Below are 71,410 nucleotides of genomic sequence, written 5' to 3'. Positions count from 1 at the left end.
CTGGACTCGATGACCTCTCAAGGTCCCTTCCAGTCCTAGAGTCTATGAGTCTATGAATGCTGAATGCCCAGTTAGAGGTAGGGTGGGAAGTGGTTTTCCCAGCCTGTGAAAATGTTCCCAAACTGGGCTAAAAAATTGAAAGATCAGAAATTTTCACTAAACAAAAATCTGAAAAATGCCTTGCTTCAGGTGGATCAGAACATTTTGTTTTAATCATTTTGAAACTTTTCATTTTAATTTTGATAATTTTTAAAAATTCTAATTAGTTTAAATTGCAAAAGGAAAAGTCATCTCATACCAGAAAAACAAAACTTTTCATTTAGAAAATGTCAACGTGTCCATTTCAAAGTCCCGTCTCCATTCCATCCCGTCCCCGCAAATTTGGAGTCAAGAAATTTGTCGGACTTTACCCTCTGCCATGGCAAGTTTTAGTGTCAATGAATCAGCATTTTGCAATGAAAAAACATCCTGTCAAAAAGTTTCCTGACCACCTCTGCCCCAAACCCTTTGGAGTTGCAAAGAGCTCCGTCTTTCCTGACTGGCAACAGGAGGGTTCATTAACACATAGGAAAGTCTGGTCATCTTCCAAAATAGGTGACCTAAACTGCATATGTCAGGTTAGCATATGCATGACCAGTAGGTACAGCGGGTCATTCTGCATCTCAAAGTGGCCATTGCTGCCAACATACAGGTGGCCCCCTCTCGTGAGCCATGTTAAACGAAGAGCAACTATCATTTACTATTAATGTTCAGTATGATGGAATACCTGTGCGGCTCTTTAATAACGAGGAGGATTTATTTCTGTTATGACAGCACCGCTAGGTATGCCAATCAAGGAGTATCAGGACCCTATTTAGCTAAACACTGTACAGACAACTCCTGTCCCAGAGTTTATAGTCTGGGGTGTCAAAAAGGATGAAATTGGTGGAGGATAAAGAACAAGGACTTTGCAAACATTAACTGACTTACTGTCACAACACTCCTGTGACTGACAGCTGGGCAGTGTTACCGTTATAATGCAGGTGGGGGATCTGAGGCACAGAGGTGTATGTATCTGAAGTACTTATCTGGCCACCGTAATATCTGAGCCCATCATCATATTTGTAATATTTATCACAGCACTGCTGTAAGTTAAGGCAGGGCCCTGATCTCCCTTGTACAGATGGGAACTAAGGCAGAGAGACTGTACCAAGGCTACACAGAGAGTCAATGACAGGGTACTGAACTCATGTTTCCTAAATCCCAGGTTAGTGCCCCCGCTGGACCATCCTTCCTTTCCCAAGATGTTAAGTCACTTCCTTAGGGCCAGAGCAGGAAACAAATCTAAGAGCTGGAATTGGGGCTCAGGAGTTCCTGGTTTCCAGTCCTATGCTCAGGACATTAGTCCCTGTCTCTCAGTCCCTCCTCCTCTGCAAGAAAATTTCCGATTATGTGGACAGAACTGGGATGTTCCTGTGAACTGAAGGCAGCATCACTGGATTGCAAGATGGACAGATCCGGTCAGCCATCCTCATCTCCTTCCTCCTCTTCTTTGGGACAGACATGGCACTATAAATAGATGTGGGATTGTTGCTGTAGAGTCAGCCTCCAGCAGGTCCTTTTGTGCGAGCTGACAGAGAATCAAAGCCCCCAGAAGTAGAGCTCGTGGGAGCTGAAATTCACCAAGATGGCAGCGAAGCAGGGCAGAAGGCAAGCAGGCCTGGCAGGCAGCTGTCAGTGCTTCCTTGGTGTGTGCACACCCTCCTGATTGAGAGATGCTCACCAGAACAGCTCAGGTCAAATAGTGATGCCAAAAATCTTTCAAGAACTGGCTAGTGCATCTGGGATTTCTTCCTTGGAAAGGAGCATTTGTGTCTGAGTCGTAATGGTAACAACCATTGAGATGTCCTAGAAACCCTCCATCACCAGCCTCTTCCGGCCCCTCTATCTTCCAGAACCTGCATGACTAGTAGTCGTTATGTGTTTGTTAAGCACGATGCTGTGCCACATGCTGTGTAGAGCACACAGAGCAAAGCTCACTCCCAGCCTTAGAAGAACACAACACGGGGGCAGCAAACCGCTTTCACGGCTGCAGTTAGCAGGGGCCACCTGGCTATGGAGTGGTAGTGCTAGAGTCTTGTCTGCACAAGCCGTAGCAATGTAACTTATAATGGTTTCTAAACCAATGCAATGGAAACACCCATGTGGATGCTCTTATTTTAGCATTAAAGTGGTTTAGTTTAAACTGATGCCTTATCGACTAATAATCAGTTTCACAAAATCAATTTAAAATCACATCTTTAGTTAAATCAGTGCAACTTCCTTGTGTAGACAAGACCCAGCCCTATATCTTCCATTCTGAAATCCCTGGGCTCTATTCTCTATTGGCATCATGCAGTCATTTAGACCTGGGCAAAGTGAGCATAAATGCTGCCCAGTCTGGAAGGTGGGTGCTTATGCCCACTTGGCACAGGGGTAGATGACAGTACAAGGCACAGGGCACTGGTACACCAGGCCCTTTTCTTGTTTCAGGATTGAAAACCATAAAGACGCTATTGGTCCAAACCTTGTCAAAATGTGTTTGACTGCATCATATATGTGGATTTTCTATGATAGGAATCCAGTAGCCAATGGGAGGCAGAATCCATTCGCTGCTAAATTGCCTCCCCAGCTGATTTTGTTGCTTTTGTTCAGTGTACACAGATGGGGCAAATATTAACCTTCTTAAGCACATTAGACAGCGGGGAAAGTGCATGAACAACCCCTGTGTTTTGCTAATTCTAGCTGGTTACTCATCTCCCATATGGTGCATGGAGGAAGCATCTTTATGATGATGAAGGGTATTTTCCATTGACATAGAATAGATCCCTCTAAGGGAGAAATGATAAAGACTCATCCAAAGTAGACAGGAGAACGCAGTTTTACTCCCAGTTTTCCAGGCTAATTCAGCACCAGGGCTTGAATTTCTGGTCTAATCTCTCCTATTCGTCCTTGTTGCTCTGCAGAAAGAGATCATTTATAGGATGGCTGATCCAGAAGGTGGGGAAGGGGGGGAAATAACTGAGTGCCATAATTCTCAGATCTACTCTCTGAGATGGTTCACGCAGAAATCATACTGCAGCGCCAGTGTTGCTGATTGGCTCCTGTGTGCTGACATCATCCAAGAAAGCAATGCCTTCTCAAGGTGTTGCACCTATTTTATGTAATTCTGGGGTGTTCTCTTTATTCAGATGAATGTCTATTTTTTTTTGAATCTTTGTGTGCAATCTGCCACAGTGATATCATGTGGCAGGAAGTTCCACAGGTTATTTATGCTCCATTTTAAATGTGTTGCTGTTCAGTTCCATTGAGTGGCCTCTTGTTCTTAGAGGATGCCAAAGGGAAAGCATCCACATTACAAACCATCTCCCACTGCAGGTGGCGCACAGTGAAGGGAAAGATGGCATTGGGCTGAAAGCACTGGAATGAGACTCAGACAGTCCGGGTTCCTGGCTCTGTAACAGTCTTCCTGTGTGACCTTGGGCAAGTCATTTATTCTTGGTGTGCCTCAGTTTCCCCATCTGTAAAATGGAGGTAATAATATATCCTTTGTCCTGTCAATTTAGACTGTAAGTTCTTCAGTACAGAGACTGTTTCTTACAATGTGCATGCAGTGTCTAGGGCAGAGTGCTGCATGAGAAGCTTGCAGTGCTATGTACATGGTCTGCAGATATGGAGGAAGTTGTATAACACAGTGGCCAATCTAGCACCTTTCGCCAGCAGTTCACTTCAGCAATGTCAGATGCCTCATCTGGCTGCCACCATACAATCAAACATGCAATACCTTCCCCTGAGAATCCCCTCGAGTGAGAGTTTTGCAGATAGCCTGGTATTTACACAGCAGGGCAAAGGGATTAGGAATTTGGGTACACAAACCCCTGAGGCTCCTTTGAAAATCCCAGCCCCCAAAGTTCAGCCCTGCAAACTCCAAGCTCCAATTTCTGCAGGAAGATGAATCATAAAGTGAGCGTGAGAGTCATTAAAGCATTTGTATAATCTTGCCCCCTTGTGAAATCAAGTAATAAATCAAAGATCATCCCTTAAAATACTGATGACGGATATATTTTTAACAACACATGGCCCTTTGTGGGAGCTTAAGAGAAACTGAATTGCTTCTCATAAACTGTTTCCGTTGTAACTCTAACGACCCTGCTTAGCTCTTGTGGGGAGCTTTTAATCCATGATATATCTGAAAGCATTTGACAAAGGTGCTAACATAAAGCCCCATGATCCCCCACAGGGGGACCAACACACAGAAAGATGAAGTGACTTGCCCACGATCACAGAGTAAACCAGCAATTGATGGGATTAGAACCCAGGCAGCCTGGCTACCAGGGGGTGGATGCTGTCTGTTGGACTACACAAGGGGAACTGGCCTAAGAGTGTCAAAGCAACCTTCAGAATCCTGCATTCTAGCCCCAGCTCTGCCACTGGCCTGAAGAATGACTTTGGGTGAATCACTTCTGCTGCTGTGTGCCTCAGTTTCCCCATGTATAAATAGGCAGATGATGGCAGCTACCTACCATCCCAATTCCCTCCACCTCCAAGCTGAAGTAGCTGGGTAAAGAAGCTGGAGGTGAGGGGAAAGGAATTCTCTCCCAGGTTTCTCCATAGTTACAGCTACACAGCTCCAACCCTGCAGTTACCTCTCCTCTAAAGAGTGCAATGGCTGGCAGATCTTCACAGCCCTGCCACCTCTCCAAGCCTTGCCACCTAAACCCAGCTATAATATATGGGGATAGAGATGGTATTCCCCCCTAGCCAGACTAAGTGGCACACAGAGGAAGAGGGTGCCTTAAATCCTGCCCCTACACAGCAGAGTCACCCCAGTTCTACTGCATGAAGGACTCTGAAGAGAAAGGAGGCAGGAGTCTTGTGCAAATCTTTCTGGCTTGGAAATTGTCCTGGAAAATCTGCCCTTCTTCGGTGATGTCCCTGTATGCCCCACTTGAAGGCAGGTCAGTAATAACCATGACAGCTCACATTTCAAGAGCAATTTTCAGCCTTGAAAGCGCTTTACACCTGTCTCCCTAGAGCAGCACTGAAAAGCAGCTGCCTCTAAGGTGGAGGCCAGCAAACAACTAGCACAACAACCTGAGACAAAGTTCGGGTCAAGAACAAAACTCTCGTTTCTAAAAAAGGGTCCAAGGGTCTTTAATGTCCAAATAGGACCTGGGGTTTTAAGGGCTTGTCTGAAAGATTCCTACATGGTAAATGTCACTGTATTTGGAAGGATTGTGCTGACTTTTGGTGGTTTTTTAGGTGGCGTTTCTAGGACCAATGGGTGTCTTGAAACATGTCTTGAAAGCAGCAAGGAGAAGTGCAGAGGTACAGGGAGCTAACCAATAAATGGACCAAACTTTGCTGAACCTCCAAGTTTCAGACTGGCTCCTATTTCACCTCAGCTGATCTGCTCCCACCCATTTAATGCCTCATTGTTAACAGACCCCCAGTCAGACTGGTGCAGATAAGGGGTCTCCCTGGACAATATTAGGAGTCCACTTAGAGAATGGTCAGGTGGTAACATACCATGGAACTCCCATTAACACCAGTGCCTGAGGATTTAAGCTGCTGCAGCTGTACAGCTTAATGGGCATTAATTGGGTACTGGGGGGTGGGGAGTGAGCATAAATAGGAGGCATGGTGCCTGTTGGTAAAGCAATGGGACAAATGCTGAGCTCTACATTAAAACAGGCTGAGCTGTTCTCCGCTGCAGGCTCCCTTAGGCACGGGAGCTGCTCAAAGGCAGCTTTGGCAAGGGTCCTGCAGATACTCATGTGTCTGGAGGGGCTGGTGAACTTAGCTGGGGAGGGAGTAATGTTCTGCGGGGATTCATCTGAAGGCTGTTCCTAAAGCATCTCCCTCTTTTAAAGGGGAGTTTTGCTGAGCAGCTCCATGAGACCTCTAAGCTCTTGCTCATGCTTTTTTGGGGGTTGTACTAGCTTGGCATCTCTGGGGCTGGGAGGAGATCAAAACTATAGGGCAGCCCTAGCCATTTGGCAAGAGGAAAAGGGTCTTCTCATTGCATTATCATTTTAGTACCTAAAGATGTGAACTGAGATCAGGGCTTCATTGTGCCAGGGGCAGCACACACACATAGTAGGGGAGCTGGAGCGAGAAAAGCAGGATTATTGTTGGGCTGTTACCACTGAGGGACAGAGACAAAGTGGCTTCAGTAGTGCCAGTTTCATGTATTACAAAACAAGGAGTCAGGCCTCAAAAATATTATGAGATTGTCTTAAAAACCATGAGATATTTTTGAAATGGGATTTTTATTTTCATTCTGGTTTCTGAGCCTTTCAGGGTCACATTTTTGTAGTTTTTCTGGGCACCCATAAGGGCTAGAAATGTTTCGAATGAAGGCTGTGGGTCTTGTGTAGTCACAACTCCAGAAGCGGGAGAATTTAAGACAAGCACCAAAGACCATGGAATGCATGAGAACATCGTAAGGGTTGGCAATGCTCAGTCTGTGGCCAAAACACAGAGCAAACTAGCTCTTTGGAGTCTAAGCACAGGATCCTCTTGCTCCTTTAAAAACAGCATCCTAGTGGCCCAGAGTCAGAGGTTTGACAGCAGGACTTGTTAGCCAGCTCAGCGTTCCTACCTCTTGCTCAGGTTTCAGAGCAGCAGCCGTGTTAATCTGTATCTGCAAAAAGAACAGGAGTCCTTGTGGCACCTTAGAGACTAACAAATTTATTTCAGCATGAGCTTTCATAAGCTCTTGCTCTTGCTCAGCCACCCCTGGTCATTCCAGGCAGCTCTCACTTTCTCACCATCCTGAGTTTCCAATCATTAATGGACTCACACATGCAACACTTTGACACCTTCTCCCCTGCCCCCATATTGGATCTCAGCCTGGGTTTATATGTGCAGTGACTTCTGTTAGCTTCAGACTGAACTTTCTAAAGAGGAGGGAGGAGAGGAGGATAAAACCTTCCCTCTGGCAAAATCCAGGAACTCAAAAAGCCCCTGCTACTTCCCCCAGCTTTGAAATCTGAAACAGAAGAGTGTAGAACAAACCTTAAGCCTGGCGCTCTCTCTGTCTGTTTCCATTATTAATAAACTTTGAAGGGCTCCCTTCTGTTCTTCATGAGATTAGTGGTGTTTTCATGAATTGCTGCAGGGCAAAGGACTGAAGAAGTGGCTGATCTGTAAACTAAAGGGTGCTAATCTATAGGGGGTGGGTTCCCCAACCCTATAGCCTTACTGCATCAGGGGTTGGACCAAGAGTAATCAATTAAAAGAGGGGATTAGCAGTGCCTTGGTCACTTACTATATTGAGGTCACTCTAACACACTTCTGAAAACAAACAGCCAGAAGGCTGCCCCGGGTGCCTGTGGTACGGGGGCTGGTGGGGAAGAGAGAGGGGATGGCTGCTGTTCAGGAGGGGGATTCCAAATTTGCCATTTAAACTCCTGCAAGAGATATCTTAATCACATGGCCTTGTTTACATTTTGAACCAAAAGAGGAGGTGGAGAAGAAATCTGTCATTAATAGCCATGATTTGGTTAGCAAGTTTGTCTGGGAGTGGATTTAAAACATAACTTTATTGGGTTTGTTTAGTTTAGTTTATTGCAAACTTTTTAGTTTGGCTACGAGGTTGGGAATTAAACAAGTTAATGCAATGACCAAACACAACGTTGCTTTCGAACAGTTAGAGCAAAGGAAAGGCAGCTGTGGCTCTGACTGCATATGTAGAAGCATACAGCCGCACTCGGCACCTTAGGGTCTGAAACACTGTGCCCAGATTTGAGCACTTCCCTCACCAAAAAGAAACTGACAAAGTTTTGCAGGGAATTGTTAGAAGAGCAATAGACGTGAGCAGGAAACCCATGCAGGTCAAAACCAAACCAGACTGCCTTGATACAGGGTAGTTGTGAAATACACCCATGATGTCTATACTCATCTAGAGACCTTTAAACTAAAAACCAAACAACAATCCCCTCCCTCCCCCAACTGCTCTCACTCTGAAAGGGGCTCTGTAATTCTCATAGTTTGCAGCTCTTGCCTTCAATAGTGGGCATGGATCTGTTTTCTGATGCTTTCTCCACTCCCAAGATCAGGGTCTGAATTTGGGGGTAGGGAAGTTCGCCTGTTGCTATTCTCCTCTGTGAACAGAGGCTTTGTGCTCCTGGCTATGTTTGCCCAGTCACCCAATAGCTCCTTGTTAGTTCCCACCTCCCATTCTAACTGTCCCCTCTTTGGGGAGGGAGGGAGCTACTCAGCTGATCAGAGAACTCTGAAGTGGACAGTAATGAAATGCCCTCTGTAGAGAGTGGATGATGCAGTGCACCCTGGCATGGCTGCGTGCGTGGGATGTACCTGTGACTTGGGAGTGAGGCTGAGTTGCAGTAGGAAGCCCCAAAAAGACAACAGAACTACTAGTCAGTCAGCAAAGCTCACCTATGATTTAGGGTTCATTGAAGCAGTTGGCTTGACAGTGCCGGGGAGTCAAGTCCTCTGTTGCCCCACAGATCAGATACAGCATCGTCTGATGGTGGAAGCCTTCCTTCACCCCACCCCATCACGATGCCTCCCTCCCCTCTCTAGATGCTAAGGGGAATTTAGGTTCCGTGGCCCATTCACTCATTAGCTTCTCTGCTGAGACAGCCAACAAAGTATTTACGGACTGCCAGGGGTGTGGTTGGTTTTGAGAACTAGGCTGAGACACATCAAGCTCAAATCACATAGGGCTTGGGCTGGGTTCAAACAGGAAAATGAAGCAGATTTTGTTAAGAAAAGAAAGGTCCTGGAAGTTTTTCCTAAAGCAGAGGTGGCAACTTGGACTCCTGCTTTACAACATCTAAACACATTCCCAAAATGTCCTAAGCATCCCCGTCATCTAGCAAGGAACTAGCTGGGCTCCATCTGATAGATCTCACAGTCAGGAAGTTCCCCTATAGTTTCCTACCCCAACTCCTAGCTACACATTCCTCTTTGGCTGCCTTTACCAACCCCTTGCTCTGGTTGCTTCCTTATGCTCTGCAAACACTTGTCACAGGATAATGGTCTCCCACTGGTACATCTAGACCACTGAATAGCTCAGCAGAGCCCCACAGCATTGCGAACCTGCTCCTCAAAACCCATTAGTCAGATCCCCCCAAGAAGAGCGAGACGGACTTAAACTCATGAGAGAATAATCATCATAAGAAATTCTGGGTACTTTTATTAACTTTCTGGTTTTTAGCCTGGTGGCGTCATATTTGCCAGCTTTTCTTGGCAGCCAGGAGGGCTAGAAATTTTGGAGATGCCCGCATAATCACAGGACTCCAGGAGCTGAGGCTTTAAGACAAACATTGCAAGAATTGACAACACTAGTAGCATTCAAGGGCTCAGGGTATGATCCATCCATTCCTATGCTCTTACTGCTCCTACCCTGTCCGTCCATCCATCCCCTGCCCTAAGCCATTCTACTGCCAGGCAGAGGCACCATCACCACTGCTACTGTGTGGAACAATCCTGCACAGGGATGGATGATCTAATTGATCTCTTACTTGTGTGATCTCTGCATCACTGCGGGGAAAAGCAGCCTTCAGTGCCACCCCTCTCCCAGCCATATTTGCGCACAGGCTCATGCTGCTTGGTCTGTGCCAGCCAGTGATCAGCCACACCTTGCTGCCGCTGATTTCACAGTGGTGACTGCACCCGCTGTGTGACCCATGCGCCTTCCCACTCCCCCATGGCATCGCACGTAGCTGCTTGGATGTCTTTATTGGCATTGTCCTTGAGGCTGTCCTGGGTATATGGGGAAGTGGCCAGTAGTACGTACCTGAGCAACTGAACAAAAAGCCCTGTGCTGGCTTGTGGAAAATCAGTCCTACTTATAAGGATGCATTGAACAAATCAAATCTAATGATGAGTGTGGAGAAGGCACGGGGCTGGGACTCAGAAGACCTGGCTTCAATTCCCAGCTCTGCCATTGACTGCCTGAGAGACCGGATGTGTCACTGAATTTCTCTGGGTCTCAGTTCTTGGCCAATAAAATGAGGATAATCATCCCTCCTTTGTCTGTCATGTCTATTTACATCACAAGGTCTTTGGGCAAGGGGCCCCTAGCACACTGGGGCCCCTATCTCAATGGAGGCCTCTGCAGCAATGCAAGTAAAAATACCCCAGACCATGCAGAATCCAGCAGCCTTGCATTTGCTGGTCTTGCACTTTCTGCTAAGGAGGGACACAGTGGGGGACGGTTTGGGATGGCAATTTTTCAACAGAGGCACCCATTCACGGAGCAACGGCTGTCGCCTGCAGACATGGCACAACTGATGCTCATCTGCCCTGACTCGTGGCAGCGAAGCTTTGCACAGAGGCTGTGCCAGGAGTCAGGCGGGCTGTGTTGCCCAACGAAAGGTGCCACCGTGGCATAGCTGTCAGCCCACAATGCTAAACTTTGGTTTGGACCCCTGCCTTTCTTCTGCTTCCTTGAAAGAGTTTTGGAGCCTTCCTTCCATCACTCTCTTCACGTGCGAACAGGGCTGTCAATGTGTTTGCATCCCAAGTCCATTTACTGGCTTGGCGATACTTGTGGGGTGCTAAACGGATTAGCAGACCTCACCGTCTGCCACGCACTGAGATCTGATCCAGCTTCTTGCTTCGGGAGATAAAGCAGAAGCAATAATGCAGAAGAAGCGGAGGCTGTGAAAATGCTTTAACTTAATTTAAGATGAATTTTAAACAAGGGAAAGACACTGTTGGGTCTTTGCCTATGAGGAAAGAGGTACTCTTCTTTTGAGGGTGCTGATAACAGTGACCCCAGGCCATGAAAGAGGGTGCTCTGGGTAAACCCCAAATTCCAATGGGGGGAGGTTCCTGCAATTCACCCTACATCAAGGATTTCAATACTTCACCTGCCCCAAACTGAACTGTGTTGTACCTGTGGGTGTGGGGGAAAGTCTCATGATTAAGGCTCTGGTCTGGGACTCACGAGATCTGCATTCTAACCCCAGATCTGCCACAGATTCGACCCTGGACAAGTCACTGAATCTCTCTGTGATCCATTTGTAAAATGGAGCTAATAACACTTCCTTGATCTGTCTACATTGTGAGCTTACAGGGGAGGGGCTGTCTCTTCCTGTGTGTCTCTACAGCACCTAGTGCTGTGCCGGGGCCCTGATCTCAGCTAGGGACATTTAAGTGCTGCTCTAGGCCAAGTATCAATGACAAGTTGTGGGAGACACCTCGCCTCAGGTGAGGTACGAGCTCCCATGTTTGGGTGCTCAGGAAAGCATCAGGCAGGTGTCATGAGTCGGCAGGAAATGCCACCAGACTGCTTTTCTGGTGAGTTTTCTAACTTATCCTGTTTCTGATGCAGACACAATATCCCCTTTCCACCAGACTCTTATGTTGTGGTATTTTGCCATTTCAGCTTCCAATCCTGTCCAGAGCCTGGGAGCTTAGATGCAGCAGCCAACAAGGAAAACAGTGGAGTGAGCTGAACTTTTCCAAACCTCAGGAAAAGGTTGGTTTTTATTGCTTTTGAACACAGTCACCTGTGGGCCCTAGTGGTGGCAGCCTGGGAATCCTTAAAATGTGTGAAATTAAAAATCGATTTAGCAGCTGCTGCCTGTAATTAATATTTTACTGATTTTTGTGAAAATAAAAGGATTGATGTAGCAAAAGCAAACAAAGGGCAATGAACCCAAATTGAGCTAATTCTCAGCAGCATCAGGTATCTATACAACACTCCTGAGAAACTGAGGCATCTCTATGGGCATCATCCTCCAACAGTAGGAATTGTGCCATTGCCTTCAATGAAAGCAAAATCAGACCCTAAACATTAACTTAGTTCTCTGCAACCCCTATGTGAGGAAGGTCAGTGGGAAGATCATTCAATGAAGTAAGTGGAATGAAGGTATTAAGAGTAGTAGCAATTATTATTATTTACTAAATGTATTATGGTCGTGCTCAAAGGTCCCAGTCAGGATTCTCTGTGTATTTGTGCTCTCTCTGTGTGTATAAATATAATGATGGAGGGGGGGGTCTGTATTCCCATTTATTCTATTCCCTGTATATGCTCTGTGTACATCTAGAAATGCACTTGTCTAGACACTGTGAGAGCCTTTGACATAACTTAGTAAGTACATCCCAAACCATACCCTGAGTGCAGCAGAGCAATTTTATACACCCCACCACCAGGATGCCAGGTGACCTACCAACTCCAGTGCCACTGTGCATCCAAGGGTGTGAAATGGACTTCACTGCCAGTAATGTACCAGCCCTCTAGGCATCCTAGCAGTCTGCTTTTATTTGTTTCTTTCGCAATATGGGACGGCCTTTCCTTTGTGGCGGGAGTGATTTTCAGATGCAGTATTTAAGTGTGTTGTTTCCTTTTGCTCTTCCATGTTTTATGCTTTATTCTTTCCCAAACAGCACTTAGATGCCCTCTCCATGAGTGTCCTGAACTGTGTATTGGTGAGGAAGAAGAACAGCAAAAGGGTCAAAAGTCCTGTCGGTGAATCTCCTAGTACAAGTCCTGGAATGGGACCCAAACCCACCTGCCCACTGACCGTACGTAGGGGACTCTCCTAGGGCAATGCCGGGAGCTCAAACTGCGGTTCTAATGTCTCCCTTGGGTTACTGCAGTATAACAACTATTCCCTGGAATCTGGGATGCAGGCAGTGAAGTGGGGGGCTGTCATTCCACCTTTAGGAACCCTGCTAAAAACAACCTTGTCATTAATTTCTCATCTATAGCAAGCTCCGAGAACTGTACCTCCTGCCTCCCACCCACACTAAAATCATTTAGTGTCAGATGTGTCCCTTGTTTTTAAAAAGGGATACTTTTATCCCTTTCATTGTTTTCTTTTAAATGGTTTGTTCAGTAACTTTAAGTGCAGTTTGTAGGAATAAAATTCTCAGTGCTGGGCAAAATAAACCCCAAACCCCAGTGGATTCATGGTGGCAAACCACCATCCCTTATCCCCCTTTCACAGAAAGATCTTTCTTCATTCCTAACTTGCCGGAGGGAGAACCCATCTGAGTTTCAACTTTGCACCCTCCCACTAAAGCCTCCCCTTGGCAGTGGGTTTAATCCTCATAGCCGCACGGTTTCACATACTTCATTGTCATGTGTTTGTGGATTAAGGACCAGCCCCTGAACGCTCCTTTGTCCTGCCCATTGTTGGGCATTTTGCTCGCCTCTGCTTTAAACCTTGTAACCATTTTGCTGCCTTTTAAAATCACTCTGAATAGGGGGTTGGCTCGAAAACGGGGGGGCAAGTGGGTGGAAAGGGATCCGAGGCATTGAGGTTAAACAGAAGCATTCAGACTGCAGCTGCCCCATCTCCATATATTCCCAGTGACCCCACAGGCACAGCGGCAGAAATGAACATTGCTGGCAACGTGGCTGCCCCGGGACAATACACCTGCTTGCTTGGGACAACCACTTTCATGCTTATTGGGATTAGAGATTTTAAGTGTCGTTCCAAATTGTGTGGATAAACAGTCTTGTGAAAACTTATCTTGGCAAAAAGGCCCCTGCCGCCACCCTTCGTCCCTGGCCTTTTGTCTGGGCAATTTTTATTGGTGGATTGGATTTGATGAGGTTTAAGGTTTATTCTAAGGACTCCATTGAAGAGCTGATCCTTTGTCTCATACTGCCAAGCGTGAAGAATATGAAACGTGGGCAAAAATAAATCTGCTTTTCACATGCATTAGCCACTGGAAGACACGGGGACCACCAAACGCCAGCTGAGAGCTGCAGACCCTGCTCTCCCCAGAATGCTGGCCTTGGGCTGACAGGGCTGGAGTGACTTCACTGCCTTCTTCATTTTTGGGTCCAGTTCAAAACTTCCCTTCTTGGTTTTAAAACCCCTCCAAGGCCAACCTCCAGACCCTCTATCTGTTCCCTTCCCTGATACCTTGGCCTCATCTACCTCACACCAGGTTCCCCTTGGTCCCTAGCACAATCTGCTCACCATCCAGGCTACATTAAGGCATAGGTACTGTAAGCCCATGCCTATGGCCCCAGCTGAAGCCGTGTGATGATATCAAGCTCCAATTTATTTTAATTAAAAAAACATTTTTCTTTGATTTCTGGAAACAAAGACAACCTTGAAAATGTGACAGGCCACCACCATGTGTAACCAATGCCTGCCTGCCTCTGCAGAGAGCCTGAAACAATAGCTCTGAGAGGTGTGAACTGTCCCATTCATCTTAACTTTGAAATCTGCTGCCCCCCCAAAGTAGAGGGTGGAACCATGGTGTGGGGGTGAGGCTGTGGCAGGGGAGCTGGACAATATGGGTCATATGTTTAGTCTGCAGAAGAGAAGAGTGAGGAGGGATTTGATAGCAGCCCTCAACTACCTGAAGGCGGGGGGGGGGGTTCCAAAGAGGATGGAGCTCGGCTGTTCTCAGCAGTGGCAGATGACAGAACAAGGAGTAATGGTCTCTAGTTGCAGTGGGGGAGGTCTAAGTTGGACATTAGGAAAAACTAATTCTCTAGGAGAGTGGTGAAGCACTGGAATGGGTTCCCTAGGGAGCTGGAATCTCCTTCCTTAGAGGTTTTTAAGGCCCAGCTTGACAAAGCCCTGGCTGGTATGATTTCGTTGGTATTGGTCCTTCTTTGAGCAGGACCTCCTGAGGTCTCTTCCAACCCTAATCTTCTATGATTCTATGTGCAGTGTATTTAAGACCCCAGGTTGCCTTAATTTGTCCGAGACACTATGATGTAAAATCCGTTTTCACAGCTGCACCCATCTCTCCCACCTTGCTGATTCTCCTTTTGTTTTCAAGGCACACTGGAAAACCCTATTTCTCTCTCTCTCTCTCTCTCCTCCTTGGCCTCTCTGCCGCCTAATTTTTCTCACCCCCCCCTAACTTTTATTCATTATTTAGCTCTCTCTATATTATCTAACTGCAAGGCATTCGGGGGATGAGGCTTGGACGAAAAAGACGCTAGGAAAAATGAAGCCATGTTGCTTTATCAGAGTCTTTCAGATAGGAAAAGGGGAAATGTTTCCAGACCCTGAGAGATCTGGGGGGCTCTGTGGACATGCTTTGGAACTGGGAGTCAACTTTTTTGTGACATACTGGTGGCTTGGAGAACAAGCCATTGCATGTCTGTCCACACGTGTGGGCAGTATGCGTGATGTGTCCCACTCTGTGTCTGATCCAGAGGATAAGAGTCTTTTACAGCCCCTGGCTATGGGACCTGGCCCTGGAGTTTAAGCTGCAGAGGCTGATGCATTTACCTGTGGAGGCCCCAGTGCAGTCAGTGAGCACGACCAAGATGGTGGCCATCTCACTCCTACTTAGAGCTGTAGGAAAGGCAGTCATTTTGGTTCACAAGGGTTTGTGCCAGCTTTCATTCTGGTTTGGGTTTAAATGGGTTTCACGCACTCCACAACTCAGTTAGAATCAACCCAACACTTGCCTTTAAAATTCATCCCAAATGGCTGTGACTGACACGGTTTCTACCCAAACCCACACCCGGGACCAGGATCTCTGGAAACTCAGCCCGGGACTGTCCCCAAACCCTGCTGCAGAGCTCACTCAAAACCTGCTACACTTGAAACACAGCTTAGGTTGGGCAAAATGGTTGTGCTCAGGGTCAATGGCATCTGCACGGTTTTGTTTAATTGCTGGGCAGGGGGTATGAGCCCTGTTTGCCTGAGTTTCGAAGGCCGTTGCTCAGCTCCAGTAAAGCAGCATGTTGGAGCAGGTCCCATGTAATAAAGGTAGAACTCCTTGGGAGCTTCTCCCAGATTAAAGGCAGCCTCTAGGGCAAACCTTCCTCAGAAATTACCCTGTTGATTAATCGCTCCCAAAGATAAATGGAGTGACTATGGGACAGATCTGCCAGCGGGGTTTAATTTTTTTTTGAAGGAGGGGGAAGTGAGTGAAGGAAAAAGTTACAGAGCATCACATGCCTGTGGGCTCCAGTGGTGCACAGTAAACCAGAGCCCAGAACCCATGGCTGGCTGTGGTTTTGAAATCCTGTCCTACCCGTGTCATACTGCCTTTTGTGAACTGAGCTGGAGGCTGGGAAGGGCAATTGCTGTGTAGTCTGTATCATCAAGATGTGTTCTTCACTGGACGCACTGGGGGAGTGTGGAAGCACGGAAAGAACAGATTTCAGGCCCAGGGGGTGTTTGGTTTGTGCCTAGAAAGTGCCTGATGTGGGTGCAGCCATATTAGCGAGTCCCATTAGGGTGCATAAGTGTTCATCTGTTTAAATGTAAGAAGACAGTTATTGCATGGTCAGTCCATTCCACTTGATTACGGGCCCTGATTCCTGGAGTCTCGGGGTGCAAATCCACCTGTTGTGTTGTGCTTAGCCAAGCTCAATAAATAAGCCTTTTAATAATCAGGTGATATTTTATTAATACCACTGGCTAGCTGCTGTGCTGCTGAATGAAAACTAAATGCCTATTTGGGGCTCATACAGCTCCAGCTTTTCTAAAGGAAACACCCCTTGGAAAGGTTCCTTTATCCCTAAGAAAAGAGAAATGGAATCAAATAGAAGCTCCAGTCCAGGCACTGCCACTCTGGGGAAGGTGTTCAAAGATTGGATCTATGTATTACATTTCAGGCCTATCTCTAGTAGTAAATGCTCTCAGGAGAGTAACAGAGGCTTCTCCCGTTATCTGACTCCAGAAGCCACAGGATTTAAACAGCTGCAATAAAAGGAAAGAGAAAAGGTTAAACTTCAGGTTCTGATTTAAAGCCCTAGAGCCTCAGAAATGCCGAGGTTTTGATTTGTGCATGAACTGGGCACTTAAGGGCCATTCAGAGCCGGGGTGCATAATTCAGGAAGGGTTGGCTCAGCTTTTCTTGCTGCTGTAAGCAGAGTGGAAAATACAATCCCCATAGCCACTCGCACAGGCAGAGCCTCTGAGCATTTTGCAGCCCCTAATATTTTGCTGGCCCAAGTCCCCAATAGTCTATTCTGGCCTGCTCAGACGAGTTAGCTCTGCAGCAGTCCTTCAAACAGCTCTGCCAGTGCACTCAGTACTGACCCAAAGCCCTTTGCTCTGCCTTTTCTGTCCTGAGACGCGCACACACAGCTCTGCCAGTGCACCTCAATCCTGCCTCGCACACCCCGTGTTATCCTAGTCCCCTGGCCTGCCGAGCCCCCACAGGCACAGGCTGTTGTGTGCACACACTCACTCTGGCCTTTAGAATTCCGAGTGCTGGAGCCCCTACCCCAGGGCACTTCCCCTTTTGTTTGTTCTTGTTCCTATTAATGCACAAGGGAGTTTGGAGGGAGCTGCGTTCTGCCTCCAGCAAGCTGTGTCCTAGTTGCATAGCTGGCAGTAGAGACGCTTCTCCTTCCCTTGTAGTTGTTCTCTTTGGACAATGATGCCCCACCCAAAATGATCTTCTTGTTTATTTGTAGTGGGGTCGCTCCTAGGAGCCTTAGCCAGGGACCAGAACCCCTGGGCATTAGGTGCTGTACAACACAGAACAAAAAGCCGGTCCCTGCCACAGACAGTTCATAATCTGCATTTAAAACAAGAGGCAACAGGTAGAGGAAACAAGGAACCAATGAGACCAGTAGGGACCATTGTGATTATCTAGTCTGGCCTCCTGTATAACACAGGCCAGAGACCCGCCCCAAATGAAGGCAAGTTTTTCAATCCTTTAATCGTTCTTAGGGCTCTCCTCTGAACCTTCTCCAATTTATCAACATCCTTCTTGAATTGTGGGCACCACGACAGGACACAGGATTCTATTTGCGATTGCATCAGTGCCAGATAGAGAGAAAAAAACTCTCTGATCCTCCTTGAGATTTTCCAGTCTAAGTATCCCAGGATCACACTAGCCCTTTTGGTCCCAGCGTCACACTGGGAGCTCATGCTCGGCTGATGACGATAAGCAGTGGTTTCAGCTCTCCGGCTTCCTAACCCATCTGTTCCAGGAGCACTTTTCATCCTGTGATTTGAGAGCATGTAAGCCTTGCAGCCTGTCACGTAGGTCTGAGGGACACTTCTCCCTCCAAACGCAGCTGCCTCTTTGTTGGACTAGCAGCAGTTTAACACTGCCCATTGGTTTATGACAGGAAGTGACGAATACCATGAAACTGCAGACAAGCTAGAAAAAATCATCTGGGTGAGAATTTGGCCAGAACATCCGGGGTAACACCACAAACACAGGACACTTCTCATCCCGCCAGGTCACTAGAGGAAGAATCTAATGGGGAAAGAATGGAGTCCCCTTTCTCCGTTAGGGCAACCTGCAAGCATTACGAATGTAGGGCTGGTGGTTGTTCTGCAGACTGGCTAGCAGAGATTAAATGCAGAGACTCTGGAACTCAGCACAGAAGGAGCTGGCTCAGGAACAACAGTTCCAGGGACCTCTGACACTTTATTTCTCAGAGCAGCTGCCCTGACCGCGGTGGGGCAGAGGGCATGAGAGCACATAGTTAGGGCCCTCTGCATGGATGGTTTATTTCTTTGCTTTGATGCTTAATGTGCATGAGGGAATTCCAGTCAATCAGCACACATCCTCCCAGGCTCATGTGCATAGGTGGCCTTCTGAGAGCAGGAAAACATTTAAAGGTGTCTCCAGCGCAGACACACAGGAGCAAAATGCTGCTTTAGTAACAAGAGAGAGAGTGAGGATGACACAAGTGCTGTGTTGCTGGTGCTGCAGTGCCAGGGCATGCATGACACTTTGCAGACGTATAAGAAGACACACGTCACAATCTTATCTAAGAAGGCAAATGTGGGCCAGTGGCTAGGGAGTCAGCAAACCCTGGGCTCTAGTCAAGTCACTTCCTTGCACCGTGCCTCAGTTTCCATGTCTATCAAATGGAGGTCATTGAACTGCCCTTGCTTTGTAAAGTGCTTTCATACCGACAGGTGGTGAGGTCTGTATAAGAGTTCTGCATTATTATGCACAGATAAACACGACTGATAGGAAATGTATGTGACACACAATCCAGTGCCTCTTGCCCATTTAGTTGGCTGCTCTGCTGTGTGTAATAGGCCCTGTATTGCTGACAGTTAGTGGTGACTCTCTTTTAGCTCAGGGCCTGGGCTTCTGGAATAGGAGGATCTGAGTTCTAGCGCCACTCTTGACATGTAGTTCCTGGCGGCCATGGTGTGCTTATCATGAGTGCTCTGAAGTTCCTAAGTGGCTAGGGATGTATTTATACAGCATCTCGAAGCATATGTGGCTCTTACGAAAGGGACAAAATGCTAAAGGGAGACCCTGATCCCTACCTCAAAGAAGTGAGAGTGGGATGGGACCAGCCGGCGAGCGATGTGGTGAGCAAAGGGGGTGTGTGCTCCTGGTGGCCGAAGGGTCCTTGGAGCTAGTGGGATCTGGTGTGAAGGTAGCAAGGTGCATATGAATGTGGAGGCTCCACGCTGGAGCGACCAGATAGCAAGTGTGAAAAATTGGGACACTTTTTTTTTGGGGGGGGGACAGTTGCATAATTAAGACAAAGCCACTGATATTGAAATGTCTGCTCACCCTACTCCAAACATATGGGGAGATGTGGAGTAGGTCAGTCCTAGGACTAATCCTATTCAACTTATTCATAAATGATCTGGAGAAAGGGGTAAACGGTGAAGTGGCAATGTTTGCAGATGATACTAAACTGCTCAGGATAGTTAAGACCAAAGCAGACTGTGAAGATCTTCAAAAAGATCTCATAAAACTAAGTGATTGGGCAACAAAATGGCAAATGAAATTTAATGTGGATAAATGTAAAATAATGCACAATGGAAAAAATAACCCCAACTATACATACAATATGATGGGGGCTAATTTAGCTACAACTAATCAGGAAAGAGATCTTGGAGTCGTTGCGGGTAGTTCTCTGAAGACGTCCACGCAGTGTGCAGCGGCAGTCAAAAAAGCAAACAGAATGCTAGGAATAATTTAAAAAGGGATAGAGAATAAGACAGAGAATCCCTATTGCCCTCATATAAATCCATGGTACACCCACATCTTGAATACTGCGTACAGATGTGGTCTCCTCATCTCAAAAAAAAGATATATACCGGCACTAGAAAAGGTTCAGAGAAGGGCAACTAAAATGATTAGGGGTTTGGAACAGGTCCCATATGAGGAGAAATTAAAGAGTCTCGGACTTTTCAACTGGAAAAGAGGAGACTAAGGAGGGATATGATAGAGGTCTATAAAATCATGAGTGGTGTGGAGAAAGTGAATAAGGAAAACTTATTTACTTGTTCCCATAATCTAAGAAATAGGGGGCACCAAATTAAATTAATTGGCAGCAGGTTTAAAACAAATAAGAGGAAGTTCTTCTTCACACAGTGCACAATCAACCTGTGGAACTCCTTACCTGAGGAGGTTGTGAAGGCTAGGACTATAACAGGGTTTAAAAGAGAACTAGATAAATTCATGGAGGTTGTCCATTAATGGCTATTAGCCAGGATGAGTAAGGAATGGTGTCCCTAGCCTCTGTTTGTCAGAGGGTGGAGATGGACAGCAGGAGAGATCACTTGATCCATTACCTGTTAGGTTCACTCTTTCTGGGGCACTGTCAGCAGACAAGATGCTGGGCTGGATGGACCCTTGATCTGACCCAGTATGGCTGTTCTTATGTGGAATGCAGCACAAAGAAGCATCTGGGAGAGATCAGAAGAGAAGCTCAGGTGAGCATATGAGTTGGCACAGGCAAGAAATGAAGGCAGGTGGTGGCAAAGTCGCTGGGAAAGTTATCAGGAGAAGAAGTTTGAACTGTGTGCGGGAGAATCAGGGAAACCATCTGCCCCTTTTCTAACCCCTTTCACCTTAGGCGCTTACACAGCTTTTAAATCATCCATCCATTCTCTCTCCCCCAACCCCAGCATTCTGATGGCTCAAGAATAAATTGAAGAATAACTCTCAGTGAATGCTGCTGTCAGGTGCAAATCACCGTTTGTCCTACAATTTGCTCCACTTTGGGCTCTGTGAACATTTTGCCGAATCTGCAGCAGGTTCCAGAATGGCCCTGGATATCGGTGACCCCACAAAGCAAATTGGGTGTCTTCACCAATGAAAGTATTTGCAGACCAGGTCTCTTGATATGCAACCAGCTGTAATGGTGATCCCCATTTAAACCTGGGAAAGGTGAGACTCAGCAAAGTTAAGTGACTTGCCCAAGAACTCATTTGCAAATCTAAGGGCAATGGATCTTTCAGACAGAAGTCACAGGCTTGGTGCAAAAATTTTGGGGTGAGGTTCTCTGGCCTCTGCTAAGTGCGTGTCACATTAGATTGTCATAATGATCCTTTCTGGCCTTAAAAGCTATAAATCTAGGAACACAGGAGTATGGACTCCCAGTCCTCCAGAACTAGAACTACAACCCAGGCAGGCAGTCCCCTATTCTAACCACTAGACCACGTTCACTTCCAGAGCTTCTTGACAGTCTTCTCCAACCACCGACACAGCACTGCCTCTCTCAGGATGTAGGGGAAAAGTGCTGTCTGCAGGACATTCTATTTTCCCCTTCCCTTTCCCAATTTTCCCAAGTGCAGGAGGGCTACAGACCCATAAACTTCCCTGCAGATTGATTTTTTCCCCGCCTGCCTCCATTTTGCTGTCAGGTAGGATTTTCTCCACGTGACAGGTTTCTTTCTGTGAGGGAGCACTGTGCAGCCCATCTTGGGCAGTGCTCAGCAGCCTTTCGCTGTCACATTGTGTTACTTGCTTGACGAGAATTGACTAATGAGCCTTCTTTCCCCCCCTTCCATTTTCTGCGAGATTCCCATTTGCTGTCCAGCCACATTCATTCCAGCGACAGACACTCACACACAGAAGAATTTACCCTGTGCAGGAGGAAGAAAACTCCTGGAGCCATCTGTGCGTGCAACATTTTCTTTCCTTAGCCGAACCTAGAGCAGATTCTTTTGCACTCGTGGCATATCAGCTTTCGATGGCTTTTCACAGGAGTCACCTAAGTGGGCTGTGTCCCTCTGTAGTGGCTGCTCTGTGGAAGAAGATAAGAGCCTGCTATTTCTAGTAATAAGGGGCTTTACCCAATAGGTCAAATGGGAAAGGACTGTGCTGAAGGTCCCAGGTTCAGTCCCTGTGATGACCCACAACAGGAGTAATTATAGAAGCTGCCTCTCCACCCTCCTTGACATGAAGAGTATGCCCCTGTACTGCAAAGAATGAAAGGAGATTCTCTTAAAGTGCTGGCAGAGGTTCCATCTTTCAGAACAGGAAGCTCTGAGTTCCATTGCTGTGGCAGATGGGAGCTGGAAATGATAGCCAGGCTGGAGCATGCGGTTACCAATGATTTGTTCCTCCCAGAACAGGTTTTACCAGCTGTCTCAGATTATTCAAGCCTGGTTGCAGCAGAAATGCGATTCTTAGCCAGCCTGAAGGCATCATTTTGGAACTGGACCCAAGATGTGTTTGGGGGCCTGGTTTTATATCTGTGCCATTCCACTGAGCTGCATGGAGCTACTTCCCCTTCACGCTATGTGGGCGGAGCTCAGAGACAAAGGCCCCATCTTGGGTTGCAATTAAAATCCAAAGTAGCGAAATGGGGCCCAGAATTTGACCCTCCTCACACGGCCTGTCCCTAACCCAAGGGTTCTGCATATCTCTTCAAGCAGAGCTCTGTCCTGGAGGAGTCCATGTTGCTGACCCAACCTGCTCCTTGTTGCAAATGGGGTGTTATAAGCAGTGCTTGATTTTGAGGGGCTGCTGGCAAAGAGGACAGGGGGGTTGCAGCAAGGTCAGATTGAATGGGAGGCTGCTCCTCGCAAGGCCATGCACCCAATGGATTGTGCATTAGTTGTCTGAGAGCTACAGGGTATGTAGAGGGGGGAGGGTTTGTAAAATATTAGATCCAATGTCGTCATCATCATTGTTATGAGTATTCTGTCTACATCTCCTCTCGGGAAGCTACCAGGGGATGCTCATTGGTTTACTGCGGGGCTGGAATTCTTCCCTGGATTTCAAAGCACCTTCTGGTCCATAGCTTCTGTGAATACCAGCAGAGAGCGCATCCCTCTCCTGGTTTTTTCTGGGACTCTTGGATTCTTGCCTGAGGGAGGTTTTTGGTAACAGCAGTATATGGAGAAGAGGTGTTTTGGGGGGAATAATGAGTAGGTGACACTAGCTCTGAAGGAAGCAGACCCCGCTGCACATTTTCACCAACTCTCAATTCTCTCTCCATTTATTTTGGTCTCCCCCACCCTTCCCTCTCAGTCTCAGCTGCCTGATGAATGAAAGATGTTTTTTTAAGCCTTTTTTCCCCCGAAGGCCTGCAGCTCTGGCTTGGCTGCTATCACTGGGATAAGTGCAGGCTTTTCGGCCTAGAGCGGAATCAGGCAGAGCCTCCCCCAGCCCCCTCCTTGAGTTAGGTTATCAATCCAAGCTCAGAATCGCTAGCACCAGTCTGGGTTCTCTCCACTGGGAGCCCTTTTCTTGCCCTCTGGCTACAAGTAAGACCAGTGTGACTTAATTCTACACAGTATCAACACCAAACAGACTCAGCCCAGTGCTACTGGCTTCTCCTAATTCGTCTTTGTACTCCTCTTTTCCATGCATTTTTAAAAACTTTCTCTTTCCCTGTACATCTCCATATTATGTGCTGGCTTCAGAGGGGTTTATTGATTTTGTTTGTTTTTCTCTTGCATTTCCCTCTTCTCATTGCCCCGGAGAAAACAAAGGAGATACAAAATCAGATTGGATCTCCCTGCTCCGCCTGAGCAGGGGGTTGGAAAGTTTTTGGATGGCTTGAGAAAAAAAATCCTCCTGCAGCTGCTGAGATGAAAGGACCCATCCGGAGATCAGAACCACTCTGTCTGGGCTTTGGCACGACCCAGAAAGTTCCCCAGTGCTCTCTATCTCAAAGACGGCATCACCTCTTCCCCGATCCCATTGTACGTTCAGAATATGGGTATTAAGAATATGGATATCGTCACTTCCAACCTAGGACTGGAACTGGGTTAGGTAACAAGGCTTTTTAAAGGCAAAAGAAAATGATCAACACCTTCTGTGGGCTTTTACATTTTCTTCTCCCTCTTTTGCCATATAATTTCTGCTCTAATGCAAAAATGTGACTTCAGACCCTGGGTAAGAAGTGGAAGCTGCTCCCTCCCTCCCTGCTCCTTCCATCTGGAAGTGTAATTAGAGCAGATTGGAGAAATTTAGAGATTAGCCCAAGAAGGAAAATACAGATCCTGGTTTTCAACGTGACCACAGTTGGGGGATGTTTAGAGCTAGTGTTTCATTTGAATCCACCTGTAGATAAAAAAAAAAAAGCTCCCACTCCCATCCCCAATCTTCACCCAGTTTTATAGTCCGAACCACTCCGTCTCCAGGTCCATGGCTCCTTTTGCACTTCCAGGCTCTAGCCTAGACCAGGCAAATCACTGTGAGAGAGGCTGCTTTTGTTGCATTTCCATGCAGGCTTGAGGATGTCAGGGTACCTCTAGAACGCTGATTTGGTGACATGCTCAGCCTGGTTTGCAATCAGTGGGGCTGCCCTCACATAAACCAGCTCTGAGTTTGGTCCCGGAAGTTCAGGTCAGCAACCAAACCTTGGAGTGTTGATCCAAATCAAACCAGACCTGGAGCCTTGTGAGGCTGCCCAATCCACTGTGTCAAGAAAGGAAAGGGCCTTTTGTAATAGCCGATACTCCTGGCCTGGTATTACGTTAGTACTTAGGTTGCAACAGGGGCGTACAAAGTTCAGCAGCCAAATTCCAACCCTGGAATATGCATTGCAAACCATACTGCCCCTAGAGGGGGCTGGGTGGCCAGGACAGCTAGGAAGATAGCAGGTAAGGCAAACACATTCAATAAATAACTGCAGTGCAAACCTCTATGAACCAAAGGGGAAAGGCTGGGGTGAGCCCTGCTGAGTTCCTTGGGGGGACTCTGCTGCTGTTCTCTCTGTGCAGCTGGTTTCTGAGTGGTTCCAAAGTTTGCAAAGCCATTTGCACTGTAGTTTTGTGGTACAGCATTTCACAGTGTAATACGGGGTCTCAATAAGGACAGCAACAATGCTATATTCTGTCTTACTGAAGGATCCCAATGCACTTTGCAAACTAGCTAAAGCACCAGCATCCTAATGCAGCCGGCTCTGGGGTGGAGGGCACAGCCATTCATCCCACAGAAAGCTTAGTACCAGTGGAGGGAGCTAGGGACGTTCTGAATAAGGACATCGGGCTAATCTCTCCATTCCTACCAGAAGATGCCATGAGATTTTCCTAATTAGCCTGGTAATGATTGCACTAAATTTGGAGGTGTAATTCACCAGGTGTTATTCTCTTGAATGCTCATGGAAAGCCACAGTTTAAGATATCAGCAGAAACACTCGTTCATAGGAAACTGCGTGGGACTCGGATGATTATCCCCTTGCTGGAATGAAGTGCAGTCTTGGACTCCGCTGGGAGCTGGACCTCTTGTTCCAGGGGTCTAGGTACTTCAACTCAGATCTTAAAGCCACGAAGGCATTCCCTCCAGCAAGGTAGGCACCGCAGCATACAGAGACTGTGCTATGAAATAATGATATACAACGGGCCTTAAGGCACTCTTTGCAGTTCCGTCAGCCTTGATGGCTAAAGAATAACAGAGAGTTTTATTGCTTCTTTTCTAGTGATCTTTACTCCCAGCTGTTTTCTCAAGAAGATCTGGATTCCTGTATCCAGCCTAAAGAACAGGGGCCGGAATCTTAGAAGTGCTGGGCACCCACCGTTCCCTGGACCCCAGGGGAGTTGTAGCTGCTCTGCTTGTCTCAAAAGTAGGACCCAAGAAAGGGGAGCCCTTAGTGGCCACTGATGGAAGTAGCTCCTTGGAAGGACTGCATTTATTGCCATCTTTTGCAGAGTGGAATTAATATGCATGTACCGGTTGCATAGATATGTTCCCTGCCATTAAACACCCTAGGTCGTCCTCTGAAGGGGGAGCAGAGAATGGTGCCGTTTGGTTAAAGCATTCTCTCTTTCTCTCTCTCTTTCACCACCTTGAGCCAAAAGTATTCTCACAAGAGTCTGGCCACATGAGAACTTTGAACCAGAATTTTTTTTTGGGGGGTAGAGGAGGTCCCTTCTAGGTTTGGATCTACCCTGGTACCAGCCCAGAGGCCAGGCTTTGGATCCAGGGGTTGGAATCCGCCGCTTCTCCCAAGATAAAACATCCAAAGAGACTTGGATTTGAGCCGCTGGGTTGGGATCCAACGGCGCTTCCAGAGTCCTTAGATCGGTGCTAAACCAGATACCATGGAGATGGGCACCTTAACAATCCCAGTAGCAATAACACCCCAACATGATTGATATAGTTAGCGGGGGGGGGGGACAACTACTGATCATGTAGCCACCAAAAAAACCAAGGCATGGAGAGGCAGTGTGGCTCAGTGGATAGGGCACCGGATTGGGTCCGGAGACCCTGCATTCAGTCCCTGGCTCTGTGACCTGAGCCAAGTCACTTCATCTCTCTGTGTCTTCTCACAAGTTTTTCAGAGCAGGGCCGGCTCCAGTGTTTTTGCCACCCTAAGCAGCGAGGCGGGGGGGGCGGGAAAGCCGCGATGAGTGGCACTTTGGCAGCACCTCCATCGCCGTCGTTTTGGCCTTCAGAATTGCCACCGGAGAGCTGGACGTGCTGCCCCTTCCCGTTGGCTGCCCTAGGCACCTGCTTGCTGTGCTGAGCCTGGAGCCAGCCCTGCTTCAGAGCTGTCTCTTACTATATGTTTGTGCAGCACCTAGCACAGGGGAGTCTCTACCTATTACTGTCATAGTAATAATAGTAACCACTCCAGCTGCTCTGCCTAAACAATAGGGAAGGAATGTCGCTAATTCTGGCCAAATTCTTTACTTCTATTCTTGTTTCCATCGAAAACAAAACAAAACATTATGGCCACATCCTGCGCAGGGGTAAATCAACCTAGCTCCGTTGACCTCAGTGAAACCCCATCTGTCTGCAGCCCCTGCGGATCTGACATCTGCACGTTCCATCCATTTTAAGAAATCATAAAGGAGACACACACAATTTCCCAATCCTTCTCTGCCCAAAAAGTGAATGGAAAATCCTCTGCACCTACAGGAGTTTGTGGGGAGAGGGACTGGGCTGTTGCTTTTCTTTTTTCCATGGAGCCGTGCGGCAAACAGCCCGATTTATAAGATTTCTCTATCATTAAAATGTAAATGAAAACAGACACGAAAACAATCTGAATTTCCAGCCGAGTTGCTCTTGCTTAATATTCTACCCTGAAGGGAGATGTGTGGAAGCAGCTACGTTTCGAACGGAATCATTAAAGAAGGCAGTCTCAAACTGGGTTTTCATCAGATACTATGGTGTAGTTAAACACTCCATATCTGGCCCATCATGGTGCTGCTGAAAAAGAGACAAGAGGGAAACTGTTTCAGAAGAGAAACATCAAAATTAAGGAGCCAGGGAATAGCAATGTCAGTGTGTGAGTGAAATCTGCGCACATGCGTACTTGTATACATGTGGGATCTGTCTTTGGAGGGGAGAGTACATGTAGCTCTGTGCATATACTCACATGAAGGAATATGTTTGTGTGATGTGCGTGCACTCTATGTGTGCATGTCACTGTGTATGTTTGATGTGAGCCTCGTAAGTGTGACTTTTGAGTGATCGTGTGTGTCAGCAGCATGTGGATATGTTGGCATATGAGTGTCTATATTTAGAGGCACTCTGCAGTGTGAAAATGTGCCATGTTGCCTGACTGTGAACGGAGACTTTCAAACCATGTCCTGACATTTTAGGAACACAGGCATGGCAAATACAAAACGAGACCCTGCTAGTCTCACAATCTGCCTGCAACCTGCTTTCTGTTCTGTATTTTCCTTTTTGGCTGCAGGCAGAGGTGATTGTGTTTTTATACAGCTACCACAATGGGTCTAAAACCAATACAAGATAGAGGCGAGTGAGAACCAGAGACTGAAAAACGTAAATCATGATGAGTCCTGTTACAGCCAAACACCAAGGCATACTGGGATAGCAAGAGGGCTGAGCTATTTTGCTCGAATCACTAACACAATATTTGCAACCCTAATAAGCTGAAATGTCAGCCTCATGTTTGCCTTGGCTGGCACAAAATTGCTCAGAGTGCTTTTTTCGTTTCTGTTTAACTTTAACAGAGGTCACCATCGCCCAATGAGATGCACAGGCGCTGTCAGGTTGTAGGATTGCCTTAAAAGATCCGAGTCTTACATGGGTGCAGCTCGCATCACTAGAACAGGTTTCTTGTTCGTCTCATAGATGGTTCCTCATGAAACATGCATGATGCCAAGGGGCTTCTGCAGAGGGCCTGCCATTTTGTTTGATTGCCCCTGGGATATCATTCATCATTCCACAGATAAAAACCAAACCCGGTGCAGCAGAGTGGTTGTTCTTTTAAGAAAACTCCTTATTGCTCTCAGTCAGGCAAGCGCGGCATAGAAGGCTCAAGGAATCACGAAGCCTCCAGTTTCAGATAAATGCTTTAATTTAACAATTCGGTTGGCACCATAATGGATGATACCCAATTCGGCATGATCCAGAGAACTCCTCAACGGTCTGGCTCTGCAGCTCTCTTGCATTTGCCGCTTCCTCTTAGATTTATGTGCTGACCACAAGGTGGCACCATGCCACAAGGGGCAATCTCAGCTCTGAAGAAACTCCCGGTCACTATGACAGAAAGGAAACATCAGGATCCTTGGGCAACATATTGGTTTAGGGCAGCAAGAACAGTAACTGCCTTTGCTTGCAGGTTCTCCCAGGAATGCAGCTCAGACCAGTCCTACAGCCTGCAAAATCTGTACTGCCTGCAGTGAGAACATTGCATGAATAGTGCAGCAAAGCCACCAGGATGTGAAAAGTTCTGAGCCGTGGCTATCTGGAGTCCAGGCACTCCTGGGCTGTCTCTGGTTCTGGCCCTTGAACTCTCCACAAGGGTCAATCACGCCTGGCCCGGGGCTGTATGAGAATGAATCTGGATTGGGTAAGAAGCATTTTCTCTTGCCAGGAGACAGCGAGTAGAAACCACTTCTTAATCATTAACCTACAGCTGTCTGCAGGGCAACAATTCTGCTTCACAACAGCTTGGGAGGTTATGAAATTTGTTTTCAATTTGCACTGGAACAAACCCCAAACCTTCCCAACAGTTTTGCAGAATGGCTGGTTCTGGATCGCAAAGCTCAGGTTTCAATGCAGGATGCTTCCCTCTCTCTCTCCCTTATCCGAAGTGACCAGACAGCCCCTGGACCACAAAAACTGATGAATCTTTGCAAAATGTTTTGGCTTTGATGAAAAGTCCCTGATCCTTGTGCTTGGGTTGATGTGGGACTCAAGTGGCTTTTTGCTGCCTTGTACTGTCTCCTCTGGACAGGGGTGACCCTCACCCTGGGAGGAGGACAGGTTTGATGCCTGGCCCCATGCAAGGGTAGGCTAAGGGGTGGAAGGCTCATTGTACCTGCTCTCTCTGCTCCCCCATGCTCCAGCACTGACAATATCCGTTCTTCTTGGTTTTAAGCCCACACGTCAGCTTGGAGCTCAGGTTCAGCCTGGATCACAAGCAGCAGTGCAGCCGTCGTCCCGAGTGGGTGTGATTTCTGCTGTCCAGGGAAGGGGGCTGCACAAAAAGGGCTCTTAACTCCACTGTCCAGATGCCCTTAGGCAGCACGGCTGAGCCCTGCCTGCGGCGCTGGGCACAAAGAGAGCTCCTCTTTCTGCTTTGGCATCCTCCAGAGACCTCCCAAGCTGCAGCAGGTGCGTTTAGCATGGAGGCACACCTGGATCCTGGAAGGGGATGAGCTCATCTTGCAGGGTGACTTGTTTGCAGGCACTAGTTAGGTTCACTGCCTCCCTCACCAGAGTGGGAGCTGTGAGTCCCGTGGTCACCTCAGCAAGGGAAAATACCTGAGCTCTGGGGATCATCCTGCACCGGAGCCTTTCATGTCCAGAGGGCTGCTCAGAAACCACTCAGCTTGGCCCAGGATCATGAGCCTTTGATCACTGGTGGGTGAAATGAGTTTTGGTGGATGTCAATGGACAGGTGCCGGCATCCCTGATGTTGAGCTGTGGCTCCCATTGATGTTGGCTGGGTTGGGGGTTCTCCGTCCCTCTGAAAAGGAGCTCCACTGTCAACATAAACCACGTGCATTTGGGTCTAAATTGGAAGGCAAATGGAACCGCTGGCTGTGTAAAGGCCTTGCTTCAATAGGCAACAGGGCACTACCGCGGGTGACAAACTACTCACACAGACTGCCCCACCCCTTCCCTACCTCAGGACATTACAAAGTACAGGGAACAGTGTCACAGGTCCTTAGCCCTGGGGGCTTTCAATGGCTCCCCACAACACCACTGGCTCTTTTCACAAGGGAAGGAATCTCTGTCCCAGCTTGGTCCACTGAGCAAAGGCTTTTAGAATATTAGGCATTAGAGCCTGACTTTTATAAAACCAGCCTCCAACTTTCTTCCCCTCTTGCACTCACCATCCTCTGCAGACCTGGTTAATTGCATGCACAGACATGAAGCTGTCTAATCACTTAATTTGTATGCAGGGTTGGGCTAGCTCAGTGTAAGTTCGAAAGCTCGTCTCTCTCACCACCGAAAGCTGGTCCAATAAAGGATACTCCGTCCTCTACCTTGTCTCCACCCACCTGATGCGCAGGGAGTTCGGCACCCAGAGGTTGTGCATGACCAGAATAGTTCACTAAGTTCCCTTTATGGGGCCAGTCAGTTACACCTGAGCAACCCCGGTGATGGCCAAAGGTTGCACTGATGGTTCTAAGGACAGAACTGGAAACCAATGGAGCTATGCAGGTGTCCCCATGGGCGTATTTTAGCCTTTCACTGGTGAAGATGCACAACATGGCCAGAGCCCTGCTTAACCCTTAGATCTCAGAGTGAGTTTACATTTCTAGGGGTGAGTGGGAAGAATCTTTCTTTTACTAACAAACGGTGCGCATTAGATCTCGAAGCGTCTGAGACGCATTAAATGTGGAATTCTGTGAGGCCATTTTCACAGTCACTTTTCAGAGTGGAAAAGGGTTTTAAATACATCTCAACCTGCATCTGTGGATGTTAATGGCTCAAGGTGATTAATTTTCTTTGGTACTTTCCTGGCATCAACTATTGCCCCATTGTATCTTATTTTTAAAAAATATTTCAAGCCTACAAAATCCTGGAAATAGTTAGGATGGATTCAAGTAACAAGGTAAAATATTCTTCATCAAACCTTCATAAATACTTTTTTTTTTTTAAAGAAAAGCTATTTTAATTTTCAAAGAAAGGCCACTTTTGCCAAATCTTGCTTTGTGCAGTAAAATTGGTCCAAGATTACAAGGATTTAATATAATAACAATAAACTTTCAGAGGAGATCTTAAAAAACAAATGGCCCTGTCTGTTGTGGCTGGCAAATAACGATCCCCTGTCCTGGGGTCATTAGCTAAAATTTCCCCTGTACTGCTGAGATATGCTTACGTGCAAGATATCACCCCCAGCCCCCGAGGGTTTGCCTTTCAGTGGTGTGTTTGCGCGTGCGTGTGTGTGTTTGTGCGTGCTTGGGTGTATCTTGATTCTGCTCCCACTTACAATAATGCAAGTTCAAACTCCTGTAACTGCAATGGACTTTGGATCAGGCCCTAAACAAGGAGCACTTCTGCAAAAGTCAATGGCGTTACATGAAGCATACACAAGATCAGACTCAGGCCCACTGTGTGTAAAGGCTTTGAGAGCCTTTTGACATGAAAGGCACTATTATTTAAGCTAATATTTAACAGATCGTCACCTATATGTTTTTTCACGAAGGGACCAACCCTGCAATCCCTCCCCATGCGGAATGCGGGTGGAATTGGGCCAGAACACTTGTTGAAAGACTTTGGGGGGTGGCGAGGAAGAAAGGCAGATCTCATTGCCAATTGGTACTTCCCAAGTTCAGCATCATATTTGTCCATTACCTCTTCATTTTATGCTCGTCTCTCCATGGTACTTACATGGCCCCTGATGCTGGAGTAGCCAAGTACCTCACAATCTTCTGTGTGTTCCTCCTCAGAACACTGCTGTGACGTGGGACAGGGCAGTGAGCCCTGTGTTATAGTTGGGAAACTGAGAGAAGTGGGAAATGATTGAAGGAGTCTGCGTTGGCACAGAGATTTGAACCCAAGATCTCCAGTGCCCGCAGTGCAGATCAGAGCTGCATCAGCTGGGGTTACATTGGCTGGGAAATAACATGTGATTTAAAAAGAAAAACCCCACCATGGAGGTGATTCTAAACAGCAGGCCTCAGGTGCATGGGCAGTGGAAGGGAGATGGGGAATGCAATTCCAGACCCAGGCATGGCAAGGAGACCTCACTGTGTTCATTGCCTCTCTGGGGACAATGGCAGAGAGAGAAAGCCCTGGACCGGCTCCTCAGCTGGTGTCAATCAGCATAGCTCCAATTACTTCAGTGACTGCTGCCCTTTACACCAGGTGAGGTTCTGGCCCCCTGCCTGCTGTATCTATCCTGCTGGGAGGTCACTGGCCTGACCTGCAGATCAAAGGTTAGCAACAGGGCAAAGGCAGCAAGGAGAGTCATTTCAGAGAGGGCGGGACAGTGGGAGGCTGAGAAGAGCAGGCTGGGTGTGGTTGATAATGGAGGCCACCGATTGTAAAGACCAGCATGAAGGGAATTTGTTTTGCAAAGTTATAATCGCCCTAGATCTGAGTGTCTTGGAAATAGTAAAGGAGCCCTGGTGGACTCTGAAGTTGGCATGCAGTCAGGCTTCTTTTCCCCTGCAGTTGGGAGGGGTTTTCATTAATTTGCAAATCTTGTTTGGGTATTTAGAGGGGACTGGAAACTCGGTATGAGGTTGATTTTGCAAATCAAAACTGGATCTCTTAAAAACAGCACTTGAGGGCGTGAGTAGAGGGAACTTCACAATAACCGAGAAGGAAGCCTCTTGTTTATGGAGCAGATCTACCCCTTTGATCTGCTCCCTGAGTTATTCCTTCATTTCTTGAGCAAATAATCTGGATTTTCACAATATTTACCTTGGAAATAATTATTTATATAAAACACTCGACCAAGATAAACAGAGAATCACCCGCTCTCTCTGCAGGTCAGGACAGCAGACAGCCTGGGGTCTAATGTTCTCTTAATCCTGCAGAACCCCTGTCTGAGCGAATGTACCACAGGCAGGCACGCTTGGAATTAGAGCCCAAGCCAAAATGGAAAATGTTCCTTCCTTAGACAAATAAAGTTAGAGCACACACAATTCCTAATAAATTGGCAGATGTTGAGGGCAAAATTCCTGAGAGCCCCCACCGACTGGTGAACCCGGGGATAAAAAAACAAAGCCACTCAGCCGGAGCTGCCCGTCCCTGGGTGCCAAACAGAGCCTAGGCTGGTGTGCGCGTTGTTTTTCAAAGTGGCCACGGCAGCTCTGAATTCCCCACAGGTTGCTGGGGCTGTAAAGAAGAGGGCGGAAAGGTGACGGAAGGTTCAAAGGCCTGGTATGGCTTCCCTTTTTATCTCTATTTAATCTCTGCAGTGCCCTAGGCAAAGTCACCTTTAGGTCAATACTCAGGTGTTTTATCTGCCACCCATCTGCCTGTAGCAAACATCCCATCTCTCCTTATTAACCAACAGCTGCAGGGCAGGTGGGACTGGGGAGCTCAGGGAATCCAGTCACCCTGGTATAGGAGGATGGTAAATAATGCAACCAAACCAGACCAGGGGAACAGCACAGAAGTTAGCACCAGCTCCATTTTGCTCACACTTGGGAGGTGGGGAGCAGCCTCTGTCTTGGACTTTTAAAAGTTAAATGGCCTCCGATGCTTTACAAGCGTCACTGCATCTGGGATGTCATGGATGCCGTGTGTGCCCCTGGGCCCGGAGCAGTCCAGCTGGCACTCTGCACGTGCCCGTTGCTGGGATTGTGCGCACACAATTGTACGTGCAAATTGGGGAGGACCGCAGAGAGGAATTCCTACAACGCTGGGCCTTTCTGTGCAGGTGTTTATAGTACCGTTCTGCACCAGGTAGGTAAATGAAGAGGGAGAGAGACAGACTGATTGCTGGGCTTGGTTTCAGAGATACACCTGTAAAGTCTGGAGTACTACTTTGGGGGCTGGGGGCATGGGGCGGGGATTCTGAGTTTCTGGTTTAGCCCTATGTCAGCTTTTCTTCTGATTGGTATTGCCATTGTACCAGCCCTGGAGGCTGAACTCCACCTTTTCAGCCACTGAGTAGATACAGCCCAAGCATCAGCAACATCAGCTTCCTCCACACTGACTTGGAATGACCCAGCCTCGTAGTGAGCTCAGCCCCAGACAGAGCCAGTCCTTGGTTTCTCTTCTGAACTTGCTGATGATCAGTGGGGCAAATATTGTGGTGGTTTTCTAACATGGACCCTTGTCTTCTAGAAATGAATCAGGATCAACCAATTGATTTTCATAGAGGTTCCCAAACACGTCAGATGGCCTGGGTGCAGAGCAGGTCCCTGTTGGTAAAAGACTCTATCTGACTGTGAGCCCTGTGAGCTGTTCAGCTGGATAATGCTGGCTTTTTAATCATTTCGCGCCCAACCCTATGGCATCTTTTGTGTTCGGAAGATGGGAAAACGTTGATGTTGAAGTCTCCGATGGGCTCATGTCCAGTCTGGGAGATGCAACACAAAATGGTTCCTCCAAAAGGACATTGGCCTTCAGGAAGTGTGAAACCTTGTCTGCCCTGGCCTCAATTCCAGACATTTTGACCCGCAGCCACCAGCCAGGCTGCAACATCTGAACCCCCTTGGTGAGACCCAAGGTGAGACCCAGGTGCAGCTAATCCCAGTTGCAAGCAGGAGGGTTTGCAGTGATGCACCTAGAGCACTGGACAGGTATCGCAGTCTGAAACCAGGGCAGATCTCCAGTGTAGACAAGGCCTCAACCTGACTCGGTTCATGTTCCTACTTGGACTCCATCTGACCACGTGCAAATGCTGTAAGACAGCCAGACTTTCTCAGATCATAGGCTACGTTCTTGTGTGATTGGCCCATCTCAGGTACTGTACCATGTTGTCACGTGACCTGGGCCACATTGTCTCATAGCTGGACCATCTCAGGTCATGTGCCCTGCTGTCACATGACGCATGCCACATTGTTGCACGGCCAGACCTTTTCAGGTTATATACCACGCTGCCACGTGAGATGTGCCACGTTGTCACAGGGCCCAACTCTCACTCCTGCTTGAAAACCCGTCTGACTATTAACTTCCTGACATGAGTCATGAAACTTGAGGTTTCTGGGACAGCAGCTCCTGCTATTTGTAATGAGCTACGATAAGCTGATCTGACAAGGCAAGCTTTATTCACTCTCTGTCACGCTCTGCACTCTGCTTGCCATGTTTTGTCCTGCAGTTTATGCAATTAGACATGACAGCCAGTGCATTTTGGGATGTTTTCCTAGCCTGCCTTAGGTGGGGGCTAGAGAGAAGAAAGCAGCAACTGCCCTGAAATGAGCCACCGGCAGGAGAGGTGAGTGAAATTGATGCATAAACGCCAGGAAGTCGGTGAATCCCAGGCACCATTTATGGGAGTATTACGGAAGCACAGTGGGGTTTGAGCTGTATACCACCAGTCCAGTCAGGAACCTCAAGGGCTCTAAAGCCACCCCATACTTCGCACTGAGCAGGGCTGGGGCAGGGAATAGACCCTGTTGTGGGGCCACGGAAGGAGCTAGGACAAACCATCCTCACCAGAAACCCAAGTGAAAGGGATCATGGCCTAGTGTTAGAGGAGGGGATTTTAAGTCAGGACTTTTGGCTTCTCTTTCTGGATCAGCCATCAACCCTGTACGTGAGCTTGGGTATAAGTCATTTCATCTCTCGAGGCATCAGTTTGTCATTTGTGAAATGGGGATAATGAATGGATATTGGCAGACGCTGAGGGCAATATCAATATTTATTGGACCCGTATTGACTAGGGTTGGCTCTGATTTTATCTAAGCCATCGAGAGCCCCATGTCACAGCCTGGGCTGGAGGAGAAGGTTACAAGGCTGTCCACTGATCGTGCTCTGAGCATTGACCAGAAGGCGGGCACTCTGGAGAGAGGCACGATGCTGAGCACATGACACTCTCTACATCAGCTCTACCCTCAAGCTGTGACTTGATTCTCCTCCAGTCCAGAGACGACATGCTACCACTGCAGCACCACTCCTGTACCCAGTGCTGTATACTCACTTCCCACTAGTAGCTCTCAAGATGCTCTTTGGTACAGCTCTGTCTCCAGACATGTGAACTAAATGCAGGTGAAGACTGGAACATCCATTGCAACAATGTATATTGCCTTCCATTAGTTCTACCCAGTGAGGTAAACTCAGGCCCCTGGTGTCCAGCAGGAGCAGGATGAAAATATCATGCACAGTACGACAGCCAGCTGTTGAAGAGGATTAAAGGAGTACTTTGTGGGATCTGTTTTTTATCTCCAAACTTTATTAATATGTCATGTCAGTGATACAGACAACAGCCAGCAGGCCCTAGAATAGAAGCAAACATGAAAGCAGTGACGGCCTTTGAGCAGCAAGGTACTTCTCCTCACAGAGTCTGGAATCCTCCTGGCCAGGAGGCAGATGGCAGGGTTTCCTCTGTGATGCCAGGACAAGATTTGGTTGCCTTCTTGCATTTTGAATGCTACCTCTTTAAAAACTGATTCTTAAAGAAAGTCACCCATTTTAGCTCATCTTTCCCAAAACCCAGGCTACAGGTGTTTCATTATTACAGCAGTGGGGCTTCCCTGCTCTCTACAGGACCTGACCCTGCAGTCCCCACTGACTGAGGGTATCAGTTACTGTTAATTTATATTGTGGTAGCACCTAGAGTTCCAGTCAAGAATTGGGGTCCTGTTGTGTTAGGTGCTGAATAGCTGTATAACAAGAAGGCAAAGCTTACAGTCTACGATTGCAGGGTCAGCATCACAGCTTTGACTGCTACAACCGCTTTCCCCATGAGCAAGTCTTAGTCACATGCCTAGTCTTGTTGACTTTCCTGGAACTACACAAGTGACTGAGGGCTATGGGACCATGTCCTTGCTTCCGCTTACTGGAAGATATGAAGAAACATGGTGCAAAATGGAAGTTATTGCAGGCATCAACTGCAGCTTTGTGAAGATGCAGCGAGCATGGAATATAATCTAATAATAATAATAAATAGCTCTTATATAGCAATTTTAATCTAGCTGTCCATCTCAGAGCACTCTGTTGGGTTAAGAACCATTACACCCATTTTGCAGATGGGAAAACTGAGGCATAGAGAGGTGAAGTGACAAGCCCAATGTCACCCAGCAGGTCAGTGGCAAAGGTGGGAACAGAATCTAGGTCTCTTGACTCCTAGGTCTCTGCTCTTGCCACTAAACCACACTTCCTCCCCTCATACAGTACAATAAATAGAATAATAGAATATGGAGCAAATTCACTTTTAAGAAAATATACCAAATAAACACAACAGTCTCTTTTTAATCTCTCTTACACTTCTTATACTCTGTTTGTGCATTTTTCTTTGGAAAAAATGGATTAGAAAAGTTATTTTCTTTACTTTATAATAATAAATTAATAGATCATGAACAGCACAGCTTTGAGAAAGGTTATTACTAGGGGATTTTTCTGATTTGGCCCCTAAGTTTTTAAATATATATTGTAGGTAGATGGTGTGTGTGTGTGCATTTAATATATATATATATATCAAAAATAAAAAATCTAAATCAATATATTGTAATACGGAATGTGAAAAAATATTAGAGTCAAACAAAACATGAACCTATTTTAAAGCATTTTGAGGTCAGTTCTTAGTAGTATGAGTCTCTCTCTTTGACCCCAATTCATCAGCCCATCTCAAATCAGCAAAGCAGTTAAACTCATGTGTAACTAGACGTCAGTGGGAATTAAGCCAAGACTGGACATCTTTCTAAACGACAGGCTCTAGCTCAAACAGAAGTTCCGGGCATATTGCAGGAATCCCAGGGTGAAATGATCTGGCCGTGCTCTGAAGGAGGTCAGATGGCCTTAAAAGCTACAGTGTGAGCACATGCTTAAAGTAAGCATGGGCTTAAGTGCGTTGCCAAATAGGGAAGAACTCAAGCATGAGCTGAAATGCTTTGCTGAATCAAGGGCCTTTGTCAGCAGATGGACTTTTACACTCAGAGCACCTCACACTTTGCTGCAGATTACAATCCCCAAGCATATGCAACCCATCGATTCTTACAGCACTTGCTGGACATGCACAGTGTTTCTTACAAGGCATTGGCTGTCAACACAAGACACACACAATGTGGTCGGGAGCTCATTCCCTTCGCAACAATGAACATGTGGGAGTGGCATGCACCACCTGCAATTATATGTTCCACCAACAAAACAGCCTGATCTGCATCTCAACTCTGCGATTCAGGCCCAACGATCTGAGTTAGAGAAGGGAAAATCCAGCGTTTCCATCAGCTTCATGTTCAAGGTTTAATTTGGGCTCTTTCAAACATCTCCCTCCCCCTCCCCCTTTTAAGTGTTGTTTTTCATGGGAAATGTAGTAGATGGTGCAGAGGTGAGGTAAAAAGTTCCCTGAGAAACTTGCAGCCTGTGCAATGCAAACCATAACCTGACTGCAAAGCACCTTTGTCACCTGCAATTCATCAGGTCAGGCTAGAACTGGATGGTTACAATGGTCCCTTCTGGCCATTAAATCTATGAATAAAGATTCTCTTTTTCCAGCAGTTCTTATCACGGCTTCTAGACAACAAGGGGAGGGAAAACTCTGAAGGCTAGAACCCAAATGAAACCTTGACAACCTAAAAGCTTTGCATTCAGATCTCAGTGCAGAAGTCGTGAATTTCCAGTGGATTCCAACCATGGCCAGTGGAGTTCTCCCATCTCTGATTTTAACAGTGATTTTCATGTGTAGAGTCACACTCCATGCTAAGGACATATTTGAGGGGCAATTCCAAACCTTCCTAACATTGCAGAGCCATGGTGAATAGGATTCCTATTTAAAATGTTAATTCAAAGAATTATAGGGAGGGTTTCAAAGATCAGTATCAGATCATGAACCTCAGCAAAGCTGGATTGTGAAGAGAATTGTGCCCCGTTGAGAGCTGTAGTAACCAACAGGCCCAACAGGCTGGGTCTAGAGAACACTCTTTGGAAGAGGCCGGCAGGATAAGCCTGGGCATGGGAAAGCAGCAGCGGCAGCAGCAGCAAGGGGGGCTGTCTGCAGAGGGGACTTTGACGAACGGCTATCCAGCTAATGCAGAGAGTGGCTGAAGTTGTGCTGGCCGGCAAGAGGGGGAGCAGTCGCACATAGCGAAGGCGGGGGTGGAAGGGTGGGCGATGAGATGGTTACAAGGGGAGAAGGTGAAAGAGATGAGAGGAGGCGTTGCAGAGCCTGTTGGGGAGTTGCTGACAGATCACTATCGAAGCACTAAATGGTTATGGGTTTAGAGTGAAATTTGAGAGCCTCTGGGCACTCATTGGACCTCTGAGTAGGCAGCTCAGCTGTGATGGACAGAGAGAAAGATGAGGACGTGGGATGGATGCAGAGAGAGGTCAGTAGATTGACATACGGGATAAGACCATTCTTAGGGGGATTGTTATGAGGGAACAGTACACTCAGAAATACCCTTCTTGCCAACTAATCAGATACTAGTTTGCTGACTGGCCTATGCTGATTCACTAGTGACCCCAGGTCTCAGGGGAGCTCTCTAGTGAGACTGGGGTCTTGGGAACACTGGTGAATCCTGGCTGCTGATCAGCTGGCGAAGGGTTAATGCTTTGTGCTACAGGGATATGCGGCATGCGGGGTGGGGTTGAGAAAGGGTTAATCAGGCTCATTTCAAATGGGACCAACCCATCCTGTTCCCTGACTTCTCAGCCACTAGCTGGGGCACATGTCGGACTTTCTACTTGTGCTCTCAGCTAGAGCCATGTACCGAAACGGACGGGAACGTGCTTCTAGCTACATTGTGCCAGCTCATAAATACCATGTGGCGTTCGTCAGGTCTGGTGTCCTCATGCTTCATGAAATCCCTGGGTGCATAAGGCAAGAGCATCTCACGCCAGCCTCCCGTGCAGAACCTGGGAGCTGACTGCAAAGCTCTGTGGGGCCCAATCCTGGATGCTGTGCTCAGACAAAACAACTGGTTGGAGCTGGGTAAGGTTTGGGGGGTTGGGAGGGATCTGAACTGTGACAGATGGAAGATGACCGTTTTTCACAGGCCAGCATGAGCCGGTGCTTTGGGGCACACCACGCCCTGCTGGATGTACCGGAGGAGCTCTTTGCGGTTGTCCAGGATGGTGTCGAAGCTCTCCTGCAGCCGGCTCTGCTGGTCCACCACTTTCTGCTGGAGGCCGCGGATCCAGCGCAGCAGGGCCAGGCGCCGATACATCACCAAGTGGATGTGGTGTTTCTCCTTCTCCCGCTCCTTGAATCTCATCTTGTCCTGGAGGTTCTGGAATGCCTCAGCCAGCACCGGGAAGACAGTGTCTGAGTCGGAGGAGTTTTCAGGATCAGCGTCGGGCCCCGGAGGCGGTGGCTGGTTCCTTGGGTCTTTGGTGGCAGCAGCGGGTGTCTCCCAGGCATTGCCGGTGCTGCTGTCAGGACTGTCGATGCTGAGGGAGCTGCTGGCATAGCCATTGTCCTCTAAGGGGGAGCCAGCCAATCTGCCACAGTCTTCGGCCGTGTCCTCGGTAGCCATTTTCTCCTCTTCGGCACCGCTGAGCTCGGCTCCCTTGAGAGGGTTGCACACATCCTCCTCAGAGAGGCCCAGCTCATCTGACTTCAGCCCTCGGGGAGCGGCCCTAAGCCTGCCCTGAGCTGTCTGTCTCTGCACTAATAACACCAGATTATCGGCTGGATTTGTTGTGTTTTCTGTCTGGCCAGAGCTCCCCTCCATCTGGGTCCCAAGCACCGCCTGGCTCCAATTCTCGTTGCTGTCATACCCTTCCACCACAAAGTTGAAATTCTTGTCCTGCTTGAGGTCCTGTTCAGCGAGGAAGGCCGTGCCCAGCGTCGGGTCCCGCTTGCCCTCATGGAATGGAGCGTTCAGGGGGACATCTGGCTGGCACACTGCAAACATCCTTCCACCCTCCCGGCTGGGAAGAGAGAGAGAACTGATGTGACGGACGGATCTTGGTCTGAGTTCCCAGGGTCAGCCTGGCCTCCCAGCTCTACCGTTCCCCAGGTTCTAACTCTCCTAAGCTCAAGGGGCCTGATTCTGCTGTCATGTGCTCTGCTTCGTCACTGCAGTAACCCCATTGACTTCAGGACAGTTACTCCGGATTCATATCAGCATGAGTAAGAGGAGAATCAGGCCCAAGAGACTGATGTCAGCACAAACCAGGAAGGAAAGAGAAGAGTGTCTGGTCTGGTATTGAACGGGATGGTACCCTAAGGTGGACCCAGGTTGATATGCCCTAAGATGTAATGTTGAGCTTCCAGCCTGAAGTTTGGGGGCTTATGGTGGGTCCATGGTAGTGTTAGGGGACAAATGTAAACTTCAGATCTGTGTCCTAAACTTTGTAGCAGCTCAGACCCCAGGTTTTAGGTCTGGCCCATTTCTGGTAAACCCTAACAATGTATAGGATATTGGAGTATGGTAACATAGAATATCAGGGTTGGAAGGGACCTCAGGAGGTTATCTAGTCCAACCCCCTGCTCAAAGCAGGACCAATCCCCAGATTGTTACCCCAGTTCCCCAAATGGCCCCACTAAGGATTGAACTCACAACCCTGGGTTTAGCAGGCTAATGCTCAAACCACTGAGCTATCCCTCCCCTGCAAGGCCACAGTTCCTCTCATGACATTGATGAGAACAGGATCAGGCCCCTAGTTTGGCCTGGCAAGGTCTGGTCAAGTGAGATATGACAGTGTTGTAATGCCTTGTCTCCGGGCATCAGCATTTGGCTCCGGTATATGGTGCACTCACATCCTGGCCCATCAAATATTAGAATAAAAGACCTCAAAAGTGTTTAAAACCTACTCGGTCTATTTCTTATGACAGTTTCATGGGATGGAGTGGAGCTGGCCATTCCTGACTCCCCGGGGCGGCAAGATGAGCGCCTGCTCCCCTGTCTAAGTGGATGAGGGGAAGTCCGGTTTATATAGGGAGATCGGAAGGGAGCCAAGCAGAACAGAAACCTTAATTTCTTGTTGGGAACCCTCAGTGGTCTGGTCACCTTCGGCCCAATCCTCAGCAGTGGCAATTGACACCCGCTGAGGATCCAGCCCATCTACAAACAGAGAGGGGGAACTGGTTGGCTGAAACAAGAACCGATGCAAAACTTTGCCTAAGAGCCATTCAGATCCTGCATTCTGAATTGTTTGAAAATGATTGTGGCATAAGAGGGTTTTTTCCCTTTTCCTTTTCCGTTTTTGCAGCCTTCCCCTCAAGAGCAAGTCCTCTCAAGCCGTTTCTGGGCTACTTTAGTAAACCTAGGAAATTCTCAATAGTTTATGTCATCTAATCCCAGGGTCAGATTTTCAGCTGGTATCAATCCAAGTAACTCCGTTGAAGTCAGTGAGAACACTGCTCACGCTTTCCTTAGCTTCCTGTCCTAAACTGGAATGTAGAATTACTACGGGCTGTTGCCCAGCTGCCATGTTTCACCCCAGAGGTGGCTGCTTGCAAGTAATAAATGAAGTGAATTCTGTGCATGTAACAGTTTGTGAGGCACCTTGGAAGGATTTGATGCTATAGACATCTTGAGATGGGATACTAGGTGTTGATATTATTAAATGAGTCAGTGGTTTAACCCTGTTTGCCCTAACGAGGGGCTTTATTGCATCATTCCCCAGCTGACTGTGTTTTCCCCCCTGTGACTGAGTGATGGATTCTGGTTCCTTCTTTGCTAAATGAAAGTGCTGAAAGGACAGCGACACTTTAAATGACTTGTGTGATTCCGCCAAGCAAAGGGACACGTCTGATCTGATATGTAGCAATATTCTGCCTGGATTAATCTCCCTAAATAGGCATCTTTCTAAGACTATACTCTCCCTGCACCAATAGGAAGCAGGAGATAAGTCTTTTACGGAGCTGTCTGATGCAGGAGAAAAGTGCTGGAAACATAAAACAGGTTACAAATACATCCCTGCTACCATCTGTTAAGCAAGAACTATAGAAGATTCTACATAAGCATGGCATTAAAATCACTGCCTTTTAAAGACTTTCTTTGTAAATTCTTCAAAATGTGTTCAGCTTCCCAGATGCAATTCCATAGGGCCCCATTAGATTATTTTAATAAGGTCTCTGCTGAGTTCTATTGGTCTCTGTTTGATTTTAAATAATGGGCCAATAGGCCTCCCAAAACCAGTAGCCCCGATAGACCTGTTCCATCATTACAAAACCAAGTTGCAAACTGGAACTAGTAAAAAAATATTAATTCAAAACTTTGACTAGGGCTCTAAGCAGGAATGGATCCAATCTTCCAGCTTCATCACAATGTGAAAGAAATTCACCTGCAGGAAAATCCAGGAGAACACGATCACAGTTTTAAAGAAAGAGCATGGCAGCCCTTTCTTTTCATTAAAAAATTGGTGAATGAGCAAAGGAAGGACTCCTGGGTTGGAAGTGACTGGGCTGGCTTTGTTCACTCAGTCCTGCCCTAGTCAATATCACTGTTTTTCAGTAGGCTTCACAAATATGACACCTTTTGTTTCTTTGTCATGTCTCAGTGAGGGAATAGCAGATTTAAATGTCTGGGTAATAGGATAATAGTCCCTCTAGTAGATCATATGTGGGGGCTAAAAGCCACAAGTTTCCTTTAACTAAAATGAGCATTCCCCCCACGCCCCCAAAAATAGTTTTTACACGTCTGCAATAGTCCAGCTTTTAATGTTCTACTCTGGAATTCAGGAGACCTGGGTTCAGACTTTCCAGGTGACCTTGGGCAAGTCACTTCAGGTGTGTCCTCACGGGATACAGGCCCTCCAGCATGGCCACAGCTGGTCCAGGTCAGCTGGCTCGAGCTAAGGTACTAAAAATATTGTGTCAACGGTCGGGCTGTGGGACCCTGCTTAGGCTGAGGATCCCAGAGCCCAGCTGCAGCCCCAGCCCAAACTCTATGCAGCAATTTTTCAGCCCTGAAGCCTGAGCCTCACAAGTCGAGTCAACTGACCCAGGCCAGCTGCGGCCGTGCTGCAAAGCTTGTTTCCCCATGTAGACGTACCTGGCGTCTGGCTAGGCCTCAGTTCCCATCTGTAAACTGGGGATTGTTGAACTTCCTTCCCTCCCAGGGGTGTTGTGAAGATACATATGACAGCAGGGGCCCAACGGGCCTGAATCTCGTCTGCTGTCCCTCTGGCTGGTCACTGACACCCGAGGGAGAGGGAAGGGGGAATCACGTCTTACATACTATCGCAGTTACTGCACAGTCCTGATCCTTTTCCCATTCACGCTGATGAAAATCAGAATTAGCACCATGTAAGACAAAAGAGCAACGCTGGTGTAAGGCTGATGAAGGAAGAGGAGAATCAGGCCCATTTGCTGGGCTACCAGGAAGGGGTCACACACCCGTTTAAATTTGGATTCCAGCACGGTTGCTATGGCAAGGTTTCCATGGCAAGCAGAGACGTGTGTGTGTGTGTGTGTACGCACACCGCATCAGACAGCACAATGTGCTGTGCTGGTAGCATGTGATGCATAGCGCCCAGAGGCGCAGAAGAGAGCTGTGCTGAATGATCCTGCCAGAGAGAAGGAGGGGGAGTCACAGAGACGGAGGGATCCCAAGGACCCCAAAGCCCTGCCTTGTGGGATGTCTGCAGGGGATCCACGTCCTTCCCCTTCCCTCCCTCAGCTTGAAAAAAGCAATTGCTGGTTCCTTCTCCACAAACCACACAGCTCCCTGGACTGGCCAGCTCTGTAAGCAGCTTAGGGAAAAGGCAAAGGAAAGAGCTACCCGGGGAGGAGGAAGGGAACAGGCTTTTAATGTACATGATAATCTATGAGAGAGGGGGCAACTGAACAGATGTGATCAGGGATTATGAGACTGCTGGATTCAATGCCCCAGCACATCCCCACATGGCTATCGAGCTAGCCTGGATACCCAGCTATGGCAGAGCGCCCTGTACAATCTGACAGCATCATAGCACGCCCAGCCCTTGGCTATTCAAAGGGGTGGGGGGAAATTGTTGTGCTCTGTGTGTGTGGCGTAAGGTGTTGCCTATCTCAGCCCTAAAATGGATCTGAACAAAACCCTTCCCCATGCAGTGCGGCCCCTGTGAATGAAATCAGAGAGTCAATCCGCTCATGCACACACACAGCCCCTTCTCCCCCCCCCCAAGAGATCACAAACAGGGGCATTGGCACCATCAGCAGGGGAGGCAGGATAAGGAGGTGCTGTTGCTTTTAGATCCCTTTAAAGCTTCTAACGACAATGGGAGAAATAAACAGCCCCCCTCGGAGGGATCCAACAAGCTCTCCTCCCTGATCCTGGCACCCAGGGGAAGCAGGTGGCTTCAGCCCTTGGCACCAGCCTGTCTCCTGTATCATTCCAAATACCCCCAGATCCCCAGTGTGCAGCCGACACTCACCGATGGAGCCTTGGGGAAGTGCAGGGGGATTTTCAGGCTGCTGCTCCTGCTGCTGCTTTTGCTGCTCAGCTGGAGAGAACGGAAACAGACCCCTCCACGGCAGCAGGAAAGCGTCATGTACTGCACACTTCCAACAGCAATGAGTGCTGCCGGCAGCACCATGTCGCAGGCTGATGAGCAGCCAGGTGGGAAATGCAAAGGCACCACCAGGAGCCACCTTAGCACAAACCCAGCGCTGTCAAGGGGTGTGTGTGAGAGAGAGAGCGAGAGAGAGCGCGTGTCCTCCTTTAGAGATGACACCAAATTCCCTGCAGAGGATAAAAATCCTCCCAGGGAGGAGCTGCTAAAGAAGTGCAGAGGCACTCACACAGGGACGAGAAGCCCATATTATGCCACGCTGGGTTTGACTGGTCTAAGCACCAGCTTTAAACTGTCTACAGTCGGAGGGTTCAAATCCTGACAGAGGCAGCTCTTGGGGGCCCCACGGGAGACCCATGAAAGGGCCCTGATTTTCAGGGGGCAGGTGCTCGGTGCTTTATGAAAATCAGGCCTCTTTCAGGTGGCTCCAGTTAGAGACCAGAAATCACTAAGCAGCAGACAGGACAAAAGATTGCTGAGACTGTGGTGTCCTGGGGTCAGGGACCCCTTTGTTCTGTCCGTACAGCACCTAGCACCACAATGCAAAGAATAACAATTATGATAAACTCCTGCGGTCGGTCTCCCTGGTACATTTGCAGAAAGTGAACCTCAGAGGCATGTGCAGCCACAGGCCAAGTGAATTGGGTGAAAACACTGCAGAACATTCACCGCACTGCGTCTGCTCATCTCTAATGACTTTTCATGAGCTAAAAGATTGAGTGGGGCCCATCTTCCCTCCGTCCCCACGGCCCACCCAGCGGGCCTTGAATGACCCTGTCTTTTGCAGGAAACCCTCTGCAGCCCTTTCTTTCCTCCCTGGGGCCAGAGAGTGGGGATAAATAGTCTGTTGAAGGTGGCTGTTCATTCTGCTCCTTGTTTCACTGAGGTTCCAGGCAGCTCAAAGGAGAGGACAGCAGCTGCGTTGCATTGTATCATTCTGAGCACTTGGACATGTTGGTTAACACTCCAGCTGCTCTGGTGCTCAGACACCAGGATGATGGGCGCAGTACAGGAACCTGTAGAGAAAAGAACTGTTCTGGTACCACAGCCACGGTTGTACCAGTGCATTCTGGACACCCCACAGTGCCAAACCTTGTTGCTGGGAGCAGGGGCTTTTGGGTTTTTTCCAAATGCGAGGCACTGCACTGTGAGATGCTCCAGTGGAAACCTGGGCAGCTGCAAGACTGCTGGGAAGAGACTGCTGCGGATGGGGCCAGTAAAGCTGGACCTGAGCTACAGGCCTTCTCCCAGGAATTGCATCCATCCGCAAGGATGTGAGGTGCTGGGGCCGCACACAAGCTCAAGGCTTTCCCACTGCAGAGAGAGGGTCCGTGCTAGGCAGACATCTGCATTCAGCCATTTCTCTCCTGTGGCCTGGGCACAGGATCTGTGTGACACAGAGGGGAACAATGGGGCTGTCCCTAGTTCTCCTCAAAAAGCACCCAGGTATCTTTTCCGTGGGTAGTCGTGGGAAGCAGGGAGGTGGGTTTTCCACCTCCTGCAAAGGGCTGTGCAGCCCCTGGTGCTGTGTGTCACAGGGCAAGCTGTCCCAGCTCCTGTCTAATGCATACGTGGGAACAGGCCTGCGCCTCCCACCAGCAAGCTCTAGTGGGCTCCTGGGCTGTGATTCCCTTTAACTCTGTGCTTTCCAACACTAAATCTCTGTTATTTCAGAGTTTTCTCAGCTCCCCTCCAGTTTCATTAAAGGTTTCAAGACATTTCAAAGGTAACGAAGCCCCATGAGCTGCCATCACCTGCAGTTCTCTCGACAGATCTATCTGATGGATGCACCTGGACGCTTCTTTTCTCCACAGGTTCTTAAACAGCTCACTTCACGGTGGCACTGAGCCCTGGAGTGACTGGAATTTTAACCGGCATGTTGCCTAACTGCACTAAATGAGCAGGCCCCTACCATCACTATGCCTGATGGAACTGAACCATAGTTAGTTAGCAATGGTGGGAAACTTTTGGAGGAAAAGCCAAAGGTAGACGAGGCCTTTTGGATATTCCCTGGATTTGTCAGGAATTGTGGAAGGCCCCTCACCTCCGTCCCATCAAAAAGTGATGAGGACCAACAAGCGCTGAGAGAAAGGAGACAACTATGGAGCAACCCTCTTCTAAGGCAGGGATGCTGCTGGCAGAGGGACACTGGGGGTCAAATCCCAAACGCAGTGTATAGCCTCAGCGTGGGCGGATGGTCCTCCCCAGTGATGGGGATAGGATTCCTGGGTTACACTTGGCAACACTCAGCGTGCTGTGCTGATGATGTCTCCCTGGCTTTGCATGTGCATGTACGGCACCTGCTTGTGTGTGTTGATGCGTGCGTGTGTGTGCGTGTGAGATGCTAAATCTCGCACAGCAATCCATTGAAGAGCAGACTTCAGAAACAGCAGCCACACTCCACACACACCCCTGCCCAAGGGTTTCCCAGACTCCCCCACATTACCCCCTTCTCAGCCCATCATCCACCCTGCGGCCAACGGGGAAGGGGAGCTATGAAAGCTGCTCTCTCAATAGTCCTCTTATCCTGCCTCGCAGGACTCGGGCATCCTGAAACTTTAAAAAATAAAAGCACTATCACATCAAACAACTGGAGTGAATGCAATGCCTGGAGGGGAGCGGGTCACATGAAGCACCGCGAACGCTTTGGGGATAAAGGGCCGTTGTCAGCACCCAGGGCGTGTTCAAGATGAAGGAGCAAATGTGAAGGCCTCTAAATGGCCTGGAATAATCCAGCCTGTTAAGTAAGAAACATGAGATTTGGTGGCTGGAGAGACTTTTTGGCGAGGGGGCTGGGAAAGTGTTGTGCTCCAAGGGGAGCTTGTGCTAGGTCCCGCTGCGCACCACCCCTTCCCACTTAACCCTCTGCCTGCTAGCTTCTTATTCTGCAACTAGCACAGAGGGGTCCTGCTCGGGGACTGGCAACGCAATAGCAACAAGCTTTTCAGGGCAGGGACGGTCTCTGGTTCTATGTTCATAAAAAGCCCAGCACAATTGGCTTCGCAGGGGTCTCTAGACATTACTGCAGCACACATAATAGGAGAAAAGAGCAGGGCCAACCCCAAGCACCCAGAAGTCCTGAATCAGGGCCCCCAAAATCATGAGATTTAACAAATAACCAGGGTTCGGGTCTCTTTATTGACCTTCTGGTCTTGGCATATATAGGAGTGTAATCAAATGGCCTCCTCCTAGGCCCCCCCTTGTGGCCTCAGGGCAGCCCTGCAAGTAGCCTCACCTCTGGGTGCCTCTTGAGGGCCCAGTAAGTCCCGTACAAGCACATCCTCAATCCATCCTAGTTGATTAACCGAAACACAGTGCAAGAGCCCCCAGCCACAACGTCGTCCATGTCAGGCCCACACACTGAATCTGTAAAAACATGGCTCTGTTCTCACCGTCCTGGTGTCTTCCACCAGCCCTGGACTCTCCCAGCCATCCTCTGTCACTCCACCAGGACAGCCACTCCAGCCCTAACCCAGTTCTTCCCAGTGGGACCCTCACAGCCTCTCCTTTGGGAGCCTCTCCTGTTCCTCTGGGATCCAGTTCGGGCAGCAAGGAGATGCCCCTCAGCTGCTCCCCTCCTCAACCTCCAGCCCTTGGCTGCGGCTCTGCAGATTACAGCCAGCAGACATTTCCTTCTGCTGCTCCTTCCCCATTTCAGCACCTCAGTCCTGGCTCTCCAGCTTGGAGACCCCAGGCAGAGGCTGCTACACTCCTGCTTTCCAGCCCTCCCCAGGAAATGCTCTTCCTCATAGAGCCAGTCTGCTCAAGTCACTCTCAGGCCTCTTACCGCTTCCCAGATGCTGCCCTGCCCTCTTCATTGGCCCAGCAGGGAGCCAAGCCTGGACCCGGAGAGCTGAGTCCAATTTCCTTTAGTGAGTCAGCTACCCTGTCACAAGGGATCATGTCTTCCAATTTTTCTCCACAACCAAAAGGGCTAGAAGCTTTCATTTTTTAAAATGAAAATGGAAAAATCTCATCTAATCACCTGGCTCCAGGAGCTGGGGCTTGAAGAATACCAAATAACACAAGCTGTAGGATAAAACAGTAAGAGCCGGTGACACAGCATAAATCATTGTTAAACAAATACATTCTTCTCCTCTGAACATTACCTCCACTTAACAGCCCACAGGCCATCATCTGCCTGTTCCTCACTGCAGCTGAAGGTGCTCCGTTCTGATCAGCAATCACAGCATTGCATTGCTATGCAGACAGCATGACCCTTTACCTTCTCCAGCCACTCTCCACACCTCTCCACACCACTAGCTGCTGTTCCACACAGGAGGGTGTCAGTCAATTTTCAGGAGGCGGTGGGAATACTATATCATGCTAACCATAGCATAACAAGCCAATGGGGTTTGCCTGAAATGCCCCACCCAGATACCAAGCGTCAATCCTGCTGGGAGAAAGCTGAGTCGGTTCTGCTGATTCACTGAATGAAGCAATTCTTTGCCTACACAGGTACATGGCACCAGGGAGGGTCTACCTGTGGAGTGAAGATCTAGGGTGTGGGCAGAGCAGTCCCAAGGGAGGAGTCCTAAGAGCAGCCCAGTCTGGGTGAGAAAGTTTGAATCTTATGTTACCTTATGATTCTTTGTTAATGAACTGACCCGCAAGACAGGAGTGAGTTTGCATGTGGTAAGTGGATCATGTTTCTAAAGCAGGAAAGACACCTGCTGCTTCCATGCATCTTAGCTCTTCCTACTCCATAAATGTCCAGGGCAGGTCAATCTGAACGTTCCCAGGCCTGGTTAGAATATGCTCCACTTCGAATTGGTTTAAGTCTCTCCCACCCTGAACCACCCCCAACATTTTGCTCATTTCCTTTCAAGGACACTGGTGATTTTTGTAAGCCTAGATTTATTGACTGATTTACAAAGTGACACATGGGGAACGTTTGCAGCCGTTTCACCTTTTCAAACAGTAGTGTCAGACTAGAACTGTGCTTTCCCCACATAAACCAGGGGATTATTGTAGCTCTAATTCAGATCAAGGTAGCATTGGCCATTTTCTGTTAAAAAGATCCTGCTGTCTCGAAAAATTCATCCATCCATACACCCTGATTCAACAAATCCATCCACTTGCAGCTGGTGGGTAACTGCTGTACCAAGCTTCCCTGGTTAGAATTGAGCCATGTGGCAGAATGAATTTCATGTATATTGTCGGTAAAAGACGTGGATTGAGAGCAATAGAAAGCGATGTCCTATTTCTCCACAAGGCAGCCTGCCCAGCACAACCCTGAGTAAGTGAATCAAGACCTCTCCCCTCCCACAGGAGACGTGTCTCCATGGCCCATTATTGGCTATATCACAGTATCACCTCAGAGTTCCTCCACACCCGGTATTGTACAAACTGTTAGTGAGAGAGAGATTCCCTGCCACACACAGCGGACAGTCCAGATGGATGGGAAAGGGGGAATCCGAGGTGAAGTGACTGCCATGGGTCACACAGCCGGTCAGTGGCTGAGCTGGGAAGAGAACTCAGGTACCCTGACAGCGGCTCCATCACCACATCCGCTAGACCCCACGGCCTCCTCACAGGCAAAGGGAGATCAAGCGACCTGACCAGAGTCACCCCCGGAGCCTATGGCAGAACCAGGAACTGAATCTTGATCTCCTGAGTCCCTGCCCAATGCCTTATTCACAAGCTGTTTTCTTATTCCTCAGCCTCTCTGCTGAGCCTGCCAGCCAGTGACAGTTACAGTCGTGGTTTCTGGGATACAATCACCTCCCTGGCTAGGAAACAGATTGAGAACCCGCCATGACTGAAATCCATAGACTGGACTATCGCCTCCCGAGCTGTTCCGAGGCCAGTCGCTGTACGGAGAGATGCTGCCTATCCAGCCACAAACACGGCATGCAACAGAATGCAGCAAGACGCATGGAACTCCCTTGTGCATCTGCTACAAATCCAAATCTTTGGCTTTTCAGATCAAAGTCCTTCTCATGTACTGATGTTGGACCTGGAGCTGCCATTGTTCCATAATTTCGCCCTCCGGGAGGAGGGTGGGGCCTAGACCTGCGCTCCAGATCGTGCGGACGGAGCCTTCTCTTTTCAGCAAGAGAAAGATCACAATGGAAACCAAGTTCATGGCCAGGAAGCAGGCTCTGACACACTGATCTTCTAAGAGGAAGGATGAAAACTGAATTGGGAGAGGGGATTTAGTGCTGAATTTTAGGCTTGCTTTCCCCTCCCCCGCCAAACCCTGCTTCAGAAGCAAATTAAAAACTATCCCGGCAGGAAATTGAAAATCATTTAAAAGACTCTGAGCAGAAAATCTAATGAGCTGGATTTTCAGAGCTAGATTTTCTGGAGGAGATAACACGATGCATTCTGGGGTTCGACGGAGGTGGGTAAGGAGACTGAGTGAACTATCCAGATATATTCTAGGAATGACTCGACATAAGTCTGGTGGCTAAAGCAGAGGACTGAGAAATAGGACTCCTCGGTTCTTTTCCTGACCCTGACTTTCAGTTTTTATACCAAGGGATTGCTGTGGCACCTTTGACCTCAATACAGGCCCAAATTTTCAAGAATGCCCTCTAATTCTGAGTGTCTCAGCAGTCGGGTGCACTCCTTGAGACACCCACAGACAGATTCCCAAGGACGCTGAGCACCCATCGCTCCATGAGGAGCAAAGCCCGGAGCACATCTGATTTCTTGCGAAAGCAAGGGAAGGAGCTGGAAACTGGCGAGACACAAGAGTGACACTTTGGAAAACTGGCCATTTTGGAACTCTGACGATTCTCTTTATATCGACTCATTTTTCATCAAAAACTCCAATGCTGTGCAGAGCTGATCTTCTGGAGTTTGTTCAGTGCCATGTTTATGAGCTTTTTACTAAATATTGAACTCCCGTTTAGGCTCTGGCAGAGGCTTCAGTTTACCTATGCATCACTCCCAGCTCTGCCATCAGAGACAAGGCTGGCAAAGGGTGGGAGGGAAAACAGAGGGGAAGTGATTTATCCAAGGGCAAACAGTGGATCAGTAGCAGAGCCAGGAGTAAAAGTCGGGTTTCCAAAGTCCCCATGGCACCATACAGCCTCCAGATCTCAGAGATTTACAAATGTGATGGCAGATGATTAGAGAAAGAAGCCTTCCAGATCCCTGCTGCTGAGGATAAATCCAGATCCCAGTCATCACCACCACTACCCCTCTCCACACTTGACCCAGCGTTCATGCAAATAGCCTGCCACCTGCTTCTCATATGCTGTGTTTGCCGTTAACCAATGCAACGTGCCACATGCTTTGAACAAAATTGGTCCCAGCAGAAGCCCTCAGAAATCCGCTCCAGTGCCCCCATGACGTAGGCTCCATGTCATGAGAGTCTGCTGCTGGTTCCTAACCTTTTGTGCTAGGAAGGCTGAATAAGGGAGTTCAAAGCCTCCCACATGCTGGATCGGTTAGGGCGAATACGGCACGCACAAGGCAGGCAGAGCAGCAGCCCCGTCCCACCGCCAGGTTTGGGGAAGGGATGTTCCTGTGCATGGCTCTGGCCAGCTTTTCAAATGGGGAATGTGGGAAACAAACAATGGACAATGGCCTGTTGGATTCGCTGCACTGCTGCAAGAGAGGGGACTGGATGACACTTGCTCGAGACAGAGTGGATGTGGGAAGGAGCTGTGCAAGCTCCCTCTACACACCTCTGCGGATGACCCTTAGTCCTGACCCACAGCGCCCTGGCTATGCCCGTTTTGCCTTCACACACAGTGCTGCAGATGCCCCTCAATCCCGACCCGCAACTTTCCATGTCTGTCTTGGCTACTCATTCGCAGCTCTGGCAATAATACCCTTCAGTCCTGACCTGCAGCATCCTCTGCTATTCCACGCCATGGCCTCCTGCTCAGCTCTGCCAATGCTCATGAAGAATGATACCTGGAATACCTGTTCTCCAGGTATCACAGACTCCTTCTTCAGTGCCTGGCAGTTCTAGCACCAAGAGCAGGTGTGTCCAGAGCAGGCGTGTTACATGTCAGTCTGTCTGTCTGTCTGCAATAACAAGGCTCCCCAAGGGTCCCCGTTGGGTAGTTCTGACACCCACTCAGCTGGGGGCCAGTTTGGATTCTGTCTGGCTGAGACGAAGCCAAAGAGGCACCTGCAAAGCTGAAAAGCGTGCGAATTGCAAAGGGGCATATTGTTCTTTCGCAGGCTGGGGGTGCCAGTAGGGGTGGGAGGGGAGATTGGGGGTGGGGAGGCTGGGACACTGAGCCAGCATTCACATGCCACCGTTAGCTGACTCTTGGCCTGGTTCCAGCCACTTTCCATTTTTTAAAGAGAGGCAGAGATTTCGCTAAGGAACTGTGTGGGTCAGAGCTTTGCGGGCAGAGCCGGGCTTGTCCCACAATATTTTAAGAAGCACAAGAGATGTGACAAAGGGAAGTGAAGCTGGAGAGAGAACTTGAGGTGAAGGGGGGAACTGCGAGCCGTTTCCTCCCCACCCCCAGCCGCCAAAACCTGGACCCCTTCTTCACCTGGCAGCAGCAGCCACCGGAAGATGAAGCAGGAATGGGAAAGCAAGCAAAAGGCTGAACATTTTGGATGGGCCTGTGCATAGCCAATGAATCCAGCTTGCATTGCTGTGCGCACGAACCCAGGCCAGGCCTGGAATGTGCCGGCGCTTGAAGGAAATGAAATATGGTTCTTTGGGAGATTTCCACATTCTTCTTTCTGACTGTTTTCTTTCTGGCATTTCAATTCCTGCACGGGTTACCTCTCCTGTCCCCTTGCACTGAGGGCAAAGGCCTCTGCAAAGGGCATCCTGCCCTGCAACAAACCTCACCAGCTCCCAGCACCTCAGAATATGAGGCCAAGGGGAATTATGAGTTTGGGAGGGGGTATGGGAGCCCTCTTCTTTTCTGCTTTCCTTCACTGGGGGCCTGATAGTCACACACTTCCTCTGGAGCTAGCGATGGTGTAGCATGCAGTGCACCCCCCTACCGGATTATGAATTCCCTCTCACCCTGCCCTGTCAATCCAAACCCCCTGCTTCTCCCTCCCCGCCCCCCACCATTCCAGTTCTCACACACACCTCTCTGTCAAGGACCCCGTTCAGCTCCAAGGGTCAGTCCTAGCCTAGTTTCTCTCCATTGTGAAACACAAAGTCCCAGCTTGCAAAGGCCCCAGACTTTTCACAAACATGGGCCAGAATGGATCAGGTCAAAGTGAGAGTGCTAAGGTTATGTCTACACTGCAATCAAAATCCTGTGACTGGCCTGTGCCAGCTGACTCAGGCTCAGGCTAAGGGCTGTTTAATTGTTGGGTAGATGGTTCAGGCCTGGGCTGCAGCTCGAGCTCTGGGACCCCCCCATCTCCCGGGGTCCTCATGAGCCTGAGTCAGCTGGCATGGGCCAGTGTAGACATACCCAGAGGGGCCTGGAGACCCTGGGAGCAGCAGCCAAGGGGGAGAGTACTGTGGCTAAGCTACGCTGACCATGATCCAGCCACCATGTGCAACAGATGTGTCCTCCCCTCTGCCACTCAGCCCCACTTAAAGCTCTCCCAATAGCAGCAATCTCATAGAGTCTTCGATTCCAAGGCCAGAAGGGACCATTGTGATCATCTAGGCTGACCCCTGGTATAGCATAGGCCAGAGGGCTGCCCCAGAGCACCACAACCCTTGGTAAATTGTTCCACTGGTTAATTACCCTCCCTGTTCTAACGTGCACCTTATCTCCAGCCTGAATTTGTCCAGCTGCAGCTTCCAGCCACTGGATCATGTTACATCTTTCACAACTAGACTGACGAGCCCATTATCAAATCTTTGTTCCCCACGTTGGTTCTTACAGACGGTGATCAAGTCACCCTTTAACCCTCTCTTTTTTTAAGCGAAATAGATTGAGCTCCTTGAGTCTACCACTGTCAGGCAAGTTTTCTAATCCTTTAGTCATTTCCATGGATCTTCTCGGAACCCTCTCCAATTTATCAACCTCCTTCTAGAACTGCGGGTACCGGAACTGGACACAGGATTCCAGCTGTGGTTGCACCAGTGCCAAATACAGAGGTAAAATAACCTCCTCGCTCCTACTCACGATTCCCCTGTTTAGACATCCAACGATCGAATTAGCCCTTTTGGTCACAGCATCACACTGGGAGCTGGTGTTCCTTTGATTATCCACCAAGACACCCAAATCTTTTTCAGAGTCACTGCTTCCCAAGAGAGAGTCCCCCCATTCTGTCTAGACGGGCTGCATTCTGTGTTCGTAGATGTATAGATTTACCTTTAGCCATATTAAAAGCCACATTCGTTGCTTGCGCCCAGCTTACCACACGATCCAAATCACTCTGAATCAGTGACCCGTCCTCTTCGCTATTTGTGGCCACCCCAGTTTTTGTGTCACCTGCACACTCCCTAGGTGTTCTTCCAGGTCATTGATAAAAATTCTAAATCTCACCAAACTCCACTCCCTCCATATTCATCAGGGGGTGGGCAGTTCTGTAGAGCCCGGATGGAATGGCTGGGAAAAGTCTACCCGTGACCCAGAGAGGCCAGGAGTGGCATAGCAGGGAGGGACTGGAGATTAGGAGTGAGGGGCATTGGCAGAACTGTGCATGAGGGGAACTGAGGATTGGAGTAGCGGTGTGGGAGGTCTGTGGGTCAGATTTCAGGTGCATTGGTCAGGCTGTGAGTGTGGGGAGCACACATCACCTGCTGGGGTTATATCCTGCTCTAGCCAGCAGTAACTGCCTCTGATTAGCTAAACTAATTAGCTGAGCACAAATCTCCATAATGACCGGTTTTGCGAGTGGCCCATTCCCAGGCCAGGCCTTACACCCCGGGCATCAGCAGATCTGCTCAGTGCCATGCGCTACCCGCTGAGTTGTTCCGTCGCCAAACCGACAGTGGGGGATGGGGAGCCCAGCTGCTGCCCCCCCTACTCCCCTGGGGCAGGCTCAGCCTGAGTCTGTGTGGCAGAGGAACCCAGAGGGGAACCATCCCGAAAGAGTTAAAAGTCAAATGTTTTTAAAAAAAAAACCCAAACCCTGAACCACATGCGACCTAACCTCCCTGAACGCTCATCTGAATTTAATAAAGTGAGAGGGGTTGGAAAAATCTCCCAAAAAGCTCTCAAAGAAATTAAAGTAAACAATGTTCTGACCTTTGACCCCTCACTGCCCCACAACTGACACAAGTCTGTTGTTATGGCCACAGACAGTTTGACATTTAGTTTAATTGTAAACACATTCAATAAATAAGGGGGGCTGGTGCTGAGCATCTCCCCTCTCAGAAGGGATCCAGTAATGTGGCAGGGCCAGGAACATCTGCCCCAGGGCAAGAGAGAACTCTCCTGTGTGGAGAGAGAAAGACGACACAGAGCTGAGAGCTGGTGTCTAGGACCGGGATGAGCAGCCCTGGCAAAATTTTGTCCGGTACTGCAATGACCATCACCTTCAGCTTTCACCCCCAGGCACCAGGGCTCTGGCTTCTGCTTTTTGCCCTGGGCCAACACCAGGGACTGAATGGAAGACCTGAAAGCTCAAGTCTCTACAGCACAAGCTAAAAAGCCAAGTTCACTGGGTGGGACTGTGAGGGTATGTCTACACAACACACTAAGTCCTGGCTCTGACTGAGGTTTGAGCCCAAGCCCTGCTTCCATCCACACACACATCAGTCTGACTCAGGTCAGCAAACACTCAAGACCTGGGTCTTAGGACCCTGCTAAGGGGGTGGGTCAGAGCCCGTGTCCTGCAGTGACTGAGGTCCATGCCCCATCATTTTGCAGTGTGGATGGAAGATTATGGTCTCCAAAGCATAGTATGGATGCGTTAGCCCAGCTGTGAGACCCGGGTCCTGCAATTGCAAATCCAGGTTCACAATTCAGTGCAGACACTCAAGTGCAGACTTGGAAACACCGAGTCCACAAGCCGGACCCCACAGACCAGGTTTACAATGCAGTGTAGACATGACCTCAAAGGACACCCAATGCCCAGTGACCATGTGCTGTCCATCCAGCTCATAACAACCATCCCAGCACAGGGACTGGCCCAGTCAATGCACAGTGATGGCCAAAGTCTGGTGTGCTTTGTCCTGGCATCATATATGACAAAGGGTGACCAGATATAGCCCACAGAGCTCTACAGTGCCACATCCAGCTGCCTTCACCTTCACTACAGCGGTGCAGCCCCTGGAGATGCCCTGTCACAGCAGGCCATGCTCCCAGCTTAGCTCAAGATGGAACATGGCATTCTGGATCTGACAGGCCATAACTCCACATTGAAGTTAGAGGCGATGCTAATTAGACTCAACTCTTGGGATTGCCAGTGTCAGGATGGGCCTGTATTAGAAAATGAGACCAGTAACATGTCCACCCAGTTTGGTGTTTCGTGGGAAGTTTTGTGGGCAGGGAAAGGGACTGTTATTTTTTGTGATTTCTCCCTTGATAAAATCTCCCAATTCATGATGAGTGCCTTGCCAGGACCCCAACCAGATTGCAAAGAAAAGCAACATCTAAATCTCAGCCAACGAGAGGTGACAGCGACGCACTGAGAATTGAACTGGGGACTCCCAGAGCTAAAAGCATGAGCTAACCATCTGTAGCTGGGGCTACGGCAGACTCGCCATTCTCTGGGGCCTGGGCATGTAACACACATTCACCAGTGAGTCATAGATGCTTCTTCTGAGCTGGGCATTTAGGGTAAAATTTTCAACACTTTTGAAAATTAACCCCTGAGGGATCAAAAACCTCATCCCAGCCCACTGCTTTCCTGCGTCTTCCTTTTTCTGGAGAGGAAGCAACAGCTGGTGTTCAAGCATCATGCATCATGACCAAGGAATTCATGAGACTGGCTTAAAAATCATGAGATTTAAAAATAAATAAATATCAGTTTCTTGTAATTGGCCTCCTGTTCTCTGAGCCCCAACAGTTCTCACTGCCAAGCTGTTCCATGTGGGCACAAACGGAAGAGTTTGTCTCTCTTAAAATCTGAACAAGGGGCTGCTGTCCCTGACCATCTTGGCTAATAGCCACTGATGGACCCATCCTCCATGAACTTATCTAGTTCTTTTTTTAACCCAATTAGACTTTTGGGCTTCACAACATCCCCTGGCAATGAGTTCCACAGGCTGACTGCATTGTGTGAAGAAATACTTCCTTTTGTTTGTTTTAAACCTGCTGCCTGTTAATTTTATTGGGTGACCCCTGGTTTTTATGTTATGCGAAGAAGTGAATAATACTTCCCTATTTATTGTCTCCACATCATTCATTATTTTATAGACCTTTATCATATCCCCTTAGTCGTCTCTTTTCCAAGCTGAAAAGTCCCAGTCTTTTTAATCTATCTATCTATCTATCTATCTATCTATCTATCTATCTATCCTCCAGATAACATATATAAGTAGGTTTATCTGGATACATATATCTCCAGATAAACCCACTCAGAATAAGAATGGAACAGGGCAGGTCATGAGAACGGCATGGTCAACAGTCGCCATGCAAGTCAGAGGTGGCAGCGGTTAGAAGTGGGACAAGACAGTGGTGCATTGGCAGAGCCCAGGAATGGAATAGCTGGGGTGCTCCAGCTTGGGATTGAGATGCATTACCCGAGCTGGGTGGGGAACCCCCAGGATGGACTAGAAGTGGGCATTTGTAGATGAAGCTTGACTTTCATTGGCAGAGCTGTGCTGGACCAAGGATTAGGGTGTTATCCAGGGCGGCCAGATCTACACAGGGATCAGGGCTCGAATAATAGGCTGTCCTTGCAGAGGAGGACTTCAGTGTCTTGGCAGAGATATCTGCTCTGGTTAGGAATTGCTAGCGGTCCATCATGAACACCAATGTCACCCTTGATTTAGAAGGCCTTGCTAACCAGCCTGTGACCCTCAGAGGATGCATCCACATAGATGCAAAATTCTCTTTCTACTATGGGAATTCCCAGAATGAACCCATTTAAAAATAAAAGGAGGAAGAGAAATGATGAAAATTAATTCAGCAGAACTTCTCTTTGCACTGACCTTCCAGATCAAATAGCATCAGCCCGGATCTGATCCCACCGCTACCCTCAGTCCTGCTGTTCTCCCCACCTGTAAAACAAATTATATTTCAATCAGAATCAAAGAGAGTGACAGATGAGCTATATTTGATGAAAAATGCCAAGAATCTGCAGCCAGATTGGATTTCACAGAAGCCAAGAATTCCACAGCGGCCAGACTATTTCAATATGATATGAGGTCAAACCCTGGGTTTGTTTTTCTCCTAGCTAACAATTACCATCCACTGAGGATGAAGTTTTGGATCTGTCTGCAGCATGTTCGTGCCAGTGGGACGAAGGAACCATGTGGGACAAAGCAGTTTAGGGAGAAGGGAGTGGATAGAGCTGAGTCCTGAGTTCCTTCCTGCTTCTAGAGGACAGCTTGTGAGCAGTCCAGTCCGCAGGGAGCCCCCACTGACCCAGGAGACCTTGCCATCCATTATTTGAGTTGCTCATTGCAAAAGGTTGAACCTCCTGTGGTTGGCCTTCCCCAAGGGAGAGCAGGCTCTGCACAGGCTGACTGCAGGAGGCCCTTGGCAGGTGAATGTGTACGGCAAAGTCACCATCCCCTAGTCCCAGACCCAAGGTCTCCTAGCCTGAGAAGCGGGAATCCTCAAGGTCAGCTCTGAAGCCAGTGCAGAAATCCGGTTACTCACAACCCACTGCAGAGCTGAGTGCTGGCCCCGGTACCACATTTGGGATGCCACAGTATGGGGCTCATGAGCCTTTGTCAGTGGGAAGCCAGCCCTTTGTGCATGAGGGAGACAGGAGAGAGAAGAGGGCTGTGTGTTCTTTGTAGAACGAAGGGTGATCAGGGCAGGGATACAAGAAGTACAGCATCCAGAAAACAGGGCAAAGGGCCTGACTCTGCCCTTTTGTGGGTTAGCTGCCTGTCGCTGCACACATGGGACTGTGCCCTGCCCGCCCTTAGGGGGCCCATGGTATGGACAGCCCTTTCTTGGGCTAAGCCTCACCCCAATACCAATGCAGCCTGACCTGGGAGGGCGCCTGCACAGAACTCCAAACCTCAGCTCAGCCTGCCTTCTTTTGGGGCCCAGGAGGGAGGGAGAGCCTGCATGCAATTTGCAGTGAGCATCCAGGCTTATCTGACTCGCATCCCAGCTCAGGTGGGCCACTGCCACTTCGGACTCTGTCGTTCCCCCACCATGCAATCTGGGCTACAGGCTGAGGATGCCAAATGCACCATAGCTTTCTCAGCTGGACACTCAGAAACAGATGGCGTCTCAGGAGCAGCCTGTTCCCACATCTGCCCAGCATTGGATAAGCAGGTAGGAGGATCTGGTAGTTAAGAGCCTGGACTGAGATGCAGGAGATTTGGATTTCAATAGCCTCCTCTGGCACAGACTCCCTGTGTGACCTTGGGCAAGTCACATGGTCTCTCTCTGCCCACCATTCCCCTCTGTGAAATGGGGATAATGATGCTTTGCTGTGAGGATAAATTCATTGATGTTTGCAGCCTGTCCCGTTACTGCAGAGGGATCGATCTGCTAACTGCATCCACCGGAAGGGGCAGAATTCTGTACCACTTGGGGCCCCGCAGAAATAACCCATCCAACCGCAGAGAGGCAAGCAAAACCCAAGGTCTCCTAGCCTGAGAAGCGGGAATCCTCAAGGTCAGCTCTGAAGCCAGTGCAGAAATCCGGTTACTCACAACCCACTGCAGAGCTGAGTGCTGGCCCCGGTACCACATTTGGGATGCCACAGTATGGGGCTCATGAGCCTTTGTCAGTGGGAAGCCAGCCCTTTGTGCATGAGGGAGACAGGAGAGAGAAGAGGGCTGTGTGTTCTTTGTAGAACGAAGGGTGATCAGGGCAGGGATACAAGAAGTACAGCATCCAGAAAACAGGGCAAAGGGCCTGACTCTGCCCTTTTGTGGGTTAGCTGCCTGTCGCTGCACACATGGGACTGTGCCCTGCCCGCCCTTAGGGGGCCCATGGTATGGACAGCCCTTTCTTGGGCTAAGCCTCACCCCAATACCAATGCAGCCTGACCTGGGAGGGCGCCTGCACAGAACTCCAAACCTCAGCTCAGCCTGCCTTCTTTTGGGGCCCAGGAGGGAGGGAGAGCCTGCATGCAATTTGCAGTGAGCATCCAGGCTTATCTGACTCGCATCCCAGCTCAGGTGGGCCACTGCCACTTCGGACTCTGTCGTTCCCCCACCATGCAATCTGGGCTACAGGCTGAGGATGCCAAATGCACCATAGCTTTCTCAGCTGGACACTCAGAAACAGATGGCGTCTCAGGAGCAGCCTGTTCCCACATCTGCCCAGCATTGGATAAGCAGGTAGGAGGATCTGGTAGTTAAGAGCCTGGACTGAGATGCAGGAGATTTGGATTTCAATAGCCTCCTCTGGCACAGACTCCCTGTGTGACCTTGGGCAAGTCACATGGTCTCTCTCTGCCCACCATTCCCCTCTGTGAAATGGGGATAATGATGCTTTGCTGTGAGGATAAATTCATTGATGTTTGCAGCCTGTCCCGTTACTGCAGAGGGATCGATCTGCTAACTGCATCCACCGGAAGGGGCAGAATTCTGTACCACTTGGGGCCCCGCAGAAATAACCCATCCAACCGCAGAGAGGCAAGCAAAACAAATAAACACTCCAGTTGTGGGGTGAATGTCCTTGGCCTGTTAAGGAGAGAAGATGCCCTTTTTTGATGTGACCGTATCCGGAGCGAAGAAATTCCTTCCTTTCACTCCCCAAACCCTCTTCACTTTCATAACTCACAAAAAAGGGATTTCTCTTGATCCCAGAGACGCTGCCTGCCAAGAGAACAGGGCTGCTGTCCCTTAGACGCTTCCTCTGTGGTTTATCTGCCGCGCAGCTACAAAAGGAAAGTTTTGATGCCGACTCCGCCCCTTCCATTAGACCAGGACCCCCAAAATCACCATTTCCTCTTGGTCTGTGAAACACTAATCCATTCCAGACCGAAAGGTCTGCCCAGGAAATTGTTTGGGAAATTGAAAGGAACTCTTTGTGCTTCTGGACTGCAATGGGGCTGGGGAGGTTGCTTTTCTTTTCTTTCTTCCTTGGTGCCACCTTCCTTCCTTCCTTCCTTCCTTATTATTCCCCAGAAGGGGATGTTCTTTTCTGGAGCAGTGCAGGAACTGGATCTCACTTGTCATCCATGCGCACGGCCCCAAGTGGTTTGCACCAGAAGCCCCTCTTGTTAAAAGTTCAAAGCAAAGCCAATGCTAGTCAAATCTGGGCTTGATCAATGAAACTCCTTTTGCAAAGATCTGGGCATGGGCTGGCCCCACTGGTGGGAAGTGACTGTGTGTCCTCTGCAGCAGGCCATCATCCAGGGTTCTCACCAAGCCATTTGCAGGAAGGGGGGTGAGTGTGATCATTAGAGGGGAGCTGTTGCAGGAAAGGCGCTTGCTTATGGGTGGGGCCTGAGAGAGCCAGGATGAAAATATTTGCTAATCTCCACCTTGCGGTGCAATCAGGTGCATTCCCAAAGGCATTTAAAAAAGTCCTTCACAGCCGCCTGGATGGGCCTAGCGGGGGAAGGTTCCCCAGTATCCGGTGTGGAGCCTGACCCCCATCAGAAGCAAGGAATCCCTCCATTATCCCTCCATTAGTCTGAATACTTCATACTTTGCATTGCTTTTCCATAAGGCTCAGAGAGCTTAACAATTCCATAGCTCAGGAGCAGAGGGATGTTAGCAACATCTCCTTGAGGGCGTCTTCCCAGTGGCAGGGAGCTAGTATTTCTTCAACACCATCAGAAACCCTGTTAATTTAGCATCGAATTCGGCCAGGGGCTTCCATTCAATTGCAGGGGCTGGTACCATGCATTGGCTGCTGCCCACTCTTGGGGTCTATAAATGCTGCAAACCTTTGCATGTCCTGGTGGCTGATAACAGAGACTCGGGACCCTGGGACTGTGCAGTGCTTAGAAACAGAGATAATTCTGTATCCTAGCTGTCTGGCATCTCACAGCTTTTCCTGCCTTGTGTGGAGTTACCTGTGTTCATTTCAGAGAGAGAGAACAAACTAACTTCTCCTTTGGTTTGGCTTGGAGGAAAAGCCCTGACTTCTCTTGGAGGTTAATTAAGCACTGGAGGTAGTTACCAAGGGCAGAGGTGCATTTTTCATGTTTGGAGTCTTTAAATACGTCTTTGCATGTCTCTCTAAAACAGGGATTCTCAACCTTTTCCTTTCTGAGCACCCCCACCCCCAACATGCTATAAAAATTCCACAGCCCACCTGTGCCACAACTGTTCTGCATATCCAGTAGATTAAAAGCCAGGGCCAGCATTAGGGGGTAGAAAGCAGGGCAATTGCCCAGGGTCCCACACCACAGGGGACCTCGCAAAGTTAAGCTGCATGGGCTTCAGCTTTCAGCCCCAGGCACCAGGCTCGGGCTTCGGCTTTCTGCCCTGGGCCCCAGCAAGTGTAACGTTGGCCCTGCTCTCTGGTTTATTTGGCAGAACCCCAGAAACCTGCTCACGTCCCCACCCCCCTCCCCAAGGAACCCCAGACCTCTGGTTGAGAACCGCTGCTCTAAAAAATACCCTCGAGTTACTGAGCTCCATGCAGGAACCACTTAGGCAAATTCTCTGGCCTGTGTTGTATGGGAAAGCAAACTAGTGATCATGATGCCCTTTTCTGATTTAAAAGCCTGGAATCTATGCCAGCTGTTATTCCTGCTAGTTAAAATTCCTTCACTGTCAGAGAAGAAAACCTCTGGATAAATCTCCATGGATAAACCAGAACATGCTACCTGCTCAGTGAGGGATCAGTTTGCAAACTCTGCATGATGGTCCACGTTTGGATATCAAGCCCCCTCAGGTCAGGTGTGTTTGAATCTAAGGTTTTGCTTCGGGTTCTTCTCAGTGCAAGATTCACCTGGGGTGGAACAGAAAAAGATCTGGTCAGACCAAAGATCCATCTAGCCCACTATCCTGTCTTCCAACAGTGGCCAATGCCAAGTGCCCCAGATGGAATGAACAGACAGGTAATTGTCAAGTGATCCATCCCCTGTCGCCCATTCCCAGCTTCTGGCAAACAGAGGCTAGGGACACCATCCTTGCCCATCCTAGCTAATAGCCATTGATGGACCTATTCTCTATTAATTTCTCTAGTTCGTTTTTGAACCTTGTTATAATTTTGGCCTTCAAACATCCTCTGGCAAGGAGTTCCACAGGTTGACTGTGAGTTGTGTGAAGAAATACTTCCTTTTGTCTGTTTTAAACCTGCTGCCTATTAATTTCATTTGGTGACCCCTAGTTCTTGTGTTATGAGAAGGAGTAAATAACACTTCCTTATTTACTTTCTCCACACCAGTCATGATTTTATAGACCTCTATCATATCCCCCCTTACTTGTCTCTTTTCCAAGCTGAAAAGCCCCGGCCTTTTTAATCTCTCCTCATAAGGAAGCTGTTCCATACCCCTAGTCATTTTTGTTGCTCTTTTCTGAACTTTTTAAAATTCCAGTATATCTTTTTTTAGCCTAGGATCCCCACACAATTGGCCAGCTCTGTCTGAGGACCAGCAGAGAACATGAATACCCAGGATGGCAGGCCTACAGCTCTAAACCGAAAGGCTTATGTCACGGAGAGTCACATGAAAAAATCTTTCCAGGCTTAATGAATAAAAGACTCTCCTTGTTCTCACGAACGCTAATGGGGACGAGAAATCTGACAATGGGCTTGTGCTGATGGCCCCAGCCTGGCTGCGGACACTGCTCGGCACGGAAAGAAGATGCTTCCTAGGAGTTTAACATTTTATTAAAGACAACAGGAACCAATGAGAACACACATGAGGATTCTGCTTTTAATTTTAGCGGTTGCAACAATGAGTCCCATGTCCTTTCAAACGAGACGGGGGGTACCCGGGTGCTAAGGAATCCCTTAAAGGGACATGGATAAGGACTGGCTTAAAGCCTTTTTTTTTAAGCAACAACTTAGTATGGTAACTCGTCCTCCATGAATAATAGAGAGAGAGAGAGAGAGAGAGAGAGAGAGAAATAAGAAGTTTGAAAATCAATATTTCTTTCTCTGCCAAGTTTATCTTATTTTTTAAAATGTCATACCGGTCTGTTCCCTACCCCTCTCCCCTGTCATTTTTACAAGTCTGGCCCTTTTTTGGATATTTTTAATTTGCTAGTGTACCCCTTTTTCCATAGGCACCAACTCTGGGGGTGCTCCAGCCCTGGAGGGGCCTGGACTGGAGCAGGGGGTTGAGTAACCCCTGGGCCCGGTGGAAGCCAGCACCAATGCCTTCTTCCCTCTCTTGTGCAGCATGCCAGCTGCTACTCTGCAGCAACAGATTCATTTATAGCCATGTGGCTTTGAGGATGCAAGTTGCTATGTACTGAGATGTAAGTGCTTTGGGGCAGGAGGTTGTCTTTTTGTTCTGTGTTTGTGCAGCACCTAGCACCTGATCCCAGCTGGGGCTAGGATACTGTACATTATGTGACTGCCACGGGGACCTCTATTCACTGCAGAGTGCTGCCTCCTTCTGGCCACATCTAGGGATTAGCTCTGCTGGCCCCACACCCATCATCTTGCTCTCCCGTTCTGCAGCCCCCTCTTGCTCCTCAGGAGCTGCAGCACCTCATCGTCGTGGCTTCTTTCTCCTGTCAATTCACAACAGTCCGCCACATCTGGGGTGCTATCAATGTCTCCCACACCATCCCAGTGGGTAGGATGAATTGTCCAGGACAGGCTTCAGCTTCACTGCCCAAATTGTGCCATCCTGGGCTGGAACCTGGGCCCACTCCCTCACTGGGTTCCAGCCCAGGGCCCTATCTCCAGCAGCTAAGGTCTGTACTCCCACAAACCCTCCTGTCACTCCCCTGGATTACCTCCTACTTCACCTCTCCCAGGCTTGCCGCCTCCACCCTTCCCCTATCTCCTGGGTCTGCTGGACAAACCCTTCTTGGGTCCAAATCCCTTTCTCTCCCTTGTCCCAGGGAGAGTGGCTACAGCCCTCTTCCCTGCAGCCTCCTGTCTGCTACCAGCTCCCTAGTTTTATAGGCGCTCCACCTGTTCATACACAGTGAGTTTCTTTGAATTAGGGCTTCCCTCTCGGCCTAAATGTGCCCGAGTTTGCAGCCTACTGGGTTAATTGTCCCATCTGGCCTACGTTAACCCCTTTAAGGCGAGTGTGGGGAGCACACCCTATCCCAGGGACCAGTATGCCTATGGAATGTGCATTCTAAAGATGATCTGAATGTGCAGGAAGTTAAGTAACATGGAAAGGATCCATCCAGAGATGGTAGGTCACTGATGCTTTTGTGAACTGTGCCAATAGGAAGGGTAAAAAATTGATTAACTGGCTAATCAGCAGGAAAAATACTCCAGTGAGTCATTTTATGGTCTTTATTCGCCTGTATGCATCTCTCCTCTCTGCCCGCATTTTTACCACATTCTTTCCATTTATGAAGTATCGAGCACTCGGGAACTGAAGCCTGACAAGGGAGCTCGTTGTTCCCCAGCGGTAGAAACCCACCATTAAAAATGCCAGCAAAAAGATTTCCACCAATTAAGAGGCACAGTCAATTATGTGGTGTATAATTAAGGACATCCATGTGATTGTGCAACGCTGGATGATACGTTGTATCAGGAAGAAGCCTGTAAGAAGTGGGTCTCATGAGAACATCTTCATTGGAAACACTGAAAAGGCCTCTCTTGTGATGGGAAAACTAGATACCATCCCATTCAGAACATTTCCTACCCAAGGCAGCTCACCATTTATTCAGTGTGGGGTGAGATTCACCCCTACGCTGAGGTCAGGCACAAGGGACTATCTGTCACTGAACCCTCTGTCTATTGTCTGTCACTCTTCTACTGCGCCCATCACCAGGCTGCCTAGGTGCCAGCTCATAAGGGAGACTGGAAAAGTGAAAGCTGACTTCAAGTTGGATCTACTAACCACAGTTTTACAGATGCAGCAAGGAGAAGCAGTCAATGCCCAGATTATGGCAAGGACTGTAGGCTAGACTGATACATGGGATAAAGACAGAGGCAGCTCCAGGCCCCAGCATGCCAAGCATGTGCTTGGGGCGGCATGCCGCAGGCGACGCTCTGCCGGCCGCCAGGGAGGCGGCAGGCAGGCCGCTTTCAGCGGGTCTGCTGGTCCTGCAGCTCCAGTGGACCTCCCGCAGGCGTGCCTGCTCCACCGAAGCTGCAGAACCAGCAGACCCTCCACAGGCCTGCCTGCGGGAGGTCCACTGGAGCAGCGGGACCAGCGACTGGCAGAGCACCCCCTGCGGCATGATGCCGTGCTTGGGGTGGCAAAATCTCTAGAGCCACCCCTGGATAAAGAGGTCTAGCTAGGGTGACCAGACAGCAAATGGGAAAAATCAGGACAGGGGGTGGGGGGTCATAGGAGCCTATATAAGAAAAAGACTCAAAAATTGGGACTGTCCCTATAAAATTGGGACATCTGGTCACCCCAGGTCTAGCATTGCTGAAGCCACTGGCTGACCTCAGAGTTGTTTATGACTCTGAGTTTTAATGCATATTGAGTGAAATTTACCTCTGTGCAGAGGGCCAGAACATGGCCCATGCACCTCTTAAGTCCTACTTAAGCCTTCAAGTGCTTTTGGAGAGGACACCAATATGTGGGAGTGGAACCGTCAGCGCTAAATTACCTTGCTTAGTCACAGTGAGTCTCAGATGGTATCTAAGGCTTTTCAAACTGCTCCAGCTATGAACCTGCACAATGTAACACACAATGACTAGAGGGGAAGGCATAGGAGACATGTGGATGCCCTCAGGAGAGGTATTGAAATCCCAAACATGCTTTCCAGCCAGGAACCTGTGGCCTAAAGGGTATCTGGATGAGTATCTCTTCAGGCAGGGGTTCAGTCCTGCCTTGAATCATAACGAATGTTGGGTCGGGTTCATCCCATTCCTCATTTTGCACATCCTAAAAGTGGCTACACTTTTTGGGTATGAAGAGAGGTCTTGGGCTGAAATAGCAGGGGGTACTACAGGTTGGGAACGAGGTGCATTGGGGAGATAGAGGGTTGGAATTTGCATGCGCTATATTTGAATCCAGGATTAAAACCAAAAACTGTAAGAAGAAGCTGTCAAGAGGTCTGAGACCTCAATAGGTAGAACAAACCATCCTGAAGTTTATACCAGTCACACGGGCCCTTTGCTAGCCCTAATGAGCCCCTCCTGTGCATATTACCTGTCTGAAATCAGAGAACAACGTATCTGTCTGCAGTTAGTCCATATTTATAAATGTGTCCATGGTGTTAGTGGGTATAATTGGGAACTGAGGTGGGATGGATCCTGCTCAGAATTCAGGAGGAATGCAAGAATACCTCTGGAGAAACCTGTACCCACAAGCAAGCCAGATAAGCCAATTAACCGAGAAACACTGGGTTTTAAGACATCATAAAAATAATAATAAAAAATGGCGATATGCCCAGTGTGAAAGCAGAGCAGTTATTAGGTAGCAGATGTAACAAGGTTGGGAGCGACAGGGGGAGAGAAACATCACAGGCATCCCAGCTTCCTGGAGACAGTCTGCTCGGGCTAACAATGAGAAAACCTGGACCAGGAGGCTTCTCAGTGGTCAGAAGACCCCCATAAACCCAGGCTTGCCTGGCAAGAATGAGAGACAGAGAGGAGGGACCAAGGAGTGAGCCTGGTGTAACTCTTGTGCTAGAACAAACCGGGCTCACGTCCTACCAGCTGAACAATGCAGAGGGGGCCGGGGAAAGACCTGAGAACTCCAGGGGAAGGAGTAGTTCAGGGAGTTAATCAGACAGAGCTGCAGACCAACAGGCGAGTCAGTCAGAGACCCAACCGAGCAGGACTGCATTGCTGGTGAGGAAGGATACTTAAGGGCTGGGGTAGAATGACCAGCACGGGGTTGGGGAAGTTTGGGGGAGTCCTGTGAGAGGAAGCAATATGGGCAGGAGATGGCTCATGCAGCCAAACAAATCCTGGTTGAGTGGGCTCAGAAATCAGGGGGGTAGATCAGGCAGGAGAAATGACCTCATATCATCCCATGGCCTGGGTGCCCTAGAGAGAGAATGGAAAGTAACCCACCCCCCAATCGGTTGAGAGGGGAGCGGGTTCTGAGCACACAAGACCCAGCAGGGTGACAGGGGCTGGAATTCCTCAGGCTGCATGATGAAGTTATAAAACATTTCTGAAGGTTCACGTGGCTCTCCCCGTGATGGGGGAAGAATGTCTGTGTCAGGATGTAGTTAAACCTTAGTGCATCCCCTCAGGGGGAAGAGATCTGTGACAGACCATAAAATAAAAGCTCTTCAGCTGGGGCAAGCAGCTCTGGGTTTTGCTCACGGGGGGGAGGGGTTTGTCTAATTTGTCAAGGGTGAAAAAAACAGCAGCAAATATTGTCCACTGGAATGGGGGATGGGGGATGTGGTTCTGGTCCCAGACAAGCACATCATGGCCCTTCAAGAGCACAGGGTCTTGCGGTGACAGTCAGGGACAGTCAGGTATTCTGTTCAGGTTTTTGTACTGTGCCCATCACCGTGATATCTGAATGCCTATCACAGAACAGCTCCGTGGCTTTCTTGGCTTGCTCTTTACATCGGCTCCTACTCACTGGGAATGTGTTTCATGCATTGCAAAAGATGTCCTGCAAACAATCCCCACTGGACAAGGACACATCACCCCATAGAATGGACCCACCCCAGAACAGTCTCGGCTCTGCTAAGGAGGTGGCAGGGGTAAAGTCAGTTTGAGAAGAGATCAGCCCCTTTGACTCAGGGGTTCTGTTGTCCAGAAATTAATATGGAAGATGGAAAAAAGCAGATCTCCCTGCTGGAAATGGGAACAGGGGGTGTGTGGGGAGATTTTGGGAGGAAACACCACAGGGCTACTTTTGGTTTCTTGCCCCAGTGGGGCTATTCCCAGGGCAAAATTCCCTACCCTGTGCAGAAATCAGCACGAGGTGCAGGGCCTCCACTTAAATCCAGCCTAGCTGAGGCTTCCTGCTGAACTTTTGCACAAGGACCAATTTCACCCCTAAATAGGGTGCCCAGATGTATAGGGACAGTCCCGATTTTTGGGTCTTTTTCTCATATAGGCTCCTATTACCCCCCACCCCCGTCCCGATTTTTCACATTGGCGACCGATAGAACAGGAGGCTTGGAATGGATTTTGGTTTTAAAGGGAGAGCTGCAGAGTTGGTTCCTGCTTTGCTGCCCTCTAATGGCTGAAACTTTCCATACTCACAAATTTCTCCTTTCCACACTTTGGGGCCTGGCAAACAAATGCTGGCATCTTTGCTGCCTGCCCCTCCATCAGCCAGGCCGGCTGGTGCTCACATTCTGTGTCTCTGGCTGAGAAAGGGGGACTAGACCCCCAAACATCTCTAGTATCAGAGGGGGAGCCGTGTTACTCTGGATCTGTGAAAGCAGCAAAGAATCCTGTGGCACCTTATAGACTAACAGACGTATTGGAGCATGAGCTTTCATGGGTGAATACCCACTTTGTCGAATGCATGTAGTGGGAATTTCCAGAGGCACGTATATATGTGCAGGCAAGAATCAGGCTGGACATAATGAGATTAGTTCAATCAGGGAGGATGGGGTCCTCTTCTAGCGGTTGAAAGGTGAGAACACCAAGGGAGGAGAAACTGTTTTTGTACTTGGCTAGCCAGTCACAGTCTTTGTTTAACCCTGAGCTGATGGTGTCAAATTTGCAGATGAATTGATGCTCAGCAGTTTCTCTTTGAAGTCTGGTCCTGAAGTTTTTTTGCTGCAGGATGGCTACCTTTAAATCTGCTATTGTGTGTCCAGGAAGATTGAAGTGTTCTCCTACAGGTTCAATTACAATATACAAACACTTCAATCTCCCTGGATACACTATAGCAGACCTTAAGGTGGCCATCCTGCAGCAAAAAACTTCAGGACCAGACTTCAAAGAGAAACTGT

General features: G+C 48.7%; 1 protein-coding gene across 2 annotated transcripts; it reads right to left on the bottom strand.

Moving 5' to 3' along the window:
- Nucleotides 1-36,315: 36,315 nt before the first annotated feature.
- C20H1orf216 (chromosome 20 C1orf216 homolog) lies at nt 36,316-59,562 on the bottom strand. Of its 2 annotated transcripts, none has more exons than XM_030539388.1 (2): nt 59,492-59,562; nt 36,316-40,974 (listed from the first exon to the last, which is right to left on the bottom strand). In XM_030539388.1, exon 2 carries the CDS (start codon nt 40,956-40,958, stop codon nt 40,092-40,094), a length of 867 nt encoding a protein of 288 aa, XP_030395248.1. In that variant the 5' UTR covers nt 40,959-40,974; nt 59,492-59,562; the 3' UTR covers nt 36,316-40,091. The 2 variants fall into 2 exon arrangements, with proteins under 2 accessions (XP_030395248.1, XP_030395247.1); XM_030539387.1 differs by lacking the exon at nt 59,492-59,562 and adding an exon at nt 45,409-45,517.
- Nucleotides 59,563-71,410: the final 11,848 nt, after the last annotated feature.

This window comes from Gopherus evgoodei, chromosome 20 (assembly GCF_007399415.2).
Source record: "Gopherus evgoodei ecotype Sinaloan lineage chromosome 20, rGopEvg1_v1.p, whole genome shotgun sequence".
NCBI classification, from domain to species: Eukaryota; Metazoa; Chordata; order Testudines; family Testudinidae; genus Gopherus; species Gopherus evgoodei.
This window is presented reverse-complemented; position numbering and strand designations above follow the sequence as displayed.

Excerpts from the sequence above, each read along its gene's own strand:
- C20H1orf216 (XM_030539388.1), bottom strand. The coding sequence starts at position 40,958 with ATGTTTGCAGTGTGCCAGCCAGATGTCCCCCTGAACGCTCCATTCCAT.